The sequence below is a fragment of the Hevea brasiliensis genome, chromosome 1 (assembly GCF_030052815.1).
Source record: "Hevea brasiliensis isolate MT/VB/25A 57/8 chromosome 1, ASM3005281v1, whole genome shotgun sequence".
NCBI lineage: Eukaryota > Viridiplantae > Streptophyta > Magnoliopsida > Malpighiales > Euphorbiaceae > Hevea > Hevea brasiliensis.
In genome coordinates this window covers 111,112,851-111,184,939 of record NC_079493.1, presented here as the reverse complement: position 1 = coordinate 111,184,939, position 72,089 = coordinate 111,112,851, and the positions used below count along the sequence as shown (strand labels likewise).

The window sequence follows — 72,089 nt, the reverse complement described above, 5'->3', positions numbered from 1 at the left end:
GACACCAAGCCAAATTATGACCATAACTAGTTCAGTTAGCTTGACCAAGTTGAGTTTTAGAATCTGTCCTGTTCTGGAACAGTATTGGTCACTGGACCAGCACTTGGTAAATTGACCATAACTAGATGTACACAACTCCAAATTAAGTTATTCAAATTCGAAACAAAACCTAACACATAAAGTAATAACTTTCACTGAGATCACTTCACCAAATTTGGACAGGAACTAGGTTGAATTTGGATTCAAACCTCGGAATCTAATATTGTTCAGAACCAAAATTTCTTAAAATTGCTTAAGTAACTTAGCTATTCATTAGGCATTTAATTAATTAGCTATTAGTGGTAGTTGAAATAAGTATTGAGGCATCTCCATTATGTATTTTTAGTAGAGAAAGAAACCTCAAAATACAAGGAGAAGTGAGCTAAGGGAAGAAGGGATACAATAAAGGTTTGTGCACAACTAAACCTTGCTTGGTTTTCCAATTTGAAATTGACTGCATTGAACTATTGTGAATGAATTTTGAACTTTCCTTTGTATGTTGAGGACTTTTAATGTGTAAATGAAATTATGTGTTGCCAACCCTATATGGGAAATTTGATAAATGACATGTGTTACTGTAAATTGTAATACAATTCTTTAGAAGGAAATTTATGAACTTGTTTTGAAACCACAATTAGTATAGAAATTTATAAACTTGTTTTGAAACCACAATTCCCTTTAGCCTTGGTTATTGGGGTGAGATTGCTTTGTCGTGATGCACAACACGACATTGATCGAAAATTTTGTGTCATGTTCCTAATTGTGTGAATTATTGGCAACATCTCTAAATTGTGAATGTTTTGGATAAATATGATTGAAATAAACGATTTACAATTATTAAAGTTGTGATTTCTGGTTTCATAGAATTGTGGTAAATTTACAAATATATGAAATTTACTGCCATGTTTTGTTAGAATTTTCTTCTTATGGTATTTTAAAAATTTTAGTTGTGCGCTACTGAGTATAATACTCAGCGATGGCTTGTTTATGCTGTCGCAGATAAGGAGAAGGGCAAAGCAGCAGAGTGAGCTACTAGTAGTTGTGATTAAGCCATTTTGGATCATTTTTGGGTATATTATTTATACCCTTATAAATACCTTTTTGGATGTAATCTAATTCTTATGTATCTAATAGACAAATGAGCAGCTGTAAAAATTGATTTGTAATAATATTTGTTTATCCTTGAGTTTGCAAATTTTAATTAAGTTTCTATTTTGATTTATATATGTGATAATGACCATTGCTTGGTGTGGTTGAATGAAAAATGAGTTTGATTGAGTGGAATTGTGGATGAACAATTTAATAAATTATTTTTAACAGGTTTTGAAGAACTGTTTATTCTATTTTTAGCTGTTACTCTGCCAAAATTTCTGTAAAATTTTAGAAATACCAAATTAATTCGAATTACAATTTATGATATATACCTCATTTAAAAGCTCTTTAATAATTCTTTTATCCTTATTTTCACTTAAAAAGGAAATGGAATTGTTTTAAAATCTCTTATAGTATATTTAATGAGTTATCGGTAGGCAATATTTGGTAATTCATTAGATATATTACAGGATCATGTCATGCCTTACGGAGGGGTAAGGTGTGACAACGCATTTGCAACAAAAAACATGGACAACCTCAAAGCATCTTTAGCAAAAAAAGCAAGTTGTGCACTAATGAAGATGGAAAAACCTTTAGACTTTTCTTTTTTTTTTTGAAGCCTTATAACTTGGTAGCCATTTTAATAAGTTGTGAAGTTCTCTCTCTTACACATGTTAATGAAGCCCCTCTTATGAATATCATTCAAACCTTAAGTCAAAACTTCACACATTTAAAATTAACACTTCAAGAGATCCAATAAATCTAAATTAATCAATAAAAAGGGAGGGAGAGGTTATCTCATCGTTCATAGGACCAGGATTACTATTATCAATGAGGACTAAAAGAGGATGGTAGTTAATAAGAAGAGGAGGAGCAGTTGCCGCAACAGGTAGAGGTGAAGGAGCAACTATTATGACCACTCCTGATGAGGAAGAAGATAGTAGTGAAATTGAAGTTATGAATGGATTCTAGATAGGTGTGCGCAATCATTTGGTTCGGTTCAAAACTTAACTAAACTAGAAAAACCAAAATATATAATTTTAAGGATCGAATCAAATTGAGGCACCCGACAACATCAATGAGAACCAACTTTAATTGGATATGGATGGCGAGAAGAGACAAAAAGGTGTATGGCCTTGGATTTGAATTATCTGTCTTTTATCTTCAGCTAGAACATCTTCTAGTAGGTCGTCTTCATCATGTGATCCTCAAGCTGCTACTTTACAATAGTGAATAAAAGATTTGGAAAAGTAGTTTGAGCAAGAGAGGCAAGTCATGACAAATCGTATGGATCAATTGAAGTTGCAATTGGAGTTGCAAATGGAGGAGCAAATGGAGCAACAAATGGTGTCGCATATGGAATGCATTAGACAATCTATGATGGAGGAGATGATGAGATTAGTCAGAGGCTTGCCAACACTTCCACCTCCGGCTCCACCTTCAATTAATGGTTTTGTATGTTATCTTTAACTTTTGGACTTCAGTATATTGTATTTTACTAATATGAATTTTATATTTAACTTATTATATGTATACAATAATTAGTTTTATTATTATTATTATTATTATTATAATTATTGATGAATTTTTAACTTCCAAATCAATAATAAAATTATTTAAGAGCCAAAGGCTCATTTTAAACCTCCAACTATTAGCGAAAAGTCAAAAAAAACCCCTAAACTTTTTTTTGGTCCAAAGAGACCCCTTAATTATTTAAAATTGTCTCATGAAACCAAAATGAAATGATATCAGCTCAACATGAACCAAAAGACTGAAGGACGTTTAACTCCCACTATTTACCGTCTTCTTAAGGGCTTATGTATAGAGCTATTAGGATTCATTATCTCCTTTCAGCAACTCTATTTCTAAGCTCAATTGGAGAATGTTTCAAGAGAAAAATGGCCGATGAACTTTGGAACATGGCAAAGATCTGATCAGTAAGAGAAACTCTAATCTTGCTCAAAAGGACAAGGCATTGAAGCTTTTCAAGTGAAAGGATAGAAATTTGAAAATAGCAGACTACTAAGAAGGATGTAAGCTATAGAATATGCCCAAATCATGTACTACCATCTCTTACTAGTAACATGAGATATGGCTATATATATGAAGCAAACCATTACGGGAGAGGACTAGCAAATAAGAAACGTGTAGCAACCTGCACATGTGACGAGAAATGCAGTGGCTGCGATGAATCCTAAGTGCAAAGTGCATGGAATGATAAAGGCATGAAAGCATTCGGGTTTCTGCAATAAATCAGGTTCTTTTAAAGTGCAGGATATCTTCAATCATCCATTTCCTTTGTGTAAGATTATGATTTTCTTGCATTTTAATAGAGAATTTCTCCTTTGAGGGAGTAATATTTTATCCTGGAACTATATCTAGATAAGAAAATGAATTTGTCCTGGAACTATATCTAGATGAGAAAATGAATCTACGTAAATTAGATTACATAGGGTATTTATATTGAAAATGAAGCTACCATTTACATTAGAACTAAATCAGTCACATTCAATTTCAATGGAAGCGAAAAGAAGCTCTCAGGGGATGGGAATCTCGTATCCTTTTTCTTTGTTTTATGTGTCTATATTGATCTCATTAGAAAGAAGACAAGCATCTAAATTGCTGCTATAACTTATACTTTCTTTTCTTTTTCACTTCTTCATTTATGATGAGAATGTATTAATATCAATCACAGGCACTAAGTCCATCAGCGAGCTTTTGAACTTGAATGATTTACCTATTCATAAGTCTTTTGAATTCATTGATAAATCTCAGGACCTAAAAGGATTAATTCAGAATTATAGTTAAATTAAATACTAAAAGAAAGAAAGGCCATCGAGTGTTCAGGAACCTAAAAAGATCTGATGGTTTCAGGTCTTCGGACAATTCATCTAATGGAACACAATATGCTAAGAGTTCCACCAGTGAATTACAAGGAAGCAAGGGAAGGAAGAAAGTTTATTTGAAAAGGGATATGGAGGACTATGACAGTCTAATGATGATTGCCTTCTTAGATGATAGTAGTTATAACTTGCTGAAGGATATTTTGACAGACACCAAATCACTTTTCTAGGATGAACTTTTGACAAAAAATAATGAATTTGGGCATTATAATTTTTCTTCCATACTTAACTCTGATTCAGAAAGTAGTGACTTAACCAAAGAAACTTTAGAAAGGTTGTCATGCATCTACACTGCAATTGCATTCATTGGGGAAGTAGTTATTCGCTTTTATTTTAGCAAGGCATTTTCCAGTCAAGATATTGCTGATATTCATGGATCCATTTCCTTCAGATAAATGATCGTCAGAATCAGCCTTGCAGTAAGAAATAATAAGATCTTGATCACTTGTGATGTATATGTTATTAGTGTTGAAATCAGGATGCCACAGACTCCACAAAAGTTTCGAACAGTCAAAATTTGATTTCTAAATGTCCGAAAGTTCTAAATAGCCACATTGAAATGGCGTTTGAGCTCTGTTAATTTTGATGTAACATGCTCCATTTTAAATAGTTGAGGGGTCTCTGTAGACCAAAAAATACTTTAGGGGTTTTTTTGACTTTTTGCTAATAATTGGTGGGTTAAAATGGGCCTTTGGCCTTATTTAAAATTTGAAAAGCATTAAAAGAAATCATAAATAAAAAATAACGACTAAATAAAATGTTAGATAATGCTTTCCATTATTTTATTTCCAAATTTTTTTATTTAGAATAAAAATTAATATAAAAATTATTCATCATTTATTTATTCAGTAATTATCGTTAATTAAATAATATTCAGTAAATAATAGTTAATTCCCTTGTTTCATACAATCTACTCATTTATCTACTAAATATTTGAATGGTAATTTTAACAACCAATTAGATCAGTTCATATGTGATTTAATCAACTAAAAGTTGAATTTAATTAGTGTACTACCTATGTTTAGTCGGTAAATGGAATTACTAACTAAAACCCTCCTAAAATAGTCTATAATAAATGGAAGCAAAGAAAATCGATGGCAAAAAGTCCATTCAACCCTTTAATTAATGCTTAATAGTTATTTTGACCCCTGAAAAAAAATTTACTTTTAATTAGGGCCTTCAATTTTTAATTTTGGCCGAAAAAGTCTGAAATTAATGATATTAATTAATGGTGCTAAAAAAATTTAACAAATTAAATTTTAATTTTAATGAATAAATAAAAGGAAAAGGTCTAAATTAACTCTTTAAATTTAATCCAATAGTCAAATAATAAGCCATTTGATTTTTAATTGTAGTCAATTAAGCTCTTTAAATTTTAATTGAGATCGATTAGACTTAATAAAACCTATAAACAATGAAGATAAGTTGGTATAGAATAAAGAATCAAATATATTATCTCAAAAATTTTCAAGAGAAAAATGGCTCAAGGATGAACATTGCTTTTTTGTGAAGTGAAGTGCATGTGGTGATCAATGGAAAAACTTTATTGTTTAGATTTTTGAGTTTATCCTGAGCTTTGTGTATAGTGATTGAAGAAAATTTGTTAGTTACCTTGTAAATGGTAGCTTATTGTTCACTTGAACAGCTAAGAAAATGAAATAAATATGGTTTGTAGTTTCAAGTTTTTGATTTTGTAAGGAAATGAGAAAGAAATTACTAATATGTGAGAATAGAGGAGTTAAAATTGAACCTTTTTTTTGTTCTTGACTATTTTGTTGATAAAATAAAATTTTGATGACTACATTGTTTTAAATTGAAAAGCAATTAATGATAAGGACCGCTCCCCCCCTAAATCTTCTTTTTCATCATCTCCCAGTCACCTCCCTTTCCCTTCTCATTCTTGCCCTAGCTGACAACCATCAACAGTGATAAGACTCTAGGCAGCACTAGCAACATTAGGTGGTGTTGCCCAGGCAATGCACAATGGCCAGCAGTGAGGAGAGCCACGAAAAATGTTAGGAGAGATAAATGCATGGGCCAAAACTACTCTCTTCCATTTTTGGAGATCCAAACCTCCTTCGGCCATCCCACCATAGGCAATCATGCCACCATCCAGCCAGGAGCATTTTCTAACTAGCCTTGCCACCAAGAACCACTCGAAATGTGTGAAATGAGGAGAGAGAAAAATAGTTTTTTGCCACTTTCCGGCCAGATTGTGATTGATCTAGCTGTTGGATTGACGATATGAGACCAACGTTAAACTTATTACAATAAAACCTTCGAGATGAGACCAATTTTGCTCCGATCAGATACCGTTTTGAAAAGGCGATCACCAAACAACCTAAATTGATTAGTGAGATTTTGAAACATTTTCAATTCTCATTAATTAAATATAATTATATGATAATTATTAATAATTTATGGACTTCATTTAAGTACGATCAGATCATCAACAACTCACCGACACTAGGGATTGAGGTTTTGGCCTGGTCGGGACACCTGGCTAGTTGTCCCAGAAGAGGGTCGTGTTTACAGTCGATTTTAATATTTTTCAAATATTCTAGACACATTATAGTTAGTTGAATTCGCAAAGGTAAGTTCGAACTCAACTTGTATAATTTTTGCCTAACTTTAGCCTAGTTGAATAATCTCTAAAATATTCTTATAGGCATCTAGATCATCCTTACATTAATTGAATGTAACAACTTGATTTTTTTTAAATATAAAATATTTTTCATTTTATCATCATTTAATATTATTAATTTATTTAAATATTTTCTGTGTGATTATTTTAAGTTTTAACTTTGATTTTGATTATCGAATTTTGGTGTATTAAAACTTATATATATTATTATTAATTTTAATTTTAAGTTTCCGCTATTGTTGTTATTGTTTTAACTAGAAATTGTTTTCTTTAATAAATATTATTATTATTATTGTTATTCATTTAATATAAGTTTAAAAATTGATTTTATAAGAACATTAAATTAGAATAAATTGCGCAAAATTATATTGTAGTGTATTGGACCTAATTGATAGAAGGAAAAAGGGCATAATTGCAAAACTTATAAAAGTTTAGGGACTTATATGTAATTAAAAGTTCAGGGACTTATACACCCACAATCTTCTTCTTCCTCCTCTTCCTGTTACACCCTACTCCTTCGTTAGGCATAACATGATCCCGTAATACACCTAACGGATTACTGTATTTCGCTTACCGGTAATCCATTAAATATATTACAAGTGATTTTAAAATAATTTCTATTCATTTTTAAGCTGGTGGATAAATATTTTGTCACAAATATTAAAAACTTTTAATTGATATTAAGTCACAAATCAAATTTTTGAATATTTAAAACTACCGCAATTTTTACAAAAATTTCGGCAGAGTACCGACTATATTTTGAGAAAACAGTTTTTCAAAACCTGAAAAGAAACACACTTCCAATAATTTTACTCAACCATAACTCCAATACAAATCCATTTCATCTCACAATCTCATACAAGAAGCTCAACTCAAATTCCACCGCAATTGGAAGCATCTCATTTCAAAAAAAAAAAAAGAATAATTTCTCATTCATAAAATATAAAAATTTAATTATTTACATTGATTACAAAACTCAGAAATAAATTTGAATATTATAATAATTTACATTTTTATTTACATACCCAAAATAATATTACAAAAATTCTTGTATAACTGCTCAAACAATTTACATACATATAATTAAATGCATGTATCAAAATCTAATGTACAAGGGTATACTTCTAATATACCCGAAACTAATCCCAATGTTTCTTCAAGGCGCAACTACAAGAAATCTCACTCGGCTGCTCTATTTTTACTTTTACATGTGACAGCATACAAAATTATCGCTCAGTGGTAAACTCGGTGCACAACCATAATTTAAAACATAATATACAATACCTTACCAAAATTTTAGCAAAGAATTTGAAAATCTTGAAATTCAATCAAAATTCCAAAAATCAAAATATTCGTTGCCAATAAAATAAATCATTTGTTAAAGTGATTTTGCTCAAGAATTTCAAGTTATCAAATCATAATTGAACATTTAAAGTAATTTTAGTAATTTATGGAAACAAATCTTAATTCCAATAAAATTAATTATACATAAATCTCATTTAAAATTATAATTCTTACTATTCAAAACCCATTTTTTATCTCACCACTATGCAAGATTAATCCGTAAGGGCCATCTTCGGGGCGATTCTAACTCCCTATGGTCGGGAAGGTCTAATTGGGATTCTAACTTTCTATGGTCAGGAAGGTCGAATCATCGTGTACAGTACACAACACAATAATAAAACTTTTGAAAGGGCCAATGAAAAATTTAGATCTAACCTCTAATAAGAGGAGAATTTAAGTCTGTGCACATACCATGGTATTCAAAATGAAACAAAACTAACTCTATTGTCTCTTCAACAAATGAGAGAGACGGGTAATAACCTAGTCAAGCATCTATAGTGAGATATAAAACAATATCATAAATCTCTTTGTCCTTTTTGTGAGCATAAATTACAACACAATTCAATTCAATATCAATTTCAATATCCAATAATTTTTTTTTTATGTTCATCACAATTCAAAACAAATTTTATTCATTTCCCATATCAAGTATATTTCAATCAAAATTTTTCTAAAGCTAACTTTATTCAATTCATGACAAAATAAAATCATAACTAATTTCATTTTCCAAAACTAAACTCATTCATACCATAACACATTTCAATAATTGTTGAAATAAATTCAATAGTTGATAAACATAATACAATAAGAAATAAAATCATTTAGTCAAAAGACATATAAAGAAACATAACCAATAAAAACACTAGTTGTGCATAAACCTCTTTGTTAACTAATTTACTCCACCTTTTGGTTTTTCCTTGAAGATCCCTTTCCAATCTCTTTTTCAACTGAAACACATAGTTTACAGTGTTTCAGTACCATATCTCATAGTAAGTCCATTAATTTATTTCATGCCTACCTAGTTGTAGCCTTAATTTTGCTTAAATTGGTATGCTTTGAATTTTGTATTTTGGAGTTACTATTCATTATACTATTCAAGTCAAAATGTTGACTTTTTCCTACTCAATAGGTTTATTAATTCTAATTGCATTCACATACCATATTTTGAGTCATGTTTTTGTTGGCATTGATTGCCAAATTCAATTCAAAGTCTATTAGGGTTAAATCTCAAAATTTTAGTTTTGGGTTACTTGTTTTAATGTTCTATTGGTCTGCCTACAATGGAAATTTGGCCAACTTTCCTTCATCAAAGTTGTTCCTTAATGTCTTATCTTTAATTCCCTTTTTGAATCACTCCATTTAGAGTTTTGTAACTCAAGTTATGACCATTTTCCTAAGGCTGGCCGGATTAGTATCTACCCAGAATTCTGGGCAGGTTTTTTAATTCTGGCAATTTTGGGCAACCAATTTTGGGTGGCAAAATGACTTGGTTATGGGTAGAATTTGGGTTGGTATTCTCCATAAAAGTTGTAGTGCTATGTCATAGCTTTCTAATGGTTCAAAAATCAGGTCATTTGGACCTTCCTACACCAAGTTATGGCCAAATTAACAATTGTTCAGTTGGTCATTTCTGTACAGTGACAGTGTGCCAATTCCGAGTTTGAACTAATTGTTCACTAATTTAAGTCACTTTCTAGGCATGATTTCCACATGAAAAATGTGTCATTATGTGTCTATTTTCATCTCCAATTGGCCTCATACTAATTGGATTAACAAAATTACAGTTTTGGTCCCTTAAAGGGACCTAGGTCAGGCTGTCTAGTAATGACCCCTTACCAATCCGAATTTTATTACAATTTTAATCACTCAAACACATCTCAGTTAGTCCCAATTGACCATTTTAAAACTCATTTAGGTCAAAGTACATCAATTTACTAATTTCTCAAAAATTTCCCCCCAAACCCTAAGGGTCAAGAACCTTAATTTTGCATTTACCACATTTCATGAAATCTAAACATACCAATCACTTATCCTTAGTCCCTTAAGCATAATTACACATTTAATTATATTAGAACACTTTAATTCCCCTTAAGTGCCAAGCCAACCAAAATTTCTCCCTCCCCCCAATCATGCAAATTTTTCAATTTTCTTCATGTAATTCCATCAAAGCTAACTTAATTTCAATAAATTTTCACTAAAGAAGAAGATTAAATTACTTACCTCACTTGAAGAATTTCAAACTTCTTAAATCCCTCACCTTTCTTCAATTTCTTTCTCCCAATCTTCTTTCCAAGATGCAAGACAAATATTCAAGTAAGAAAATTGGAGAATTTATGGAACTTTTTAGGGTTTTGAAAGCTTAAATTTAAGCTTTCATGGAGGTTGAGAGAGAGAGAAATGGGAGAGGAGAGTGGTGGCATACATTGGAGAAGAAGACCAAAAATGATTTTTCTTTTAATTTGTTATTTTTATGTGTATTTATCTCATAAATTGACTTGGTCAAATAATTAATTAAATTGAAATTAATTATGACCTCATGCTCAGGTCATTAGGGTGATGTCATAAATTGTTTTAAATTTTCATTTCTTTTCTTTTGTTTTTCCATAACTTCTTGAATTTAATTGTATATTTCACAATTTTTATTTCTCAGATTTTATTGGATAGTTAGGTCATGAGTCACCTCTAGAGGTGAATTAACCTATTTGCCCCTCGCCGGTTTGATCCGGTTTGCAAGTAATTCGATATTTCTTTGGGAGCCATGACCTAATTATTTGACCTACTTATCAGCTCTTTTCTGTGGTTTTCTCTTTTCCACTAGGTTCGCGATAGTCCTTAGGACCGCAACGTCACAATTTCCAGTTCAAAATTAGGGTTAGGACTGACCTCATAGTCACTTCCCGAAAAGGTCACCCATCGCTGTGACCCTCGGCTCATTTAACTTTTTATGCTTGTTTTCTTTATTTATTTTTTTCCTTCTTATAATTGTTATTTATTTTTATCTATGACTTTTCAGGATGTCACAGATATTGCTTCAGACGTCTTGACTGTTCGGGCAGACATCAGGCGCTAGAACAGTAGACTGTATAGGAGTGGCCAATATGATGGTGTTACACTCCCCACCTCACTTCCCCCTCCCGTTCTTCCTCCGGTCGGTAACCATCATCGGCCGCAAGTCTCTAGGTAGCACTAGCGATGTTCGACAGTGCTGCTCAGGTGATGCATAGCATTTTCCAGCAAGGAGAGAGAAATGTAAGGGCGAAAACTTTTCTCTATAATTTCCAGCTATTCAAATTTCCTCTGGCCATCCCACAACAACCAATCAACCCACCGTCAACCCAGGAGCATTTTCCAACTAGCCTCATTGCCAATGGCCACTAGAAACATGTGAAACGAGAAGAGAGGGAACTGGGTTTTTTCGCTACTTTCTTGCTAGATTTCAGTCGATCCAGCCATCGAATTAGTGATCCAACACCACCGATGAACTCAGTGCGTTAAAACATTAGAGATGGAACCAACCTTGCTCCAATTGGATACCTTTTTTGGAAAAGGCGATATCAGATGGCGTAGATAGATTGGTGAGATTTTTGAATATTTTCAATTCCTATAAATTAAATATAATTATATAATAATTATTAATAATTTATGAGTTTCGTTTAGGTACGATCGGATCAGCGATAGCTCACTGACATTCGAGACCGAGTTTTTGGTACGGTTCGAATGCTTGATGAGCTATCTTAGGAGGGGGTTGTGTTTAGTGTCGATTTCAACAATTTCAGACGTTCCAAACACATTTTAGGTGGCCAAATTCACAAAGGTAAACCCGAACATAACTTGATAGTTTTCACCTAACTTTAGGCTAACTGAATAATCTGTAGAATATTCCTGTAGGCATCTACGACATCCTTGTATTAATTGAATGTAACAATATAAATTTTTTTAAAAATAAAACATTTTTAATTTTAACATTATTAATTTATTTAAGTATTTTCCATGCGATTATTTTAAGCTTTCAATTTTCATTTTGATTATCGAATTTGGGTGTACTAAAACTTGAATATTATTTTTAATTTTAATTTTAAGTTTTTGTTATTGTTGTTATTGTTTTAACTAGAAATTGTTTTCTTTAATAATAATAATAATAATAATAATAATAATAATAATAATAATAATAATAATAATAATAATAATATTATTATTATTATTATTATTATTATTATTATTATTATTATTATAAGTTTAACAATTGATTTTTAGAAGAACATTAAATTATAATAGATTATATAAAATTATCTTGTAGTGACCTAATTGAAAGAAAAAAAGGACCTAATTGCAATTAGAAAAGTTTAAGGACTTCTAAGTAATTAAAAGTAAAAAAAAAAAAAAAAGAATTTTGAGAGCATGTGTAACTTAGCCTCCCCTCCCTTATCTTCTTCTTCCTCCTCTCCGCATCACCTCCTTTCCCCCTCCCATTCTTGCTTCGGTTGGCAACCATTAGTGCTGGCAAGACTCCAAACGACACCAGCGATGCTGCTTAGGTGACACAAGACGACCAGCAGCAAGGAGAGCCAAGAAAAACAAGAGAAGAGAGAAAACACAAGGGCTAAAACTTGTCTCTCCCATTTCCGATGATCCAGACCTCCTCCGGCATTCCACCACTGCCAATCAATCTACTGTCAAACCAAAAGTATTTTCCAAACCAGCCTCACTACCAGTAGCAGTCAGAAATGCATAAAATGAGAAGAGAGAAAAATGAGTTATTTTGCCAATTTTCGGCCAAACTCCAGCCGATCCAATCATTGTATCGGCGATATGAGATCATAAATTTTTATTGAGATATAAATCACATTAAATTAGACGTCTTAAGTTTTCTCTGGATATATGATAAGTCAAAATCTAATGAAAGACTTGACATACCCATGATCCCAATTTCAGATTGTCAAATATGTCCCCAATTTATGAGTCCAAACTGACATTTTCCTATTATTTTGCTTATAGCTTGAGTTCTGGGCATAATTTTTAAGCAAAATAAGTGAAATTATTAACTATAAATCCTAATATTTCTATCCATATACGTTGATAATAATCCAAATTTGATTTTATAAAAGAAGGGAGATATGAATGATCAATGTTGATTATCAATTTAAGGACCAGGCTAGAGTCAATGGGTCAAAGCATCAAAACGATCACTTGGGCATTTTAGGGCAGCGATTCTTCCACAAACCACCAATATTTCAAAAAGAAACGAAAATTTCAATTTCTGAATTGAAGATTTCCATTTTTATTTTAATTTAAAAATGAATTATAAATTTAAAAAAAATTATGTTTTTAGTTATCTGGTTGCTAATACAGTAGAAACGAAAATTTCTATCCATTCCTAAATTAAAAATTGAAACAATTTCATTTCTGATTTATTCAGTTTTTAATTAAAAGAAGAATTATTCATTTTTAAATAAGAAAAAAAGATTAATCCGTTTGAATTAGAAATATACTCTTTTGTGTTTCTAATAAGAAGTTTTCTTTCAAATGTTAATAAAAAAAATAAATAAATTGACTAATATATTAATTTTTTATTATTTTAAAAAATAAATGCTTAAATTGGATAAATAATTTTTTAGTGTATATATTATTTTTAACTTAAAAAAGTGAATTATTTTTAAAAAAATTATATTAATATATATATTTTATTTAATAAAATAATTTAATATGCATTTTATATATTTTATATTTTCATAAAGATTATAAAATATTAATAATAAAATTCTTAATTAATTATAATTTTATTTCAAGTGCTAATAAATAAATAAATTGCTAATATATTAGTTTTTATTATTTTTTAAATTATTTGACATAAACAAAAAAAAGAATAAATAAAGTAAAAAAAAAAACTCATATGACATGTGGCAATTTCTTAAAAATTATTATTAAAATTTTTAAATTTTAAATTTAATAAGAAATGTTTTTAAAATAAATGGTTAAATTTTATAAATAAATTTTTTAGTGAACAATAATTTAAATATAAATACGTATACTTAACTCAATTCAACTAAGTTTTTATTCCAAGAATTTGGGATCTGCTGTATGGACTCTTTTTCTACATTTAAATGATTTTGGGTTAAATTCTTGAAAATGTGTAATACTTTTAAGTCATTTTCAGTCATGTTGTACTACTCTCCTTCAAATCAGTTTAGGTCTATCTATTCTTTTCTTTTTATCCTCTAAACTAAACTAAACAGTGTTCTATTTCTTTAACTAAAATCTATGTATGTTTGATTAGTGGCACACTCTGTAAATATATATATAACTTTTTAAAAATAATTCACTATTTTTTAATTTAAAAAATATTATTAAAATTATTAATTTTTAGAGATATTATGATGAATCAAATTTAAAAATTTAAAACTTTTTAGAAAATATAGTAGAAAGAATTTTAAATATAGTTGAAATTAAAAAATTTTTAGGTAAAAGTTAATTTTTAATTTAATAAGTTAATTATTATATAATAAAATATCAAAAATAAAAATAAAAGTTGTGTCAGGTAAATAAATGTTATTAAAAACTAATAACAAGTCAATTTTTGTCTTTAAAATATGTACCAATAATCATATAAATTTTTAAAATATTTTAATATCTAAACAAATCTTTTAAATTAAAAAAAATCTTCAAATTAAAAAAATAGATCAAATAATCTCTTTTATTATTTTTAAAATAAATAAGCATCAAAATCTTACAAATAAAAAATGCAGGATTACTATGAGAACTCTATCTATTAAAATATTTTCCTACATAACTTTAGTTAGGTTTATGTTAGAAGGAAGTTATAATTCAACTTTTTTTATATACTTTTATAAATTAAAAGATAATTTATTTTTTAAAATTTAAAAAATTGATTTGATCTTTAATTGAGCTAGCAAACATTTTAATGGCTTGTTTGATTCATATAATAAAATAATTTTATATTTAATTCCTTTACATATATAAGCTGCTTAATTGGAACCAAACTTTTTTTTTTAGTTGAATGAAAATCCATTTAAAATTACTTTTTTATATTTATATATTTTTACTTTTTAATTTTAATTATTATACAAGAATATTATAATAATAATATATTTTATATTCTTCAATTTGAACTGATTATAATTTTTTAATTTTATTTAATTATAATTAAAAATAAAAATAATATAGGTTATCTTTTTACTTTAAATAATTAAAGTTAATTATATTGAAAAGTTTTTATTTTTTAATTATTATACAAGAATACAATGATAATATATTTTATATTCTTCAATTTCAACTGATTATAAATTTTTAATTTTATTTAATTATAATTAAAAATAAAAATAATATATGTTATCTTTTTTACTTTAAATAATTAAAGTTAATTATATTGAAAAGTTTTTATTTTAATTAATTATAGGAAAATATAAAAATTTATTTTTACTATGTTTCATTCTAATTAAATATAATTACTTACAATTATAATTTTTAATTTTAATTATTTGCATGAAAATATAAAAATAATAGTTTTGTATTTAATTATTATTATAATTATTTTAACTTTAATTAATTATTTTAATTATTAAGATTATATTAATTATAATCATAATTATTTTAGTTATTATAATTTTTATAATTATAATTATAATTAATTATTGCCTAATTAATTTTTATATGAAACCAGATCTCCTATTTTATGAGAATGGGAATGAGAACCAAACGGGCCTAAATACTTAATGTGGTTTTTTGCCTTCAAAATTCAATAAAATCTAATGGTCTACTCTCTAATCTCCAGTCCTGTACGATAATGGAGTTACCTTCTAGGCCACCGGGATCCATTCTTCTTGAAGACTTTGGTCAGAAGGTTGACCTCACACGGCGGATCCGGGAGGTTCTTTTGAACTACCCGGAGGGAACCACGGTGCTCAAGGAGCTCATACAGAATGCCGACGACGCCGGCGCAACTAAGGTTCGCCTCTGCCTCGACCGCCGGCACCACGGCTCCGACTCCCTTTTATCCAATTCCTTGTCTCAGTGGCAGGGGCCGGCGCTCTTAGCCTACAACAACGCTGTTTTTACCGAGGAGGATTTCGTCAGTATTTCGAGAATTGGCGGCAGTGCCAAGAACGGCCAGGCATGGAAGACCGGCCGGTTCGGTGTTGGCTTCAATTCAGTTTACCACTTGACAGATTTGCCTTCGTTTGTGAGCGGCAAGTACGTGGTGTTATTCGATCCCCAGGGAGCTTATCTTCCAAATATTTCAACGTCAAATCCTGGAAAGAGAATTGATTTTGTTTCCTCGTCGGCGATCGCCCTTTATAAAGACCAATTCTCGCCGTACGTTGCGTTCGGTTGCGACATGAAGACCTCCTTCGCCGGAACTCTCTTCCGTTTTCCTCTTAGGAATGCGCATCAGGCTGCCACCAGCAAGCTCTCGAGGCAAGCGTATTTCGACGACGACATATTGTCTATGTTTAATCAGCTTTTCGAAGAAGGGGTTCTTTCTCTACTGTTTCTCAAAAATGTGCTTTCTATAGAGATGTACGTGTGGGATAAGGGAGAGAATGAGCCAAGGAAGCTTTATTCATGTGGTGTTTGTGTCCTAAATGATGATGTTATTTGGCATCGGCAAGCACTTTTGAGGTTGTCGAAAAGGAGTTCTGATGGGTTGGTGGAGGAGAGTGAGATGGATGGATATTGTGTGGACTTCTTGAGTGAGGCATTTTGTGGTAGTGAAGTTAAGAAGAGGATTGGTAGGTTTTATGTAGTTCAAACTATGGCATCAGCAAATAGCAGAATTGTTTCTTTTGCTGCTAAGGCTTCTAAAGAATATGATATCAATCTCTTACCTTGGGCTTCTGTTGCAGCATGCATATCAGATGGTTCTTCCGATGTGAGTTGTAATTTTTTTTTTAATTGATCATTGGTATGACTGCCTTTCACATCCCAAAACATTATTAGTGCAAATATTTTTTTTTTTTAATTTTTATTTTCATTTCTTTTTCTCTTTCTCCATTGGATGGAGCTACATAATAGGGGGTAGAGCGGAACAAAGAGTTTCTGTGACATTTGGGAAGTAATTAGTACCATGAGCTGTTATATCCAACATAACATGAACTTTTCCTTGTCATGAAGTTATGAGATATCTGATATGGCAGAATTTTTACTGTCCATGGTATATTGGCCTCTCTATTCTGCATTTGGATTTTCAATAAATTATGATCAGATTAGATTGCTATTGCTTTTCCTAGGAGCAGCTATCCTTTCTTATTTCTATCTTCATTTCATTTTATGGGCTATATCAAGTGTAGAATCTCCTTTTCTCTGTTAAAGAGTGTGCCTCAAATTGAGAGTTAAGTTGACAGAGGCTTCATCTGGGTTTGTGGTTGGGAAGTTAAAAAACTGGTTTGAAACTTTTTCTTCTTTTTTGGAAAAGTACTCTTTTAGATGTTGAAAAAGCAGTTTGCTGTTTTTAAGTTCTTATAAGTACAATGCGTTAAATTTAAATTAGAATCAAAATTTGAAGGTCCTTTAATAAATAATACTTTTCTCAACAGCTGCTCAAATAGCAATGCTAGACAGATGCAAGTAGAGCAAAAAGAGAAGACAAAAAGTTGAAATATGGAAAATGAGATCACAAGAAAAAGAATGATTATGTGCAGGGAATTCAGATAGAAAATAAATTAGGATTTAGAAGGCTGTGAACAGCACCCAGGTACTGTAGCAGCAGGAGAAAAGGAAGAAGAGAAAAGGAAGAGATAGGAACTAAGCCTTCGAAATCAAATACTTATAATTACATTCAAAACTGGAAATATATAACTGTTTATATAGATATTTATAAACTTAATAACTAATTCTACTCCTTTTGGGATTAGGAATCCAAAATGAGGAGAGACTCCAAAACAATGCTAATTAGGAATTAATAGTCCCTAAAGATCAAATATGCTAACTACCAAGGACACTTAATCTTGGACCAAAAATTTGCTCTAGGTTTCGAAAGAGGATAATGTTTTTGCAGCCATAATAGGGCTGCTCCTTCATTATGTTGCAGAAAAATAAATCTGAACTTTCTGTAATATGTAAGGTAGCTATCAGGTGTTGCATGGGCCTGTGAACAAGTCAGTTTTTGGTTGCCTAAAGCTCAAGGTACATAGTGATTTTGGGGCTCATAGAGTTGGAAGGTCTAATCGTGGTTTGTGGTGAGTTTTATGGCAATCAAGTGGTTGGAGATCTTTTAGAGATATTTGCTTAAATGCTGGCAGCAGCCAAGGAATGAGGTTTTCAGTTTGATAATTTGGTTTTTTTTTTTATTAATTAAATTTTTATTTTTCTTCTATAATGCAAATCAACTCAATTAAGTCTTAATCTCATATTATCTGGGGTCAGCTTATTGGATTTGCTTACTCCATTCCAGCCAGTTTAGTGCTACGTCTTCAAAAAGATCTAGTGCTACTAAGTCTTCTCTCACTACTTCCCTTCAATTCATCTTAGCTCTGCCATCCCCTTGATTATCTACTACCACTTCAATGTGCTCAGCTTTTTGCAATGGAGCATTAGCTTGTCTATTACGCTTGATGCATGTGTCCAAATCATCTTAATCTTCCTGCTCTCAATTGTTCCTCAATAGGTGCCATTTCCACCTTCTTGCAGATGTATTCATTCCTTATCCAAACTGTTTTTGAATTTCCACACATCCATCTTAGCATCTTCGTTTTTGTCATTCTGGTTCCCTTCAACTTATTTGGTATTTTGCAGTCACATTGCCCTATTGTCGCAGTTTGCCACTTCTTCTACTTAACTTGAAATCCTTAGGCTTTAGGGTGCTCTTCCACGACTCTTACTTTTGTTATTTCCATCTTGGATTTTGTCTATGAGATAAATGAAAAATTCGAGGGCTATTTGATTGTAAGGGGATAATAACTTCTTGGTACTTGACGAAATACTTCCATGGACATGAAGTTATTCTTTGTCTTTGAATTGATGGAGTTAATTCATTGGTCAATTTTTTTGGCTATTTGGATTTTGGCTTTTAAAGCTATAATTTATGGGGTTTATATGTTCGGACTAAATCTAGCTGCAATTTTTCCCCATGTGTTAAAGATTGAAAAAAGAAGTAATATAGTTTGAATATCAAACTTGGAATACTGTAGGTAATACATCCAAGGTTCCTTGGGCCTTACATCAAGGATAGAGTTGCATTCATCAAATTCAAAAGCGTAAAAAGAGTCAAAAGTTCTTGGAAATTCTCTAAACCTGTTATTCATTGAAAGTAAGGTACCTGTATATAAACTTAAAATATACTCCTAATGCTTTTGGACTTTGTGAAATGATGAACATTTATTGTTAAATTAATTTGGACCATGCATAAAGGTCCATCATATTTTTTAAGCCTAAATAATAATACGGGCATGGTGCATGGTAAAACCAAAATTATTTGAAAAAGTTATGGAAAATGTAATGATGAAATATAGTGGTTCACTAACTTATAATACGGGCATAGTTTTATTGTAAACTTTGCAAAGCCAGTGATTCTTGGATTGATGCTAATGGATAGTTTCTTTAACTTTTGTAGATAACTTAATTGGTATATTCCAAATTGATAGTCATGTTCTTGCATGTCTTTGTATTGAGGCTGCTATGCTTTTAAAAAAATCAACAAAGTGTTGTGTTTAGTTTTAATGCTTCCCTACCTTTTGTATTTGTCTTCTTTGTAACACTTATGTTGTGCCTTGTTATAATGTGATTGTGCACAGAATGACTATCTGAAGCTTGGTCGGGCATTCTGTTTTCTTCCACTGCCCATAAGAACTGGGCTGAAAGTCCATGTCAATGGATACTTTGAGGTTTCTTCAAATCGTCGTGGCATTTGGTATGGAGCAGACATGGACAGAAGCGGAAAAGTTCGCTCCATCTGGAATAGACTTCTTTTAGAAGATGTTGTTGCTCCCGCCTTTAGACATTTGCTGCTTGGTGTGCAAGGGTTGCTTGGTTCAATAGATTCATATTACTCTTTATGGCCTACTGGTTCTTTTGAAGAGCCATGGAACATTTTAGTTGAGCATATATACAGAAAAGTTGGTTATGCGCCTGTTTTGCATTCAGAATTTGAAGGTGGAAAATGGGTGACACCAGTTGAAGCCTTCCTTCATGATGAGGAGTTCAATAAAAGCAAGGAACTTGGTGAGGCCCTGCTGAAGTTAGGGATTCCTATTGTCCATTTGCCCATTGCCTTGTTTGATATGCTTTTGAAATATGCGTCTGGTTTTGAGCAAAAAGTGGTTACTCCTGATACAGTTCGTCATTTTCTTAGGGAATGCAAAGTCCTTGTGACATTGAGCAAATCTTACAAGCTTGTATTGTTGGAATATTGTCTCGAGGACTTGATTGATGCTGATGTTGGTATTCATGCTAGCAAACTGCCACTGCTTCCTTTAGCAAATGGTGATTTTGGATTATTCTATGAAGCTTCCAAAGGGACCTCTTATTTCATTTGCAATGAGTTAGAATACATGTTGCTTGAACAAATATATGATAAAATAATTGATCGTGATATTCCTCTGCACATACTTAGCAGACTTTCTGCTATTGCAGAGTCATCAAAAGCAAATATTTCAGTTTTCAGTATTACACATTTCCTGACCTTCTTCCCTAGATTTGTACCTGCTGACTGGAGATATAAAAGTAAGGTTTTATGGAATCCCGAGTCTTATAGTAATCACCCAACCTCATCATGGTTTGAGCTATTCTGGCAATATCTTCAAAATCATTGCAACAAATTATCCCTTTTTGGCGATTGGCCCATCCTGCCATCCACATCTCAGCATCTGTACAGACCTTCTAGACAGTCAAAATTGATCTGTGCTGATAAACTTCCTGTTTCAATTCATGATGCCCTTGTTAAGATTGGATGCAGGGTACTTAATACCACTTATGGAGTTGAACATCCAGATTTGTCTCTTTATGTATGCGAAGCTAATTGTGCTGGTGTCTTGGAATCAATTTTTGATGCTGTCTCTTCACATGGTGGTATAACTCAAACATTGTTTCATATTTTGAGAGATGAAGAAAAGGATGATCTTCGCAGTTTTCTTCTTGATCCAAAATGGTACTTGGGAGATTGTGTTGATGGTTCTATCATAAGAAATTGCAAGAAGCTTCCCATTTATAAAGTTTATGGTGGAGGATCTGTTCAGAACATTCATTTCTCAGATCTAGAAAATCCTCAAAAGTACTTGCCGCCATTAAATGTCCCTAACAATTTTCTGGGTTCTGAGTTTATTATGACTTCCTCAAATAGTGAGGAAGAGATTTTGGTGAGATATTATGGAATTGAGAGAATGGGGAGGGCACACTTCTACAGGCATCGGGTTTTTGAAGATATCAGGGAGTTGCAACCTGAAGTTCGTGACAGTATTATGCTTTCTGTTTTGCAGAACCTTCCACAATTTTGTTTAGAGGACGCAACTTTCAAGGAACATTTGAAAATTTTGGAATTTGTGCCCACCTTTAGTGGTGCTGTTAAGTGTCCTTCAGTGCTATATGATCCTCGCAATGAAGAGTTATCTGCTTTATTGGATGACTCTAATAACTTCCCTTCTGGTTCTTTCCAAGAACCTGATATTCTAGACATGCTACACAGTTTGGGTCTCAGAACATCTGTTTCTCCTGAGACTGTCCTGGAAAGTGCTCGACAAGTCGAGCAACTAATGCATGAGGATCAACAAAAAGCACATTCCAGATCTAAAGTGCTTCTTTCCTACGTAGAAGTAAATGCGATTAAGTGGTTACCCAACCAATTAAATGATGATCAAGGAACTGTCAATAAAATCTTTTCACGGGCTGCAACTGCATTTAGACCTCGCAACATGAAATCTGACCTCGAAAAGTTCTGGAATGATCTGCGGATGATTTGCTGGTGCCCTGTGATGGTTTCTCCTCCATTTCAGACTTTGCCATGGCCTGCTGTGTCATCGACAGTTGCTCCACCTAAGCTTGTTAGGTTACAAACAGACTTGTGGCTTGTTTCAGCTAGCATGAGAATACTGGATGGTGAATGCTCTTCTACTGCATTATCATATAACCTTGGGTGGTTATCTCCACCAGGAGGAAATGCACTTGCTGCTCAATTACTAGAGCTTGGAATGAACAATGAGATTGTGAATGATCAGCTACTTCGACAGGAATTAGCCTTGGCAATGCCAAGGATATACTCAATAATGATGAGCTTGATTGGTTCGGATGAAATGGATATTGTGAAGGCTGTTCTTGAAGGGTCTCGTTGGATTTGGGTGGGAGATGGATTTGCTACCATAGATGAGGTTGTTCTTGATTGTCCTCTTCATTTGCCTCCCTATATTCGTGTTGTACCCATTGATTTAGCTGTTTTCAAAGACTTATTTTTGGAGCTTGGAGTTCGAGAGCATTTTAAGCCCATTGATTATGCTAATATTTTGGTTAGAATGGCTTTGAGGAAAGTTTCCTGTCCTCTGGATGTACAAGAAATAAGGGCAGTGATACTGATCGTTCAGCATCTGGCTGAAGTTCAGTTTCAAGAAGAAGAAGTCAAGATTTATTTACCGGACATTTCAGGAAGACTATTGCCTGCTGGTGATTTAGTTTATAATGATGCTCCCTGGTTGCTTGGCGCAGATGATGCTGATAGCTCATTTCGAGCATCTTCTGTGGCCTTAAATGCAAAAAGAACAGTTCAAAAATTTGTCCATGGGAATATCTCTAATGAAGTTGCAGAGAAGCTTGGTGTCTGCTCACTTCGTAGGATCTTACTTGCTGAAAGTGCTGATTCTATGAATTTTGGTTTGTCTGGTGCTGCTGAAGCCTTTGGACAGCATGAAGCTTTGACAACTAGACTCAAACATATACTTGAGATGTATGCAGATGGTCCTGGGACTCTTTTTGAACTGGTTCAAAATGCTGAGGATGCTCGGGCTTCAGAAGTGATATTTCTTTTGGATAAAACTCAATATGGGACTTCTTCTGTTCTCTCTCCTGAAATGGCAGATTGGCAAGGTCCTGCATTGTATTGTTTCAATGACTCAGTTTTCAGTCCACAAGATCTCTATGCAATCTCACGTATTGGTCAAGAAAGCAAACTGGAAAAGCCTTTTGCAATTGGAAGATTTGGGCTTGGGTTTAATTGCGTTTATCATTTTACTGACATACCTGCGTTTGTTTCTGGGGAAAACATTGTTATGTTTGATCCTCATGCCTGTCATTTGCCTGGGATCTCTCCTTCCCATCCTGGCTTAAGAATTAAATTTGTTGGGAGAAAGATTTTGGAGCAATTTCCTGATCAGTTCTCTCCATTCTTACACTTTGGCTGTGATATGCAGCATCCCTTTCCTGGTACCCTCTTTCGTTTTCCTCTTAGAAGCTCTTCTATTGCCCTGCGTAGCCTGATAAAGAACGAAGGATATGCACCTGAAGATGTCATGTCTCTCCTTGCTTCCTTTTCAGAGGTTGTTTATGATGTTTTGCTTTTTCTCCGCAATGTGAAAAGCATCTCTATTTTTGTGAAGGAAGGAAATGGTTATGAAATGCAACTCCTGCACCGTGTGCACAGAAATTGCATTATGGAGCCAAATATGGTGTCAAATGTATCAAATGATGTATTTAGTCTTATCAATGGAAGTCAATATAATGGGCTGGGTAAGGATCAGTTGCTGAAAAAGTTGAGCAAATCCATAGACAGGGATTTGCCATATAAATGCAAGAAGATTGTGGTGACAGAACAAAGACCTTCTGGTGTTTTGTCACACTGTTGGATAGTCTGTGAGTGTTTAGGCAGTGGGCTAGCCAAGAACACCTCTGCAGCTGCTGGTGACAAATCTCATAAATCAATTCCATGGGCTTGTGTTGCCGCATATATACACTCTGTGAAGAGGGATGGGGAAGTAAGCGATATCTTCAACACAGAAGATGCCTGTACTGAAATATTTCAAGTTTCTGCAACTTCCATTCAACAAAGGAAAAACTTTGAGGGGCGTGCCTTCTGCTTTTTACCACTTCCCATCAGTACTGGGCTTCCAGCACATATTAATGCATATTTTGAATTATCATCCAACAGGAGAGACATCTGGTTTGGTAATGACATGGCAGGAGGTGGAAAAAAACGGTCGGACTGGAACATGTACATCCTTGAAGCTGTTGTTGCCCCTGCTTATGGCCACTTGCTTGAGAAAATTGCACAGGAGATTGGCCCTTGTGATCTGTTCTTTTCATATTGGCCAACGGCAATTGGCTTGGAGCCTTGGGCATCAGTGGTACGGAAACTATACATTTTTATTGCTGAATCTGGTCTTCGTGTTTTATATACAAAAGCTAGAGAGGGCCAGTGGGTTGCTGCCAAACAAGTGATTTTTCCTGATTTTAGCTTTCATATGGCACATGAACTTGTAGAAGCATTATCAGATGCTGGTCTACCTCTTGTGACTGTTTCCAAGCCACTTGTACAGAGATTTATGGAGGCCTGTCCATCACTGAACTTTCTGACACCACAGTTGTTAAGAACACTGCTGATTCGGCGAAAACGTGGATTTAAGGAAAGAAGTTCAATGATCTTGACCCTTGAATATTGTTTACTTGATTTAAAAGTTCCCATTCAACCTGATAGTTTGTATGGTTTAGCATTGTTGCCGCTTGCTAATGGTTCATTTGCTATGTTTGGAAAGAATGGGGCTGATGAAAGAATTTATATTTCACGGGGGGATGAATATGGTCTCCTCAAGGATTCAATTCCACACCAGCTTGTGGACAATGGAATTCCAGAAGTTGTTTATGGAAAGCTGTGCAGCATAGCTGAGAGCGAGAAATCAAATATTTCTTTCCTGTCTTGCTCTTTACTTGAGAAGCTTCTTGTGAAATTACTTCCAGTTGAGTGGCAGCTTTCGAAAAAGGTGAACTGGGCACCTGGTAATCAGGGTCAACCAAGTATAGAATGGATAAGATGTCTTTGGAGCTATCTAAAGTCATGCTGCGATGATCTGTCAATATTTTCTAACTGGCCAATATTACCTGTTGGAGACAATTATCTTTTGCAGTTAATTCCAAATTCTAATGTTATTACAGATGATGGGTGGAGTGAAAACATGTCTTCATTGTTGCTGAAAGTAGGATGCTTATTCTTGAGGCGTGACCTACAAATAGAACATCCAGGGCTGGAAAAATTTGTGCAGTCTCCAACGGCGGCAGGCATATTAAATGCATTTCTGGCAATTGCTGGTAAGCCAGAGAAGATTGAATCGCTTTTCACTGATGCATCAGAGAGGGAGCTACATGAACTGCAGAGTTTTGTTCTTCAGTCAAAGTGGTTCTTTGAAGAGCAGATGGATGGCGCATGTATTGACGTCATCAAACACCTTCCAGTATTTGAGTCTTACAGAAGTAGAAAACTAGTTAGTCTGAGTAAACCTACCAAATGGCTTAAACCAAGTGGTGTTCGGGAGGATCTCCTGGGTGATGATTTTGTTCGCACTGAATCAGAAAGAGAGAGAATTATTCTGCAAAGGTACTTAGACATCAAAGAGCCATCAACACTGGAATTTTATAAAGTTTACGTACTTAACCGGATGTCAGAATTCCTTTCACAGCAGGAAGCTCTTGTGGCCATTCTAAATGATGTGAGGCTTTTGACTGACCAAGATTTTTCCATCAAATCAGCACTTTGCACGGCACCTTTTGTTTTAGCTGCCAATGGAACTTGGCAACAGCCATCTAGGTACTTATTTATTTATTTTTATGTTTTCCATTTCTGATACCAGATGTTTGTTTGTATGACTACTAGTGGAAGTGTTTAATGTCCTACATTGGTTCTTACTCTAAACTGTTTGTGCAATGCCTATTGCTGTATTTGCTTCTTTTTTTAATGCATTATAGTCTGGTTAAATACTCAAAAATCATTTTAGTACATCAATAGGTAGTCTTCCAGTGTATGTCAATTGGCTTGCTATGAGTAGTTTCTACCCTGAATTATGAATGTTGCATCTTTTTCTGTCTCTATCTTGGTTCTCTTTTATTGGTTTCAAAATTCAACATTAAATGGAAAAGATTAGTTTAAGAGTTCAGCTAGTCCATGTTGCTACTACAGATGATGTAGCTCAGGCTGCAATAGCATTACACTTGTATGGTTTGATAGACAGTAATTATAAAAGCCAGGATCTATTTCATTTTTGTTCCCCAATTTTGCGTTGTTATTCATCTCCAATGTTAGTACTGTACTTGGTTAATTGAGGTACTCTTTAGTTGCAGGTTTCATTTAAACAAACAGTGGGATGAAGTTTTTAGTCATGTGTTGCTTTATTGTTATTATTATTTTTAAATGAAATTTTATAGTACTTTGTTTTTTTCAATATTTTTTCAGACTTCTTTATACAAATAATTGCAGTATGTTTTTGATTTTAACTGGATAATATTCTACTTCAATTTTCTTGATGTTGAAAAATTAATTATGATTTATGCACTTTGTTTATTGCTTAGTTTCTTGAAATTGGAATTGATTGTAGCATCTCTTGGGAAGTTGAATACGTCTAGAGAAATTGGAGAAATTTAGGAAAAGTTAGGTTAATAAGTTTTGGTTAATTTAAACATGAATGAAAATTTAGGATTATGTTGCATTTGGAGTGACTAAGAGTATTTGGATGGAGGGGAATGATTGGCTTTCTAAAGTGAAACTTAGCCTTTTCAGTATGAAAGGAGAGGACAATTCTTTTCTTTGCTTCTTTATGAATATCATCTTAATGGGGGAATATGATAGGTTAAAATGGACTAATATTTAATTGAACTACCAAAACATGTAGTTCCCACTGTATGCGCCACTATAACAATAATTCACTTGATTATCATGTAGATTTGTGATATAACAACAATATTGCTGGTTAAAAGTGACATTATTGATGTTGGACCACAATGGAATGCTATGCAACTTTTATTTAAACCTTGTATCTATGATTTGTGAATATATGATATTTTCCATTTGTTGTTTCCTTCATTTGTGTTATAATGGTGTTTGTCTTACTTCCTTATCACTTGCATTGTGGATTGCTTTTTGCTAGCTAGAAGCAGTGCACCAATTGTATCACCCAAACAAAACTATTCACTTGGAGTTTGGACAAATCTAACCATGAATTGTGTTGCTCTTTTGCATAACAGAACTTAGATAAACAGTGATTCTGCATTCTGGAGCTGCTTACAAAATTTTTAATATAATTTTTTCCTTGCTCTAACTTTTTTTTGTTAGGCTGTATGATCCCCGTGTTCCTGAACTACAAAAGGTGCTCCATAGTGGTTTTTTCCCTTCTAAGGAATTCTCAGATCCTGAAACTCTGGAGACTTTAGTCAGCCTTGGGCTTAAAAGAACTCTGGGTTTAAGTGGTTTTCTTGATTGTGCTAGATCAGTATCGATGTTACATGATTCTGGTAACTCAGAGGCAGTGAGTTATGGGCGGAGGTTAGTTATCTGTTTGGATGCTCTTGCACATAAGCTCTCGGCGGAGGAGAAAGAAGGCAATTGCAATCAGTTGCAGGGTATTTTGGTTTGCCAGGATAATTGTATTGCAAATGGTGAGGGTGTGTACCTCAATTCTCTTGAAAGAGGTGAGAATCACTTAAAAAATGCTCTGGACATTGAATATCTTTTGACTGACTTGGTTGATGATATGCCAGAAGAAGAATTTTGGTCTGAAATGAAGGCTATTGACTGGTGTCCTGTTTGTGTTGATCCACCCCTACAAGGACTGCCATGGTTAAAATCTAAAAAGCGAGTAGCATCTCCAAATCTTGTGAGACCTAAATCACAGATGTGGATGGTGTCCTGTGTAATGCATATACTAGATGGTGAATGCAACTCAAATTACCTACAGAAGAGACTTGGTTGGATGGATTGTCCAAAGGTTGATGTTTTATCAATGCAATTGATTGAACTATCCAAATCCTACAATCAACTAAAGCTAAATTCTTCTGTGAGACTGGATTTTGATGCTGCACTGCAGAAGGGAATCCCAACACTTTATTCTAAATTGCAAGAGTATATTGGTGCCAGTGATTTCTCAGAGTTGAAATCAGCTTTAGATGGTGGTTCCTGGGTTTGGATTGGTGATGATTTTGTATCCCCTAGTGATCTTGCATTTGATTCACCAGTGAAATTTACCCCTTATTTGTATGTTGTTCCATCTGAGTTATCAGAATTTAGAGAATTGCTCTTGGAATTAGGTGTGAAGCTTAGTTTTGATATTTGGGATTACTTTCATGTTCTGCAACGCTTACAGAATAATGTGAAGGGGTGCCCCCTCTCAACTGATCAGTTATTTTTTGTCCATTGCGTCCTTGAAGCTGTTGCAGACTGTTGCTCAGACAACTTATTGTTTGAGGTTTCCAATACATCATTATTAATTCCGGATTCTTCTGGAGTTCTAATGTGTTCTGGGGATCTTGTTTATAATGATGCACCATGGATGGAAAATAGTGCGCTGGTTGGGAAACATTTTGTACATTCTAGTATCAGCAATGATTTGGCGAATAGATTGGGGGTGAAATCACTTCGCTGCCTCTCGTTGGTTGATGAAGATATGACTAAAGATTTGCCTTGCATGGATTTTACGAAGATAAATGAACTGCTGGCATTGTATGGGAACAACGATTTTTTGTTGTTTGACCTTCTTGAATTAGCAGATTGCTGCAAAGCTAAGAAGTTACACCTAATTTTTGACAAGAGGGAGCATCCTCGTCAGTCTTTGCTGCAGCACAATTTAGGTAAGCTGTTCTGGATTTTGAGAATTTTTAGTAGTTTAATTGGCTTTATGAGATAGGAATGGTTCCTTGGAAATTTAGATATTTTTACTTTCTTTTTGTCACTTCAGGCGCAAGGCATTGAGGCACTTGGCGGTAGATGTTTCTTCTGGTTTAGCATGCTTATCACTGACATAGGTCTTCTTGAAAAGGAAACATCAATCTGAAATGAATCTAATGCTTAGAATTCTATTTTCATACAGAATTTTCTAGCTTTCTTCTTGTTGTGAATTTGATAATTGTCCTTATTATTGGTTTCAAAATTGTGATATACGCAGGTCAATTTCAAGGGCCCGCTCTAGTTGCCATTTTGGAAGGTGTCAGCTTGAATAGAGAGGAAGTTAGCAGCCTTCAGCTTCTCCCTCCTTGGAAACTTCGGAGCAATACTCTTAACTATGGCTTGGGACTTCTTAGCTGTTACTTTATATGTGATTTCTTGTCAGTTATATCTGGCGGCCACTTTTATATGTTTGATCCTCGTGATCTGGCACTTGGTGTGTCTTCAAGTCATACTCCCACAGCAAAAATGTTTTCTCTGATAGGTATGATGCTCTCACAGTAAGTTTCAGTAGTGTTTTGCTACTCTCTGCATGTGTATTGCTCTTTCAGATGTCTTTATCCCTATCCTATTTTTTCATCCTTGTACATTTTTGCTCTATCTGGCCATTATATATCTGAAACTGATGAAGTGAAATCCAATGTATACTATATAGGGATGTCCTCATGAAACTATCATGGTTCTGCTTTCATTAAAGAGAGCACCTTTTTTGTATGTTAATCATGCCCTTAGAAAACATATTCATACTTCCCACAAAATTTGACTAGTGTATTTAAATTCACATTAACCACCTTTTGGCTTGGTTTTTATTTGTGATGTTGTGATATGATATGTGTAATTATAAGAATGGCCAAGCATATCAAGGAGAAGTTGCTATGTGATCTATGTTTGTGCCCTCATAATAGACTGTCATTTAGATGGCATTGTGGTAGATGTACTTCATTCTAGGGCCTCTTAGGATGCTACATGATAAGAAGTATAAGTTGTTTTGATAATAAGAAGTTTGGTCTCTTTTACCAATCCTTGATTTGAAGTTATGAAAATAAAATTCAAATTAATATATTTATAAGTTCTCATATCTTCATTTGGTGTTTGCAACTAGCTGCTTATAGTTTTTTGGTTTTTTACTTTAGAAACACAATGTGAGAGTGTAGAAATTTTGTGATGGAATCTTCGGGCAAGCAACTCCCTTGTGGATAAGGAGGGTTCTCGTTCCAGTTGATTTGAGATTGGTGAGGGTCTATTAGTGTGGGAAAACTACTCCTAATTATTTTCTCATGTCTAATAGGACTTCTGATAATATTACTGTAAATGCAGCTGATTTAGATTTGTCCGAATATTTTATTTAAGTGGCTTAAGGGTCAATTAGCCCATGGATTTTGGCCCAATTTCAATTGGGTGCTTATTCGTCTTTTTTTTTTGGTTCCAATCAAGTCCCTTATCTTTTCATTTTCAGCAATTAGCTCCAAATTATTAATTTTTGTTAACTTTTGGTTATTGTGATATTGTGGAACCCACAAAATAGTATAATATTATTTTTAAATTTTTTATTATTTAAAAAAAATTAATAATCACTCACAATGAAGGATTTCACAGTAAAAAGTTGAAAATCTAGAACACCCAAATTGAAAAACACAATCATTTTCTCCTCCATATCCTCACTTTTATTCCTATTCTGCTGTTTGTAGTGTTGAAATCAATGGTGAGGTTGTAAATGAAGATCTTTGGTGTGGGAAGGTGGTGGGAGAGGATGGTCATGTGTTGCAACTATGACACAGCGTTGCTTAAAGAAAACACCCACTCCACACGCAAGAGAGAGATACTGAAGAAGAAAACTCTGCTGGAATTTTTTTTGATAAAAGCGAAGCTGAAATACACAGATTTGAGGAGTATTTAAGGAGTTTTTAGACTCCCAAGCCTAATAGGAAAATAGCTCTACTAAATAAGAAGTTTAACTAATCCTAAATACATTAGGACAACATATATAAAGTATAAAATAAAACTAATCCTAGTTGAAGTAGGAAATTAGGACTATTCCTAAATAAAATAGGAAACGCCAAAAACTAGATCTAAATGAGTATCTTGCTGAAATATGAAGTGTATCGAAATTGGATTGCTGTCGGAAGAGTTATGGACTGAAAAAACATAAATTTCCCTCAATTTCTCGCTGCTGGACACCCTTCATGCTGCTGGGACAAAACATCGCACGCCATGGGCGTTTGCTTGGAGCCTAGTACACGCCTATTGCATTACTCTTCTGTGCAAGGTAGTTAAAAGCATAAGGCACACTCAAAGTGATGCACCACCCTATCGCTTAAAGTGCGAAGCGCAAAAAAAGTGCTCGCTTCATTGAATAAAGCATAAAATTATTAAAAAAATTAACTAATAATATATATTATGCAAAGAAAATACAATTTTCTGTATAAAATTTAAACCCTTCAAGTTGAGACTCTTTGCTTACGTCCTAAAAGCCCTTGCTTCACTAAATCATAGTTATTAAAGGCACCTCAGGGTCTAGGCTCACCACGCTCCAGCTCTAGCGCCTCCATAGTAGAAAGGCGGGCGACATGCACTAGGCCCTTTCCTTATGCGTCTAGGCGTGCACCTTATTCCAGGCGCAAGACTAGAAAGGCACGCCTTTTTTATTTTCACATTCGGCAAGTACTTTAATTGACAAAAGGTACTACCACTCAACTTGAAATTGGTAGATTTAAAAGTTTTGAAAATTAGTATTACTAGTGACTAAGTTAAAAATGAGTATTAAGAGGATGAAGGTGTAGAAGAAGATGAAAAAGATTATGATGCTACTCTTGATGAAAATTGAAGAGTAGTTATTTTATAATTACTTGACTTTAGTTATAGAATATTAAAAGACTATTTAAGTTTTAATATATTAGTATTTGAATGCTTATTAGTTATTATTATTTTTAGTTTTATGTTATTTGAAAATTGATGGAATATTCACATTTATTTTACTTTGATTTTTTTTTTTGCGCCTCACCTCTCTTAGGTGCACACCTTCGCCTTGCGCCTAGGCTCCACGACCCCTTTGTGCCTTTAATAACTATGCACTAGATGCACTCCACTTAGCATATGTAAAAGTGCTTCCTATTTATCGATGTGCTCCAGCACTTAAGTGAACGCTTTTGCACATTTGACTACACTGCTTTTGTGACAAATTGCTTGCCCCTGTTGGAATGCTCTATTTTTGCTCTGCTTTCTTTCTTAGCTTATTCCCATGCTGTTTCTCCCATTTTCCCAAGAATTCCTCGCTAATTTCATCCAATCAAACTAGATCCATTAAAATGCTGAATTCATGATAGGTTCAAAGATAAGTTGCAAAATTAATTATGGACTGTTAACACTATGTTTGGAAATGTACAAAATATGGGAGGAAAGAAAATGAGTAGGGAAAATAAAAGAATTTCCCACCTTTGTGTTGTTTGGAAAGGAAGGAAATAAAAAGGGAAGGAAAATTAGGGGGTAGAATATGATGTGGGGCCCACATTTCACTCGCTCCAACTTGAAGAGTGAGAGGAAAATCCACTTAATTACATTTTTATCCCTCAAATTTTTATTTTATTTGCACAAAAAAAGATTAAATACAAATTATATTATTCATAGAGCCATTTTTCCTTCCACTTTTTCTTCCTTACTGTCCAAACAAGGGCTAACCAAAGTTGTTCTTTTCTCCTTACTTTCTCACCTTAATTTCATCTATTTATTTTCTTTCCGGTGGCTTCTATAGTTATTTTATTTAAAACAAAGTAAGATTACTTTGCTTCATGAAAAAAAAAAATTCTAACTTTACAAAATTTGTACATTTTATCTCGTAAATTTTATGTGAAGTATTTTTTTTTCATAAAGCAATTATTTAACAAATATCGTATTAGATTAATGTAAAAATGGTGGCACTTCACAAAAAAAAACTTATGCAAGTTTTATTTTTTTTTATAAAATTAATATTATAAACATTATTTTAAATTAATAATAATGAATGTTATCTATATTTTTATTATTAACTTTAAATTAAAAATAATATTTTATTTTATTTTATTTTATTATTTTATAGAAAATATCATAATTATATATACTTTATTTTTTTCTTGTGCCCTTTTTTGTTAATCTAATATATATTTTATTAAATGATTATTTTACAAAAAAAAAAAAAGTGAAAATATCAAAATTTTATACCGTCTCCTTCCCCTCCTCCCCTTCCCCCCCACCCCCCCAAAAAGAAAAAAGAAAGTTTTCAAACATTGGCTAAAAGTTTACTCGCATTAAATGTCATGTTTCATAATTATAATGCTTTAGAAAAACCTGATATATTGTTGTTTGCAAGGAGAAGAGTGGCAGCTGGGGTCTCCTCTCTTTTTTGCTTTGGTTGCTCCAAATGGAAAAATCTATTGTTCTTCTACCTAAGCTACCTTTTGGGAGCTGAATCTCCTAGAGGAGGTTGGAAGATTTTTGGATGAATTTGGGAGTGATGAATAAAAGGATGGGGAAGATGCAATCATGCAAATTGTTGGGCTTTTATGTTCTCATTTGCTTTTTATTTTGTCTTTTATTTTTCCTAGTCATTAAGATCCTTTTTAATATTTAAATATTTTTTAGTTACTTAAAATATTGAAGATATAGTCACGCCTGGTGTCATTTTCCTCATTTTTACATTTTAACTTTTCTTTGGATTTTATCTCTATGAACCCCTCATTGTGGTCACAGGTACAAATTTGACCAAGCGATTTTGTGATCAATTTAATCCGATGCTGATTGGTGAAAAAACTTCATGGTCATCATTAGATTCTACTATTATCCGCATGCCTCTATCATCAGAATGTCTTAAGGATGGACTTGAGTTGGGATTGAGGAGGGTAAAGCAAATATATGATCGATTCATAGAGAATGCTTCTGGAATGCTTATTTTCTTGAAGTCAGTCTTGCAGGTAGTATTTTATGTTCTTGCTTGTGACTTTTTGTGAATGCAACTATTTACTATAAAATTATATCAAAACACCTGTGCACACATGTAAACTTATATTTTTGTTGGAGAAGAGATGATCTATTAATCATTTCCTTGAATTTGGATTTCTATATTAATGTCACCTAGCAGTTTCAGTATTGTTACAGTTCTTTTCTTTGTTGTTTATTGTTATGGAAATATATAATTATATATATATATATTAGTGTAGGATTTATATTCCTAAATAGATAGAGATTTGTATTCTTAATTAGTAGAGCATAATTTTACGGATTAGTTAAAATGATTTTAGGGATGTTTGTATGTAAATATGTGATATTCTATTCTATCAAAATTAAAGAAGAAAAGAAAATAAAGATGTAGGCTTTGTGGTTTTCTTCCCTCCCTTTCTTTTGTATTATTCTAATTCTTAAATTCTTAACATGGGCTAGGAATCGTGAACAATGTCGTAAGCAATGCGAATAAACATGAATAGTACCTGTGAACAGTACCAAAGACCTAATGAATCAAGAGTTCTGATATCATGTTAAGATTTGAGAATCGGAAGAAGGAAAAAGAAAGAAAGGGAAGAGAAGGGAAAGAACTCAAAGGGCTACATATTTATTCTCTTTTATTCTATTTTTGATAGAATAGAAGATCACATATTTATGCACAAACATCCCTAAAATCATTCTAACTCATCCCTAAAATTATGTTCTACCATCTAGGAATACAAATATCTATCTATTTAGGAATATAAATCCTACAGTAAATAGGAATATATATAAAATATATCGACTTTCCATAATACTCTCCCTTGAGGTGGAACATGGATTTTTATCAATTCCAACACTTATTACTGTTTTTTTCTTTTCTTGTTTCCTAGACTAAGGGTGCGTTATCCTCCATGTAATCTCGTTTCCTTCTATAATAAAATTCCTTCTATGAAGTGAAGAAAAAATAATAATTAATGTTACTAAACTAACACATTTTAGTAATTAGTTACTATAAATCAGTTAAATCATGGATAATCTTTGCATTTGAGATACTTGATTTCATGTCATGTCTAGTCATTGGTCTAGCCTATAATTGATCTAGAAGAATATAGGTCAAGAGTAGTTAAGCATATTAATGGAGGACTTTTGGGATCAATCTTAGGATTTTTATAAATACAGGTTGTAGAAAGAGATGATTCTCTTTGATTTCAATTAATCTGTATATGGGTATATATATATATACAATTGATTCCTATAATTGTGTTCTACTAATTAGAAAGAAATCTTAAATAAGAAATCCTAAATAGGAATACAGAATACAAAATATACAGAGAAATAATATAGTGATTGACTTTCCATAACATAGTGATTGACTTTCCATAACACTCCCCCTCAAGTTGGAGCATAGATGTTAATCATGCCCAACTTGTTGCAAATGTAGTCAATCGTAGCTCCATTCAGAGCTTTTGTGAAAATATCTCCTACCTGCTCTCCAGTTTTGATGTGTCCTGTTGAGATGATCTGTTGTTGAATCTTTTCACGAATAAAGTGACAATCAATCTCAATATGTTTGGTTCGCTCATGAAACACCGGATTAGAAGCAATATGAAGAGCAGCTTGATTATCACACCACAATTTCGCAGGCAGGGAGGTCTTAAAACTTGTCTCATCTAGTAATTGAAGTATCCACATTACCTCACATACTGATTGTGCTATGGCTCTGTATTCGGATTCAGCACTAGATCGAGAAACTACACTCTGCTTCTTGCTTCTCTAAGACATCAAATTTCCTCCAATAAAAACGCAATATCCAGTAGTTGACCTCTTGTCAACCTTAGATCCAGCCTAGTCGGCATCTGAAAAACATTCAACATTCAAATGCCCATGATTACCATATAGCAAACCTCTTCCTGGAGCGCCCTTCAGATAACACAAGATTTGTTTTAAGGCTTCCCAATGAGCAACAGTTGGGGAAGACATAAACTGACTTACCACACTAACGGCATAAGCAATGTCAGGACGAGTGACTGTAAGGTAGTTCAATTTTCCTACCAATCTCCTGTATCTCTCTGGATCTTCAAACAACTCACTATCCTCGCTAATGCTTGTAAAGTTGGAGTCATTGGTGCGCTACAAGGCTTAGCACCTAATTTTCCTGTCTCTGTCAATAGATCGAGGACATATTTTCTTTGAGACAAGAAAATACCCTTCTTACTTCTCATAACTTCGATACCCAAGAAATACTTTAACAATCCCAAGTCTTTGGTCTGAAACTGGGATTGGAGGAAGGTTTTAAGAGATGAAATACCTGCAGAGTCACTCCCAGTGATGACAATGTCATCCACATAGACTACCAAGAGAATTAGACCAGCCTTAGATTGCCTATAAAATACTGAGTGATCACACTTACTCTTTTGCATACCAAATTCCTATACTGCTTCACTGAATTTCTCAAACCATGCCCTAGGACTTTGTTTCAAGCCATAAAGAGATTTCCGAAGCCTACAAACTTTACCCAACTCCCCTTGAGCAACAAACCCAGGTGGTTGCTCCATATACACCTCCTCCTGAAGATCATCATGAAGGAAAGCATTCTTGATATCCAATTGATGCAGGGGCCAATCATATGTAGCTGCTAAAGAGATAAATAAGCGAATAGAAGTAAGTTTAGCTACAGGAGAAAAAGTATCAGAGTAATCAACCCCATATGTCTGAGCATATATCCTTTTGCTACAAGGCGTGCTTTTAACCTAGCCACAGAACCATCAGGATTTACCTTTACTGTAAATACCCATTTGCAACCAATAGCTTTCTTACCAGTGGGCAAAGGCAATAGTTCCCATGTTCCCATGTACCATTAGCATCTAAAGCCTCCATTTCCTCTTTCATAGCATCACACCAGCCAGGATGAGACAGTGCCTCATCAACAGTATTAGGGATAGGAACAGAGTCTAAAGAAGTAATAAAACACCGAGAACAAGAAGACAATTGATTATAAGAAACAAAAGAAGAGATAGGGTAAGTACATGAACGTTTATCTTTACGAAGAGCAATGGGTAAGTCTAGATCAGAATCATGATCAGTATGAGGTACAGAATCTCCTAATGAAGTAGCTGGTGGAGGATCTGAGTCAGGAATCTCTAATCTCCTAGAATAAATATGAACAATGGGATGTCGAGTAGGTCTAGAGACAGAAAGAACAAGCTGTGGGGAGGACTAGACATTGGTTGGACAGTATATATTAAGAGATCATCATCCTCCCCCTGACTCTCATACACAGATGATGGAGGAAAAAATGGAGTGGACCCAAAAAATGTGACATCTGCAAAAACAAGATAACGATTAAGAGTAGGAGAGAAACAACGGTGCCCTTTTTGGAGCAGGGAGTACACAAGGAAGACACATTTGAGAGATTTTGGATCCAATTTAGTAACCTGTGGACGAACATCACGCACAAAACAGGTACAACAAAAAATACGGGATTCAATAGGGAACAAAGATTTTGTAGGAAACAAAGTAGTATAAGGAATATCCCCATTAAGGACAGAAGATGGCATACGATTGATAAAAAAACATGCCGTAGAAACTGCATCTGCCCAAAAGTGTTTAGGTACTTTCATCTGAAAAAGAAGAGCACGAGTTACCTCAAGAAGATGACGATTTTTTCTTTCGGCCACGCCATTTTGGGATGGGGTATCCACACAGGAAGACTGATGAAGAATGCCATTTTGTGTCATATAAGGCTGAAATTGTGCTGAAAAGTATTCTTTGGCATTGTCACTTCTTAATATGCGCACAGACATATTAAATTGAGTTTTGATTTCATTACAAAAGGCATAAAAGATAGAAAACAACTCAGAACGATTCTTCATTAAATATAACCAGGTAACACGAGAGTAATCATCAACAAAAGTAACAAAATAACGAAATCCAGTTTTAGATGTAACAGAACAAGGACCCCAAACATCAGAATGAACCAACTCAAAAGGGGATGAAGCCCGTTTATTGACTCTAGACACAGAAGGCAAACGATGATGTTTTGCAAACTGACACGACTCACATTCTAGTACTGATAAAGACTGAAATTGAGGACACAGCTTCTTCATGGTAGACAAAGAAGGATGACCCAATCTACAATGAGCTTCAAGAGGTGTTAAGGTACTGGAGCAAACAAGCCACCGCGGTACATGATTTTCCAGAATGTAGAGACCACCTGACTCGCGTCCTCTAACAATAATCTGCTTCGTCGTAAGATCCTGAAACAAACACTGGTCAGAAAAAAAGGAAACAGAATAATTTAAGTTACAAGTAAGTTTACTAACAGAAAGTAGATTAAAAGAGAATTTTGGTAGACACAAAACAGAAGACAGAAATTGACGAAGTCGGGTTCGTAGTTCCAGAACCCATGAGACAAGAAGTAGAACCATCAGCTAAAGTAACAGTAGAGGAAGTGAGATTAGACTAAAAAGCAGATAGAAGACTAGAATTACCTGACATGTGATCTGTCGCATCAGAATCAATAACCCATTTGGATGAAGAAGACACAAGGCATGTAGTGGATTTACCTGACTCAGCAATCGCAGTGACAGGGGAACTGGTAGGCTTTAGAGATGCCTGATACTGGGAAAATTGTGCAAAATTCTCTGCAGATACCAAAATAGTTTTCTCAGAGGAAGATACTGTAGAATTCTCTGCTACCATATTTGCCATCTGTGATCGCTGATTTTTTCTCTGAAGTTGCGGACAATTATATTTTGTATGGCCAGGCTCATGGCAGTAATAACAAATGACTCCTCTTGAGTCCTGATTAGAACTAGCCTCTCCATTACGCTGATTACTTCTGTTCCCTGTAATTCCTTCTTTACTTCCTCTTCTATTACCCTGTTGTCCATTTGGATTACGGCTAATAAGAGTACTACTGGCAGGCTGTGAAGATTGAGTACTCTCTGTACGAAGGATCCGTGTGAATATTTCATGCAAAGAGGAAATCTCAGAATTAGAGAGAATCTGAGATTTGGCAGTCTCATACTCTGAAGGAAGGCCTGCAAGAAAACTCATAACAGCCAGTTGCTCCCGTTGGGCCTGCTGAACTTTCACATCAGGACTAAAAGGCAACAATGCATTAAGTTCCTCATATACCCGTTTAAAATCCATAAAATAAGCCATGAGAGACTTATCCTCTTTCTCAGCACGGTAGAATGCCTTACAAACATCATAAATACGGGAGATATTTCCTTTACCAGAATACAGAAAATCTAAGTAATCCATCAATTCCTTAACAAATTCACAGTGATTAATTAAACTAATTACCTCACTATGAATCGAGTTCCGAAGCTGCAAAAACAACCGAGCATCCTCCCTTAGCTAAGTTTGTCGTGTATTATCAGTGGGTGGATCTTTAGTAAGGTGATCATCCTTATCAATGCTACGCAAATAGACCCTAACAGTCTTACTCCACTCCATGTAATTCGAACCATTAAGTTTATGTTCCGTGATCTTAGTCATCACCGGAATCACATCAGAAATAACATTCTTATTGTCTACCATTTGTTGAGACAAAGAAAACTAACTGAAACGCTAATCCAAAGTGCTTATAGCAGCAAAATAACCCAAAATCACAAATCAAGCAAATACCGAAATAGGATTTGAGAGCCAAACCTCAGAATTCCCTTAATGTGGATCAGGCAAACCTACTGGATCAGGCAACAACACACAGTGGTGGAATGAGGGGGTTGAGGCGACGCCGGCGATGTTGATCGGGGTTGAAACAGCCGGTCGGCGGCCAAGGTCTCTCCTGAGCTGGATAGTGAGAACAAATAGTCACCCTAGATTGATGACCTGCTCTGATACCATGTAGAAAGAGATGATTCTCTTTGATTTCAATTAATCTGTACATGGGTATATATATATAATTGATTCCTATAATTGTATTCTACTAATTAGGAAGAAATCCTAAATAAGAAATCTTAAATAGGAATACAGAATACAAAATATACAGAGAAATAATATAGTGGTTGACTTTCCATAACATAGTGATTGACTTTCCATAACACAGGTCATAGTTACCTAGAACATGAGTCATGATAGTTCGGGATGGCAATTCGGGTTGACGAGTCGAGTTCATTTCGACAAGAATACAATACAAGCACAATTAAGGGTTGACACGAATATAATACAGTTAATGAATCGTGCCAAAAATTTAACCACAAACAGGACACTTTTATTATATAGGTTACACAACATGACACGATACGATTAATATTAACTCAACTCAACTAAGCCTTTATCCCAAAAATTTGGGGTTAACTATATGAATATTCTTTTTCTACTCTAAACGATTTTGGGTTAAATTCTCGGAATTGTGTAATGCTTCTAGGTCATGTTGTACTACTCTCCTCGAAGTCAGTTTAGGTCTACTCCTTTTCTTTTTATCCTCTAACCTAATGTGCTTTACTTGTTTAACTGGAGCCTCCGTAGCCACCTCAATCTCTCTTCTCTCAACTTATACTCAATTGGCACCACTCCTACCTTTTCTCTAATACTCTCGTTACGGACTTTATCTAGTCTAGTATGGCTACTCATCCACTTTAACATTCTCATCTTCGCAACTCTTATCTTAGACACATACGACTCTTTCAGTTCCCAACATTCACTACTATATAACATGGCCGGTCGTATGGCTATACGGTAAAATTTTTCTTTCAACTTATTGGGAATCTTGCGATCACATAAAACTTCCGTGGCACGTCTCCATTTTAACTATCCGACTTCAATCTTATGACTAACATCCTCCTCACATCCCCCATCTACTTGAAGGATTGGGCTGAGATATTTAAAGTGATTACTTTGGGATAGTACCACTTCATTCAATCTAACTCATTCTCTATCACCAGTTCGGCCTTCACTGAACTTGCAATGCATGTATTCTGTCTTCGTTCTACTTAACTTAAAGCCCTTTGACTCTAGAGTACTTTTTCAATGCTCTAGTTTTCTATTGACTCTTTCTCGCGTCTCATCTATTAAAATTATATCATCCGCAAACATCATGCACTAAGGAATACTCTCTTGTGTATGTTTCATCAATTCATCTAAAACTAATGTAAAAAGGTAAGGGCTTATAGCTGAACCTTGGTGTAATCCAATTGAGATAGGAAAATCTCTTGTGTCCCCTCCCACTGTGCGCACAATAGTAGTTGCTCCTTCATACATATCTTTCAACACTTGTATGAACCTAATAGATTTCCTCTTTTGTTCTAACAATCTCCATAAGGCATTTCTTGGAACACTATCATAAGCCTTCTCCAAATCGATAAAAACCATGTGTAGATCTTTCTTTACATCTCTATATTTCTCCATCAAACTTCTAATGAGAAAGATCACTTCTATAGTTGAACGATTGGGCATGAAGCTAAATTAATTGGGAGAGATAGAAGTGTCATGACGTAGTCGATGTTCCATAACTCTCTCCCACAACTTCATAGTATGGCTCATGAGTTTACTTCCCCTATAGTTTGAGCAATTCTATATGTCTCTCTTATTTTTAAAAATAGGTACTAAAATACTCTTCCTCAATTCTTTAGGCATTTTCTTTGAGTTTAGAATCTTATTAAACAATTTAGTTAACCATGCCACTCTCATATCTCCCAAATACTTCCAAACTTCAATTGGTATTTCATCGGGTCCACAGGCTTTACCCACTTTCATTCTCTTAAGTGCTTCCTTTACTTCTAAAGATCTAATCCTTCTAGTATAATTCACATTCTTTTCTATTGCTCTGTAGTCTATCTTCACGCTATTACCATTTTGACATTATTAAAGAGATCATCGAAATAATTTCTCCATATTTTTTTAATGTCCTCATCTTTCACCAACACTTTTCCTTCTTTATCCTTAATGCACCTAACTTGATTGAGATCTTGATATTTCTTTTCTCTCCTCCTTGCTAATCTATAAATATCTTTCTCCCCTTCTTTAGTTTTAAGTTTCTCATATAACTTTTCAGAGGCCTGCGCTCTTGCTTGACATACTGCATTTTTTGCCTCTTTTTTTGCTATCTTGTATTGTTCATATGCCTCATTATTATCACACTTAGGTAATTTCTTATACCATTCCCTCTTTCTCTTGACGGCCTTTTGTATTTCTTCATTCAACCACCATCTCTCTTTTGAGGGTGATCCATATCCTCTAGACTCTCCAAGTACTTGTCTACTTACTTCTCTAATCTTTGATGCTATCTGTATCCACATACCATTGGCCTCCACATCCAACTTCCATTCTTCGGACTCGAGAAGCTCATTTTTGAACTTCACTTGCTTTACTCCTTTGAACTCTCATCTCTTTGTTCGAGCTATACTATTTCTTCTAACATTACTTGATTTGTTTCTAAACTTGACATTCAAGACAACTAACCGATGTTGACTTGTTAAAGCCTCTCCTGGAATGACCTTGCAATCCTTGCATAGAGCTTTATTTGTCTTTCTGGTTAAGAGGAAGTCAATTTGGCTTCTATGTTATCCACTTTTGAAAGTCACTAAATGTGACTCTCTTTTTATAAAGTAGGTATTTGCTAGTATTAGGTCGTATGCCATAGCAAAATCTAGGATGCTTTTTCTCTCCTCATTTCGGCTTCCAAAACCAAAACCTCCATGAATATTCTCATAACCTTGCCTATCACTTCCTACATGTCCATTCAAATATCTACCCATGAAAACATTCTCTTCATTCGGTATGCTTTGCATTAGATCATCAATATCTTCTCAAAATCTTTATTTACTCACTATCTAGTCCTATTTGTGGGGTATAAGCACTAACTACATTTATTGTTTCTCCTTTTAGTACTAGCTTTACTAGTATAATTCTATCTCCTACTCTTTTCACGGTTATTACAGCATCTTTCAATGTCCTGTTTATGATTATGCCCACTCCGTTCTTGTTCCTCTCCTTTCCGGTAAACCACAATTTGTACCCTGAATTACCTACATCCTTACTTTCTCTCATACCCGTTTAGTCTCCTGAATGCAAGCAATATTCACCCTTCTCCTTTTCAAGGTATCCACAAGCTCCATTAATTTTCCTGTAAGTGATCCAACATTCCAAGTACCAACCCTGATTCTCCTTCTATCTTGTTCCTTCCTAATTGATCTCTTTTTTCTATGATATTTTCTATTGTTCTCTATGCCTATCTTGTGTTGTGTTCTGTTTCACTATCTGTTCTACTATCTGTCTTATGGACTAACTTCTTTACCCACACCCGTCCATGATGTGGGAACCCTTGCTCATTTAACACCATACTCGGGCATCGGCATGGCGCGTCGCTTTCGGTGAACGTCCTACATTTTTGCATATTTTTCACTACACCTGGACTCCGATGTAGCGCGTAGTAAGTAGTAGGACGCCCCAACGTTTATATAATTTGAATCCATATCATGAGTTGTGACGAAATTTTTACGCTGGTTGTCACCTACTGCAATCCTCCTCCTTTATCTGTGCTTGGGATCGGCTAAGCATAAACTACTTAGGCAGAGTTATGATTAATATTAAATTGTGTTGGGTTAATTTAACACGACACAACCCTTTTAACACGTCTCTTTTTATTTAACATGATTTGACATGGCTCAATTCAGTTAACACGATTTGACATTGCTCGATCCATTTAACATGATTTGACACGACGCAAAATAATATAACTTATTTGACAGGTTTTGACGTGATTCAATGCTTTTAATCTTTATAAATTTATATATTTTATGGAGCTTACACATTAATTTTAATTATAGATAAATGTAATAATATATAAAAATATGCAATATAACATTAACTAAATAAACAATACTTCAATATTTAGCTAATTAATATTTTAACAAAAAAATACTTGTAAAACAATATAATTTGTAACTTTTTATATAAATTCATAAATTAAATAAATTTTACTAAAGAAAAGAAAAATCAACTATAATAAAGCTCTAACATATTAAAAAATTAAATTTATATTTACTAATTTATCATTTTCTAACAATATAATTTGTGAATTAATAGGTCAAAACAGTTTGCAGATCATGGGTCGACACAAATAATAAAGTGTCATAAGAGGAAGGATGAGGGAGAGAGACATACCTTAGTTTCTTTTTTCCCTTTCTCAAGTAGTTGTGGGCGTCACTAGCTGAAATAATAGCCTCGTTTAGGGTTTTTGTTAACTCTTTGCTAGTTTAAAGGGATAAAAAAAAAAAAAAAGAAAGTAAACATTATGTAACAAAGGTGTTGCCTCCCTCACCTTGCACCCTGCGCCTTTTTCTCCCAAGCAGTCGCCTCATGCAACCAAGGCCAAGCGGAGCTAGGTGAGGCGCTGGAGAGTCGCTTGGCTTGGCGCCTTGGAGCGCCTTTAACAACACTGTAAACAGGTTGACATGGTTTCAACATAAACATGAATAAGCCCAACTCAAATTCTTTATTTTTGTGTCATGTTCATGGGTCTTACCTAAAATTGCCACCCCTAATGATAGTTGGATGGGGTTAACGGATTGTTATGTACCTAGGCCAAAAGGGGAATTGCTGCATTGGGCCCCCTAGAATTTTAAAACTTTTTAGGATTTTAGTGATAATTTTTTCAAAAAAATTAGTATATTACTGCTGTCAAATTTCGGTAAGGCACTGGACCCCTTGAGTATTTTAAAAGCTTTTTGGGGTTTATTAATAATTTTATAAAAAAAATCCTGAATTCTTTATTACTATCCTATTAAAAGAATTATACCAACAATGAAATACAAACCCTCTTATAAAAAAAAAAAATGAAATCATCATTGCAACTTGGCCTCTTCTTTTTCATTAGTTCTATTTTACTGTTTTTCTCTTCCAACAAATCCTCAATTACTAACTTTTATTCTTTGAAATTTAAATTATTAGAAAAGATCATCAAAGGCAAGTTTAACACAATTCTCTTATCATTTTTTTATCAATTTAAATTTTAGTGGTTTTCTTCTTATAATCTCATTGCTATTATTGGAATCTTTCCATTGTTAAAATTTCTTCCTACTTAGGTTAGAAAAAAGCTTTTGCTTTCATTTCTTTCATAATATTAGAAGTTAGAACCAGGTCATTTATTTTGTTTAATCTATAATTTAATTGAATTTGCTTTTCATCATTGTTTTGAAAAAATTATATTTGAAATAAATTGGACGAACTTTTTAATTTTAGACCATCGATATATTTTAAGTTCAGTAATTCATAATATTAAACATTCATTGTATTTTTGAATTGCTAGCAATTCCATTTAATTTTTAGCAAGCTAATTTATTAAAAGAAAAAGTGTTTTTATTTTTGTAATTATATTCATTGAATGTTTTTGTTTTTATAGTTATGGAATGATCTTATTAGTCAATCACCCCCTAAATTAAATTTTTATGTGTATCACTTACCATGGATAGCCTTTTTTGTCAAACTTATTTGGATCGTTGTATGTTTATTACACTTATTTGTGGTGTTAAGCTTTTTATTGCTAAATTTGCCATAAGCTAAGCATTTGTTGAATATTTGTTATCTAAAATGAGAAATTATATAGAGCCACTAAATGGAATGTGAAGGGACGTTGTCATGGACTGTGATTAATATTGGTCATAGAGCCAATAACTTGGACTCTCTTTTTATAATAGAAAATTTATCATCTCTGTAATTATCAATATCTGTGTGTGTGTGTGTGTGTGTGCGCGTGTTTCTATATATATATATATATATTCCAATTCAAAACAGTAATGACTTGTTTAGTGTGGAAAACAAGTTTTGTTTTCCAGAAAATTGTTCCAAGGAAACTGAAAAGTAGAGTTTATTGTTTAGTTATAACAATTTTCTAAATGGAAAACTAAGAATTAATTTATCCAAATTCCAAATTTAAACTAATAGTTGAATAACTACCTAAATTTTTCTTTCTAAGTTTTCCTTTATGACCCAGAGTTACGGAAAACATGTGGTTTTCCACAAGTTAAATGCTTCATTGCTAGAATTGAATCCCAGTATCAACATTTCTTGCCTTTTCTTTTCTTTTCTTCTTTTTTTTTTTTCAAGTTTTCTTCATTTGATATTACATATTGCTCACACGGTCACGCATGTTAAACCAAGGTTGGAGAAATTAACTACTTTTCAAATCTTGCTTCTGATTCGTATTCTTTTGGCCCTTTTTAATTTTTTTTTCATAATATATATATATATATATATATATATATATATATATATATATATATATATATATATATATATAATATTAAACTGAATAGCTTTATAATAATTGTCCTCGTTATATTAAATTTCGAATACTTATCTTTAAATTAAAAAATACATTTAAATGATTGGACAGTGAAATTATTTATATATTTAAATTTGACTAATTAATATTGTCAATAAAATAATATTTAATAAAACATAGTACAAATATATTCAAAAAGTTAAAACAGAAAATAGAGAATTGAAAATTTTAATAAGTAATCGTGTTTTCCAGTTTTCAAAATAGAAACTTAGAAAGCTAAAAAAGAGAGAAAACTGGAAAATGAAACCAGAAAATGTTTCCTACAACTAAACTAGGGCTAAAGTATTCTGTGGCTTATCATTAGCCACCATCCAACTCTATCAAGTCTAGAAATTCTGTAAATCTTTTTCATAAAAGAAAAAATCTTAAATCCACTTATGGTCCACATTTCCATTATCTTAAGGGTCCATGCTTCCATCAACAACATAACTTTAGGATCCACATTCCTCTTCTTAAACATCACTATTTCCCCCCCCCATTGTTGTTGTTGTTGACTGTGATAGCCCACCACACACACCAGCAGCAACAATTCTGTGATCGAGATTCAATAATTGTATTTCCCTTGCTGTTTTCCAATCAAAACATTATTTATCTTCTCTCTCTTTACCATTGTGTGAAAAAAAAAAAAAAAAAAAAAAAAAAAAAAAAAAAAAAAATGGGAACTCCAGTTCAATTCTCACTCATGTTCAGTATCACGGTGCTGTTTATATTTTCATATTTTTTTACCTTTGTGCTGTTGGGGGCGGTGTGGTGGTTTGTGGTGTGCTGTTGGGGGCGTGAACTAGGTGTCTATGGTTTACCTAGATCATTGCGCACCTTTTCTGCTGCACATGGCAATCAGCGCTGTATTTGTAGCAAATAAGTAAGCCTAGGACAAATAATTTAAATTCCTTGTTTAAAGTGTAAATAAAACTAAATGAAAAATCTTTATTTTCCATTTTGTTCTTTTAAGTTAATATTTCTAGCTTGCATTAAGTTAGATTCCTCTGTTTTTATGTGGTGGTTTTCTTTTGTTATTGGTTGCATTACTTACCATTGTCTTCATGTAGTTTGTTTCTTAGCATTTTTAATGTCTCATAACTTTTTATTTGTGGTTCTGCAAAAGTTAACCAAACTTTTTTCCCTACTGCTATGCTTTAGAAAGTTGAATTGAACCCTTCATGTTATTGACTTGTGTGTTCAAATTATCTTTTATCCGCTTGGGTAATTTGTTTTTATAAACTTCAAAATTGACAATGTAAAAATATTTAATACATTTTCAGGTCTCTTTCTCAACATGGGATGAAGGAAGTGAACAACTATGCCAGGATTATTCGGTTTGTGTTGACTCATCATCTGCTACCATAAGGAACCCATTTTCAGAAAAGAAGTGGAGGAAGTTCCAAATATCAAGGTTATTTAGCAGCTCAAATTCTGCAGTTAAATTGCATGTGATAGATGTGAACTTGTATGAAGGAGCTACTGCTGCTAGAGTTGTTGACCGCTGGCTTGTTGTGCTTAGCCTTGGCTGTGGGCAAACTAGAAATATGGCTCTGGATAGGTATATTTTTGGACTTCCTTATTTGATTCATCTATGCCTTGTCATTTGAATTTCATACGCACATGGTTTTTGGATTATGTCTTAGAACAACTGCATTTCATCAGGGATTTTACCATTGGTTGAAATTCTCATTTAATGAAAATATCAACATCTTGAGAAGTGAGAAAAAAAAAAATTGATCTTATTGTTAAAAGATTGAAATGACTTCTACCATTTTATACTGAGAAAATAGAAGTATAGAGGAAAAAAGAAGAATAATTTTGAAGAATTTTAGAGCTTGATTATTCCCTCAAGCTGATTGGGATATATATAGTTTTACAGTGATTTACAAAATAGGAATAAACACTAAATGAGAATATATAGATTCTAGGCTATTTTACAGATCCTAGTAATCTCACACTTGATTACAGCAGTCTATTTACGCAAGAATAAGCGCGAGGATCTTAACACTCCACCTCAAGCTAGAGCACAAATGTCATATCCTCCAAGCTTGTTACAGATGTATTCAATACATGGACCTCTAAGGGATTTAGTAAGAATATTTGCCAATTGGTTATTTGAATTAACAAAACTAGTAGCAATACATCTCGACTCAATCTTATGTCTGATGAAAAGACAATCCACCTTTATATGTTTTGTTCTTTTATAAAAACGGGATTAGAGGTAATACGAAGGGCCATTTGATTATCACATATCAACTTCATTTGACTAATTTCCCCATTCTTCAATTCCTGAAAAAGTTTTTTATTTAGATAAGTTCACATGTGCTAAGGCCGTAGCTCGATATTCTATTTCTACACTTGATTTGGCAACCACATCTTCCTTTTTTACTTTTCCAAGATATGAGATTCTCTCCAAGCATGATACAATATCTAGAAGTATATCACCTATCCGAAGGTGTTCCTGCCCAATCTGTATCTAAATAACTAACAATTTTTTAATGACCCTTGTCTTCATACAACCACCTTTGCCTTGGAGCTCCTTTAATGTATCTGAGAATGCGTATAATTGCATCCCAATGACTACTACATAGAGTTTGGAGAAATTGATTAACTACACTCAAAGCAAAGGAGATGTTTGGACATGTGATTGTGAGGTAGTTGTGTTTACCAACTAGCCTTTGGTATCTACCAAGTCTTCCAATGGCTCTCTTGTCCAAGAACAAGTTTAACATTTGGATATATAGGAGTGTCCATATGTCTTGGTCTAACATGCCAGTCTCTTCAGGTGTATCCAGAGCATATTTCCTTTGAGAAATAGCAATATCTATCTTAGATTGTGCCACCTCAATTCCCAGAAAGCACTTTTAACTTCCCCTGACTGAACAAGTGTTGTTTGAATTGAGAGATCCCATCTTGATTATTTCTTGTAATAACAATGTCATCAACATAAACCACCAAATAAATGCCTCTATTATGGTCATCATCACGAAATGTCCTGTACGATGTCCTTGTATTCTGCTTCTGCACTAGATCTAGCTTTCACATTTTGCTAGGAGACTTCTCTAAGTGACTAGGTTACCATCCACACACAAAGGTACAATAACTCATTGTAAACCTTCTATCATCAAGAGATCCTGCCCAATCTGCATTTGTAAAAGCTTTTATCTGGAGATGGCCATGCCTTCAAAAAAGAAGTCATTTTCCAGGTATACATTTCAGATATCTCAAAATACAAAAAACAGCTTCTAAGTGAGATTCTCTAGGATCATATATATATTGGCTTACTAGACTCACCACATAGGCTATGTTAGGTTTAGTGTGTGAGATAAATCAATCTCCCAGCCAACCTTTGATATCTCCCTAAGTCAACTAATTCCCCAAATCTTGCTTGTAATCTGAGATTAGTTTCAATAGGTGATTTTGCAGGTTTACAGCCCAACATTCCTATTTCTTCTAAGAGGTCTAAAATATACTTCTTTTGAGAAATGAAGATTTATGTCTGATCTAACAACCTCTATCCCAAGAAAGTATCTTAATTTACCCAAATCTTTAATCTCAAACTCCTAAGCCAAGAGTTTCTTCAGATGAGTAATCTCCTCTTTATCATCTCTTGTTAGAACTATGTCATTAACATAAACAATAAGCAATGTAATCTTACCTCTATAGTGTTTCATAAATAGAGTATGATTTGCATTATTTTGATAGTATTCAAAAGAGATCATGGCCTTACTGAATCTATCAAACTATGCTCTAGTTGACTACTTCAGATCATACAATGTCTTTTTCAACTTGCAAGTATTTCCTTTGGTTTTATCATCATCAAATTTTATAGGAATCTCCATATATACTTCCTCGTCTTAAGTCTCCATGCAAGAAAAATATTCTTTACATCAAATTGTTGTCTGTCCCAGTCAAGATTTGCTGCACATGACAACGAGATTCTGATGGTATTCATTTTTGCAGCAGGGGCAAAAGTCTCCTGATAATTCACTCCATATGTCTGAGTGAAGCCTTTAGCCACTAACCTGGCCTTATACCTTTCAATGGAACCATCTACATTATGTTTAACTGTGAACACCCACTTGAATCCCATTGGTTTCTTTCTCGATGAAAGAGAAACAAGATCTCATGTCTCTTTTTTTGCCAAAAGTTTCATCTCCTCTACCATAGCTACCCTTCTTTTTGAATCAAGACATGCTTCCTTCTAACTATGTGGTATAGAAACAGAAGAAACAGACAAGACAAAGGCTTTGTAGGATGGAAACTATGAGTCATAGGAAATAAAATTAGAAATAGGATGCTTAGTACAAGTCTTGACTCCTTTTCTTAGAGCAATAGAAACATCAAGATCATCAATAGTAGCATTCAGCTCAGAAATGGAATTAGGATCATCAAGAAGTAAAGGATACTCACCACATTCTCCAGGAATTGATTCAAGGGATGCTGGTTCATTAGGTGTATCAAACTCAATGGCTATATATTTCTTATTCCGGCGCATGCAGGTTCTCAAATCCAATCTATTAAATTTCTCTAAGGTTTGAGGAGGTGGTTGGTCCTGATTAGATGACTCATTATTAATGTGTGACCTAAGCCTAATAGTCTCCCCTTGAGGTGGTTGGTCCTGGTTAGATGGCTCATTATCAAAGTGTGATCCAAGCCTAATAGTCTGGTTAGGAAAAAACTCCTTTTCCTTTTCCTCCTTATGCTCCCTCTGAAGATGTGACTTGACAGGAAAATAAGTCTCAAATTCTCTAAAGGTAATATCCATACTAACAAAATATTTTCTTGTTAGAGGATGATAACATTTATAGCCCTTTTGAGAACCAGATTAACCTACAAACATTTCAAAGCTCTAGGTTTTTACTTCTCAACATTTGTTTTGTGGACAAAACAAACACATTCAAAAATTTTTGGAGGGACAATATAAGAATAATGGCTTCGTAAAATCTCTAAAGGGCTCTTAAAGTTAAGTGTTTTTAGAGGTATTCTATTGATAATATATGTTGCGGCAAGAGTTGCATCCCTCCAATAAGGTATAGGAAGATTCATAGTAAATATAAGAGATCGAGTCACCTCTAATAAATGTTTATTTTTTCTTTCAAACACTTTATTTTGTTCACTAGTATTGACATAACTATTTTGATGCATTATACCATTTGAATCCAAATGAGCATGAAAAACACTATTAACATATTATGTGCCATTATCAGTTTTTAAGATTTTAACCTTAGCATCAAACTGTGTGCAAACCATTTTGTGAAACTATTGAAAGCAAGAAAACACTTCACTTTTTGCTTTCATCAAATAAACCCATGACAACTTAGTGTAACAGTCAATAAAAGTGACAAACCATCTATACCCAGATAAAGAAGTAGCTTGGGTAAGTCCCCATATATCATAATGAATAGTCTTAAAAGGGACCAAACTTATATTATCTGTTGAAGGATAAGACTATCTTATGTGTTTAGCAAATTCACAAGTATCACAAATTAATAAATCTAAATTGTAACTTCTAAATAAATTAGGATATAATCTTTTTGAAGTAGGAAAAGATGGATGTCCTAATCTCCTATACTGCAGGATAATCTCCTCATTAGCACTCATAGACTGTCCTAAAAAAGCCTGGTTTGCTTTGGCCTTTGACGAATTACAGCTGTCATTTAGAAAATACAAACCATCTCACAATCTACCATTGCCAATCAGTTTTCCTGTTTTTAAATCCTAAAATATGTAATGAGTAGGAAAATTTTAATTTTGCAATTAAGGGCTTGGGTAATGGAATTGACAGATAAAAGATTAATAGAAAAGCTGGGAAGATGAAGAACTGAAGTGAGATTTATATTGGAAGTGCATGTAACAGAACCTGTACTAGAAATTGTGGTTAAGGAACCCATTCATTGTACAGACTTTTTCTTTTCCTAAGCATGAAGAATGTGTTTTTTTGCTCCGGAATCTATAACCCAACAAGATTTGTCAACATTGGCAAGGAAAGCATTACCTGATTTGACAAAATTTGAAAAGCCTACTGTGAAAGATTGAGATTCAAGCCGAGACTGCAAATGCTTTAGGGATTGAACTTCTTTATTGGAAAAAAATTCCAATATCATTTGTTCTTTCAGAGTAATCCACTGTTTTAGACATATTCATTTGTGGTTAGTTCAAGGACAAGTGCTGCGTAGAAGTGCAACACACGAGGAACATTTGTAAAAGGCCAGAAAAAGGTTCACTTGTTGTGAACAATAACGCGAACAATGCCAATAAACAATACCTATGAACAATGTGCATTAACAGTACCCAATGAATAGCATGTGAACTGTACGCGTGAATAGTGAGCTTGAACAGTACTAAAGCCTAACTTAATGAATTAAAAGCTCTAATACCATGTTGAAACTAATGTATTTGAGAGAAATCTTTGTATTTTTCATATATAAAATTTTTTGTACATGCTCCTATTTATAGACAATTGATTTGTCCTAACGAGGAAACTAAGATAAATAGGAAATAATAGTATAATAGAAAATAGAAAAGAATAATCAAATAAGATCCTAATAATCTGCTACTAAAACAAATCAGGGATTCCAACACAAATTTTGTTACACAACAATATGCAATAAAGTAGTCAAAGTCTTATTTACTACGTCAATTTGACCATCAGTCTGTGGGTGACAAGTGGTGGAAAATAAAAACTTAGTACCCAATATCTCCCACAAAACCTTTCAAAAATAACTGAGAAACTTGACATCTCTATCACTCATACTAGTCCTAGGTATGCCATGCAATCTAACAATCTCCTTCAAAAACAAATCAGCAATATTGGTGGCATCATTTGTCTTATGACATGGAATAAAGTGTGTCATATTTGAAAACCTGTTAACCACCACAAATATAGAATCATGTCGCTCCTAGACCTAAGCAAACCCAAAATAAAATCCATGGAAATATTAACTCAAGGTTCATTAGGCAAAGGCAAAAGAGCATACAAATCATTAGGCATCGCTTTAGACTTTGCTTTCTTACAAGTAACACATTTAGAACATACCTTTTCTGCATCTCTTATCATGTGAGGTCAAAAGAAGTGTTTTTTCAAAATATTCTTAGTAACACCAAAACGTCCCATCAATCCATTACTATGTGATTCGCTTATAAGCAATTGTCTCAGACTACGCCCATACCATCAATAATCTCACACTGCTTGTTTGAGTCCCAAACTCTTCCCCTGTTTGTATGGGCCCTTTGTAATCCTCTGGAAAATGGAAGCATGGAATATCGTCTACAGCTCCCTCCTAGTTCCAAAGGGCACCCTATTTTCCATGTTTCACAACTTTGAAAGTTGAGAGGGATCATCCAGCTATTTCTACCTTACCACCTGATTTAGCAGTAGTGGAACCTCTTCCCACCATTCCCGAATCCACATTGGATCACAAAGTCATTACTTGGGATCGATAATTAATTTCATGGGTCCTAGTGCAGTGGGTGGGAAAAGCAATTAAAGAAGCCACTTGGCAATGATTTTAAGGGCCAATTTCTTTCATTTAGCCTTGAGGACAAGGCCGATTCTTTAGAGGCCGGCAATGATTCGTTAGTAAACCAAAGCCTAGAGCAAAAGCCCAATTGGAGGACCTGGAAGGTTTATTCCAGTAGAATAAAGAAAGGAGAGGCTGGAAATTCTGTTAGCCAAGAATAGGGTGCCAGCTGGAAAGAGAAAGCTATAATAAAGGGGCCATCCCATGTGAACAGCATGCTCTTTTCTTTTGATCATTTTGTGTGTATCCAGCTTTGAACCTTTTTGGGGGGGGGGGGGGGGGGGGTGGTGGTGGTGAAGAATTCTCTATAGTTAGCAGCTAGGCTGTGGGAACAGGGAATTCTATTTCTTATTTTGAGTTGTTGAAATGGAAATTGTTCCCTTAGGGGATTTTAATGAAGAATTACTTGTTGCTTAGCCCTCCCTCATCCCTTCTTTTTCCCATCTCTCCTTCTCTAAAATCAGTAAATCAGATTCTTTACTTCACCAGAGAGCATATGAGAATCTTCTTGCTTGGTTTGGCTATGGCTTGTTGGTTGTTGTAAATGAGTTCCGCTTGGTTGAACCAGGTCAAATGGGAACCCTGATTATATCAGTTTGTCTGCCTAGCAAAATTGGAGGTACAGAAAGGCTTGGAAAGTACCATTCTTGTTTGCTTGTCTATATTGAGACTTTCTTGTGGAATATTTCGAAAGTTATATTCTTCTTAACATTATTTGTAATGTTTAAGTTACTCTGTTCTCTAATTGGCATGGCATTTACTTCTAAATTAATTATATTTCCTTTGGAGCGAAAAAAAGACAGCCGGTGCACCATGTTTTTATTTTGTGTAGAATATGTGCCTGCCTTAAGGTATAAAAACTCTTTGGGTATTCCTCTTTAAATGTCTTCCTTAATTGTTGTCTGGTTACCTTTTATCTTGCAGGAGATATCTTGCATACAACTTGACACCTGTTGCTGGAGTTGCAGCTCACATATCAAGAGATGGCCGTCCTGCTGATGTGCATCTGAAAAGCTGTGTTATGTCTCCTCTTCCTTTGTCCAGCAGTGTAACTCTACCTGTCATTGTTCTTGGATGTTTCCTTGTATGTCACAATGGTGGCCGTTCTCTCTTCAAGTACCAGGATAGGGGAACTTCAATGGAGGCACAAACTGATGCCGGAGATCAGTTGGTTGAAGCTTGGAATAGAGAATTGATGTCTTGTGTTCGTGATTCTTACATTGAAATGGTGATGGAAATGCATAAATTAAGAACAGAACCATCAAGTTCAACTATTGAATCAAGTGGAGGTCGTGCTGTTTCTCTGTCTTTGAGGGCCCATGGTGATCTAATTTATTCCTTCTGGCCAAGGTCTAATAGGCATGCACCAATTAATCAACCTGGAGATGGAAATAACTTGGCACAAATAAGAGTACTTAAAGCAGATTGGGAATGTCTGATTGAACAAGTAATAAGGCCATTTTATGCTCGTGTTGCTGATCTCCCTGTTTGGCAGCTTTATTCAGGAAGCTTGGTCAGGTCTGAAGAGGGTATGTTTCTTTCACAACCTGGAAATGGGGTAGCTAGTAATTTACTTCCCGCTACTGTTTGTAGTTTTGTGAAGGAACATTATCCAGTGTTTTCCGTACCTTGGGAGCTTGTGACTGAAATCCAGGCTGTGGGGGTTACAATTCGAGAAATTAAACCTAAAATGGTTCGGGATCTTCTAAGGATGTCATCGATATCTTTTGCTCTTCGATCCATTGATACCTACTTGGACGTTCTCGAGTACTGCTTGTCTGATATTGAGATCCCAGGATCGTCTAATATTTATGAAGAAAATGCATCAGTGGACTCTGTAAACTTCAATATCATGCATAGAGCAGCTAATGAGGTGGGCAACAGTTCTACTTCAGTATCAAGGCCTAATGCGCAGAATGTTCATGGGTTGCAAGACCAGAGTGCATCCAGTTCAGGGGATGCACTTGAACTAATGACAAGTTTTGGGAAGGCATTATTTGATTTTGGGCGAGGAGTTGTTGAAGATATTGGTAGGGCTGGAGGGCCCTTAAGTCAGAGGAACACCATTTCAGATGGCAGCAATGGAAATGGAAATCCTAAGATTCTACTGGTTGCTGGTGAGCTCAGGGGTTTACCGTGTCCAACTGCTACAAATAATTTAGCTCGGTTGGGAGTTAGTGAGCTTTGGCTTGGTGACAAGGATCAACAGGCCCTAATGATGCCTTTAGCTGCAAAATATGTCCATCCAAAACTGTTAGATAGATCCATTCTGTCTGATATTTTCTCAAAATGTGCTGCACAATCATTATTAAAACTGAATAGTTTCTCTCTTCACTTATTGGCTGGTCATATGAGATCACTCTTTCATGAGAATTGGGTGAATCATGTAATGGGTTCAAAAATGGCCCCATGGTTTTCTTGGGAGAATACATCAACTTCTGTTGACGAAGGTGGTCCTTCGCATGAATGGATAAGATTGTTCTGGAAATGTTTCACTGGTTCATCAGAAGAGCTCTTACTGTTTGCTGATTGGCCCCTAATTCCTGCTTTTCTTGGTAGGCCCATCTTATGCCGTATAAAGGAACGTCATTTAGTCTTCATGCCTCCCCCTTTTAATAATCCAGTCTCTGGGAACAGTGTTCTGGATATGGGTAGCTCAGGAAGTGATATGACTGGATTGTCCAGGAATCATTCTCCTGAATATGACGTTCAGTTGTACATTTCAGCTTTTGAACAAACCAAAAATAGGTATCCTTGGTTGGTTTCTCTGTTGAACCAGTGCAATGTCCCGATTTTTGATGCTGCTTTCTTTGGCTGTGCTGCCTCATGTAATTGTGTCCCTTCACCCGGTCAGTCACTTGGGCAAGTTATTGCTTCTAAGCTTGTTGCAGCTAAGCATGCTGGCTATTTTGCTGAACTTGCATCATTTTCAAGTTCAGATCGAGATGAACTTTTTAGTCTTTTTGCTTATGATTTCTTGTCTAATGCCTCTAAATATGGAACTGAGGAGCTTGAAGCATTGCATTGCTTGCCTATATATAAAACAGTCAAGGGATCCTACAGCAAATTGCTTGGTCAAGATAAGTGTATGATATCTTCTGAATCATTCCTAAAGCCATTTGATGAGCATTGCCTTTCTTATTCAACAGATTCAATTGAGTGTTCACTATTACGAGCCCTGGGGGTTCCCGAATTACATGATCCACAGATTTTGATAAGGTTTGGGTTGCCCGAATTTGAAGGCAAACCTCAGTCTGAGCAGGAGGATATATTAATTTATCTTTACACAAACTGGCAAGATCTCCAGGCAGATTCTTCTTTGCTTGAAGTTCTGAAGGAGACTAGATTTGTAAGGAATGCAGATGAATTCTCCACGGACCTCTCCAAGCCCAAGGATCTGTTTGATCCCTGTGATGCTTTATTAACTTCTGTATTCTCTGGTGAGAGGAAGAGATTTCCTGGAGAAAGGTTTAGTACAGATGGTTGGCTTTGCATTTTGAGGAAAACAGGCCTTCGAACTGCAGCTGAAGCAGATGTAATACTTGAATGTGCCAAAAAGGTTGAGTTTTTGGGAGAACAGTGCATAAAATCGAAGGGGTCTTTTGATGATTTTGAGAGGGACTCTAATGATGAAGTTTCTGTGGAGATATGGGCATTGGCTGCATCGGTTGTTGAAGCTGTGATCTCAAACTTTGCTGTCTTTTATGGTAATAATTTCTGTAATACCATTTCTAAGATTGCCTGTGTACCTGCTGAACTGGGATTTCTCAATGGTGGTAGCAAGAGAGTGCTTACTTCATATAGTGAAGCTATTCTGTTGAAGGACTGGCCTTTGGCTTGGAGTTGTTCTCCCATTCTTTCTAGACAAAATGTTGTTCCACCTGAATTCTCATGGGGAGCACTCCACCTAAGGAGTCCTCCATCTTTTTCTATAGTCCTAAAACATCTGCAGGTAACAGATTTTACTGGGCTTTCATGTTTGTCTAAGAATAACATTATGTGCAAATATGTATGTGGCTAACAAGCATGCACCTCAGGTGATTGGAAGAAATGGTGGTGAAGACACACTTGCTCACTGGCCCACTGCATCAAGCATTATGACAGTTGATGAAGCATCTTGTTCAGTGTTGAGATATCTGGATAGGGTTTGGGGTTCCCTTTCTTCGTCAGGTAACTCTCCACTTGCTTCTCCTAATGTCTAGTCCTAATTTTTTTTTCATGAATAAATGTGGAAAAATTGAGAAAAAGAAAATAAAAAGGAAATTCTACTTCAAGTCAGACCATTGATGCTGGGTCATTGTGCTAGTAATATGTTCACAGCAAAATTAGTCTCCACCCTTCCTTCCCCACCCCAATTTCTCTCTTCCCTCGTGAAGTTTTTCATGTTTTCCTACTTTCTTTTTCATCTTTACCTTTCATTCACATTGTGATTGATTGGTCTCGAAGGATTACGTATTCCTATGGCACCATATAAGAGGAAGAAAAGATATTACTAAGTGGAGGATGATACATCTGATGAACTGTAACACAGAGTCTTCTTTTTTCCGCTTTTGTCAGTTTTCAGCAATAAAATCATCAAAATTTATAATAGTTGTATAGCTGGTTTGCAATTAGTCCTGCTTCTTCAATAATTCGACTAATTTTGCTCTTCCTGCATTGAAATTCCTATAATCTATAGACATAGGAGTGGTTGAATTTATGAGCTGTATTGTTGCCTGTTTGGTTTCAAGCAAAGTTGAATAGCGAAAAGGATTCATATAACCGACCCCAACTAGTTTGGGATTAAGGTTTAATTATTGTTATGTTGTTGCCTGTTTGTAATTATTAGTCAAAATGTTCACCTTGGATCTTTTTGCTTTCTCTCTCTCTTCTCTTAAATGCAGATATAAAAGAATTGCAGAGAGTGGCATTTCTACCTGCTGCAAATGGAACACGCTTGGTGACAGCAAATTCTCTTTTTGTTCGCCTGACTATTAACCTGTCACCATTTGCATTTGAACTTCCTAGTTTGTATCTTCCTTTTGTGAAAATTCTGAAAGAGTTGGGACTTCAGGACGTGCTATCAGTTGATGCCGCAAAGGATCTTCTATTAAATCTCCAAAAAGCTTGTGGATATCAGCGTTTAAATCCAAATGAACTCCGTGCTGTGATGGGAATCTTGTATTTTCTTTGTGATACGATTATTGAGGCAAATGTGTCTGGTGGGATCAATTGGAAATCAGATGCAATAGTCCCAGATGATGGTTGCAGACTTGTCCATGCAAAATCATGTGTGTATATCGATTCTTATGGCTCTCAATATGTCAAATATATTGACACGTCAAGGTTAAGATTTGTTCACCAAGATCTTCCAGAGAGAATTTGTATAGCTCTGGGCATTAGGAAAGTGTCTGATGTTGTCGTAGAGGTAAATAGCTTGAATGTTCTGGATATTATTTTCTTCTAAATTATCATATCCCAAGCCTAGGAGTTTTCCATGTTAAAATTTTGTATTTGTTTGGAAATATCTTCTTCTTTTTCAGGAACTTGATGAGGATGAAGATTTACAGACATTGGAATGTATTGGGTCTGTCCCACTAGTACTCATCAGAGAGAAGCTGTCAAGCTTGTCATTTCAGAGCTCTGTATGGACTCTTGTAAATAGCATGGGTGGTGGTGTTCCTGCTACTGATAATTTATCTTTGGAAATCATACAAAATCTACTGGCATGTGTTGCTGAAAAGTTGCAGTTTGTTAAATTTCTCCATACTCGATTTGTGCTTCTTCCAAAGTGTCTTGATATCACCCTCACTGATAAGAATTCTGTTGTTCCAGAATGGGAGGGTGGATCCAAACACCGGAGTCTATATTTTGTAAACCGCTCAGAGACCTCTATTTTGGTTGCTGAACCACCTACTTGTATATCCATTCTTGATGTTCTTGCGATTGTTGTAAGCCAGGTTTTAGGCTTCCCTGCCCCACTACCTATAGGATCCCTGTTTTTATGTCCTGGAGGTTCTGAAACTGCAATTCTCAATATACTAAAAATCCGTCTCAACAAGAGAGAAATTGAATATACTAGTAATAAATTAGTAGGAAATGAAATACTGCCTCCAGATGCTCTTCAAGTGCAACTTCATCCTTTGAGACCTTTTTACAGTGGAGAAATAGTGGCATGGCGGTCTCAGAATGGAGAGAAGTTGAAATATGGCAGAGTTCCAGAGGATGTCAAACCATCAGCTGGCCAAGCTCTTTACAGATTCAAGGTGGAAACTGCACCAGGAGTGGTTGAGTATCTTCTTTCATCACAAGTCTTCTCATTTAAAAGCATATCAATGGGAAATGAGGCTTCCTTGGCAACTCTGGCTGATGATAGTCGATCTGTAGTTGATAAGCAGGCTATTGTCAAGATGCCAGAAAGTTCTGGAAGGACCAAAACAAAATCTCATCAGGTATGGACTTTGACTTGGTGTTACATCAAATATTTCAATGGTTTCATGTGGTTTTTCATGAGATAGCTTTAATCTTTTTGTTGTTAGACATTTCTGGATATAATCATGTTATTGTGTGCTCCTTTTTATTCCTATTCAAGCCTTCTTTGTTCATAAAATTGCTCAATCTTAGGATGCTGGGCTCTAGTAGTAAATTTCTGTTGATGCGGGAACCCTATAAACTATTATAAAAATAATTGTAATTGTAGTAATAGGTTTTATTCCTTGTATTTGAAGTATTCCTAGAGTTTTTAGTATTCAGATTAGTGTAATTAGGATTTCTACTCTTTTAAATAAGTAATTTATGCACTATGTTGAGAAGATAGTCACACTAAATAATGTAAGTTCTTAGACATTTTGATGGACTCCAGAATACATTCGCCTCCTGGATTCAAGGGTGTTTGAGGTTTAGATATGTCTAGCCTTGTTCAGCTCTTTTGTCCTCAATCACCTATGTACTGTAGTAGTATCAATTTTGTTTTTTTCTTCTCTCTGAGTCTCTGGTGGGTTTAGGGGTGTGGTTTTGTTTCTTTAGCTTTTATAATATAAAATTACAAGCATCCTGGAAATGGTCAATGATGGAGTCTTATCCCATTCGAACATGTTTGGAAACAAGCTTGCCTGAAGTTTAGATTTGATTTTTAAGATGAAAAAAAAAAATAGTCCTTGTGGAGACTATGGGTAATGTTTTTCAGTAGTGATTAATTGTAGCGGATGGATTAGCACTATAGTGAGACCACCTTTTAATGTTAATTGCAGGTTGGTAAAGAGCTCCTGTATGGCCGAGTGTCAGCTGAAGAACTTGTGCAGGCTGTTCATGAGATGCTTTCTGCAGCAGGGATCAACATGGATGACGAGAAGCAGTCTCTTCTGCAAAGAACGATAACTCTGCAGGAACGGTTGAAAGAGTCTCAGGCAGCACTTTTACTTGAACAGGTTTGTGAAGCAATTTTTCCTTTCAGTATATTTATTCATGCTATTCAAATTGCCATATTTGATGTGATTTTCTATTTAAACTCTTTTATAACATTATTTCTGCAAAAAATGGTCAGATGCAATAAAAAATTTTCTATTTAATTGCCCTAGTACTTTCTATATGTAATTTTACTTTGAAGTCTTTCCCTGAGCCAAGTTTGAGATGGTGATGGTGTCTTAGATTATTACAAACACTAAATATTAACAATACAGATATTTTACTCATGGTCACTAAACTCATCACTAAATTTCAATATAGTCATTGATTTGCCATTTGTATCAACAACTTTACCCAACTTTGATTTTACTAATTTCAAGACACCAAGCTTTGCAATATTATAGACAATCAGCAAAACATTTTATGTGTCGACTGAGTATGACAATCCTATAGCCTATAAAACATTAGGAATTTTTACTTTCTTGTTAGGTAAAAAATATGGTTGTTTGTCAAAATCTAAAAGCTGACTTTATTGAAAGAAAAGTTAAATTTTGGTGATTTTGTTAATACTTATCGAAGTTGACTGTTCCGAAATTCAGCATTGATGGAAGTTTGTCAGATATAGATGATTCATGTAGTACAACTCATAACCAACATAAAATAGAGGGGTGCAAATGTGAGCACGTACATATCTTTGAATAAAGATATCTTCAAGATTGTTCATAGGAATTTTGTCTTTGTTGGGTTATTAAAGCATCTTAGAAAACTTTGTTAAAATTATCTACAGGAAAAGTCTGATGTGGCAGCAAAAGAAGCTGATACAGCGAAAGCAGCATGGGTTTGTCGAGTCTGTTTGAGTAATGAAGTTGACATGACGATTGTTCCTTGTGGTCATGTGCTTTGTCGTAGATGCTCATCTGCTGTTTCCAGATGTCCATTTTGTCGGCTTCAGGTCTCAAAAACCATTAGAATTTTCAGGCCATGATCGGCGAATTAGATTTGTCATACATGTACACGGACATTATTGTCACCCTCATTTTTTCGAAGTTGCAACGGTATCACATATAGCTTCTGCGAGTGAAATAGAAAAGCACTGTAATAGTTGGTTAAAGAAACAGGATTGAAACATGAGGCAGCTTGTCAATATTACCTCTGTTTTAGTTTCTCACTCGTGTGTATTTATTTTGCTGCCATGTATAGAAGAAATTGATAAAAGATAGTTTATAGTTTTACTCCAGTTTCTTCATTTTCTTGTAGATAACAATAATGAAAGATTTTATGTACATTGTCACAAAAAACTTAAAAAGTATTCTAGTGATAATTGTTGGAGCAATTTTCCCATTTTGCCACACCGGCTAGCTATCCATGAATGAGGTAATGACTTAAATGGCAACAGAGCTAAAGCAATCATCGAGGCCAAAACTCTATCCAATAAAAATGAATTGACAAGATAAATTTTATTGGAAGGAAGGTTTATATCCAACATAGCAACGTTGCTCAAACTGAAACCAGGGGAAGCATTTATTTTGAAGTGTTTGATGAAATCAAGAAATATTTGGCCAAGCCTGCAATATTGATGGCTTCAGTAAATATTAAGCCATCGATTCTTTTTATTTTAGTGGTTGGTGAGTCTATCAAGAGCTCTTTCCATCAAGAGAATGTTACAAGAATTAAGCAGGTTATCTACTACTTAAAGGGCTCTCACTAATGTGGAGGATAGCCATTCCCCCACACAGAATTTATGCCCAGGGGTGGCGGGTTGGTTAGGGTGGCCTTCGCCTTCAAAGCTTCTTGATTTTTTTGTGTATTATATAATTAATAATTTTTAATTATTTTTATTGGCTCTTCTAAAATTAATAAATAATATTTAAATATAGTGCACCATTTCAATATAAGCCTGGGCCTCCCAAACATTTTTAAAGATATTTTAATAGAAAAAATAAAATTTTACTTTTAATTAATTAATCTCAATTTTTATTATCCTCTAAATATTTATAAAATAAAATTAGTTGGTAATTAGCTAAGCATTAGAAGAAATTAGTTAATGTTTCGAGTCATTCCTTTCCATTAAAGTTTCATTTCTCTTTTTTATTATTATAAAAAATTATTAGAAAATTCGGGGAAAAAGAATTATAGACACTTGAAATGTAATGATTATAGTATGTAATCACCTGTAAGGTTGTGCACAGTTTTTTTAATTTTAAATGGAATTGAAAAATTATTTCAAATTAAATTATATCGAATTGAAGTTATTTTAATATTTTATTTTATTTTTATTTTTTCATTAAAAATTAAATTAAAATCAAATTAAAATCAAATTAAGAATTGAATTTATACATATATTTTTCTATTTTTTTATATGTATTATATATTTTAAATATAATTATATATATTTATATATGTATACATAATTATAATGTAACACCCCAAAAATTTTAAATTTATGAGCATTTTTGGTATTTTAATTTTATTTAAATTTTAGAAATTTTTTTTGAGATTTTTCGGATTTTAAAAAAAATCGGGTTCGATTTTCCGAAAATATAAACTTTGATGATTTTTAAAAATTAATTTAAAGACCATGTGGCAAAACTAAAAATATATTTGGAGTCTACGTATTTTTCTGAGTTTTCTGAAATTTTTTCGGAATTTTTGGACCTCGTTTTCGGTCCCGAGGCAGAGTAAAAAATTTAAAATTTTGTATTTCGAATCGAACCTGCCGAATCGAACCTGACCGGATCGGACTGATCGAATCGGACCGGCTCCCTTCCCTTTTTCTTCCTCCCGCGCGCGTCGTTCCCTCTTCCTTTTCTCTCTCTTTTCTCTCTCCTCCCTCCCCTGCCAGCCGACCACCTCCCCTGCCACCCAGTAGGCCGCGCCACCCGACCTCCTCGGCCCGGTAGGCCGCCCTAAACGGTCGGAAACTGCGCGCAAATTCCCTCCCTTGCGCGCGCGGCGTTTCGGCTTCTCCGGTCAAAATCCGGCCGATCCGGCCACCAATTGGACCGGGTCTTGTGTCTAAAATCATCTACTCGGCGAGAGCTTTCCATAGACACCAAGAACGCCGAAATCCTCGAAAACCGTGAATCCCACGAGACAACCGAGGGTACCAACACACTCCACTCGTCGAGAGCTTCGCGGCGACATAAATTTCGAATTTTTTCGACACCGTTTTTCGGTGGGTCCCACGAAACTTCGCAGTGTTTTTCCGAGCATTTAATGAGCTTAGAAAATTCTGAAAAATTTATGTACTAACCCCCGTGTTATGGGCTTCGTGTAGGTATCCTCGATTCGCGGAAATTCGACAGTTGACCGGGTCTACGAAATTCCGGCCAGACAGACCCGTTACCGGAAAAGTCTCCGAATTGGACCGAGGTTTTGGCTAGCCCCCCATTGTCAGACGTCCTGAGCGCGTTCCCGAAGTCAGAATTGGCAAAGGTAAACCCAAACCTTGCTTTTTCGTAATTTTCTAGTGCTTAAATAGGATTAAAAATCTATAAAATATTCGTGGTAGCTTAGAAAATTATGATTCTTTTTGCAATAGCTTAGTAATATTGCTAAGGACCGCGGGGCAAAGTTTTAGAATTTTTAGAGCTTATTTGGACAGTTTTTGCAAAAATGGTCAATTATAGGGACTAAATTGAAATTTTACATGTTGTGATGGATGATTGATTTGGTGGGCCCAGGAGGGGCTGTGTGATGTGATTGAGTTATGGACATATGGATTGTGAATATAGAATTGTGTTTTGAGCCCTTTTTGCAGGTTGGGTAGGTCCTAGGTATAGGGGAGACTCTGCCGGATTTTCGGCACGACTTAGGACGTATTGGTCTTTTTCTTGATTTGTATTGAGTCATTTGTATTAAATAATTGTAATATAATTGTCAGGTGAGCCGGGACAGCCTTCTTCCTTCGCCCAGCCGCCTCAGTGACCACCGTCAAGTCTGTGAGTAAAATATTAATTTTAATTGTAATTTCGATATTATTATATGTTCAGCATGCCCATGTATCACTTATATGCATATATTTATGTAGTTAAACTCTAGGCACGATTTATGTTGCATTCATAACTGTTAGCGTGCCATGGATGTTATTGTGGTAATTTGGAGCAGTGTGCGTGCGTTGGCGTGCGTGTGATGTGGTGTGGACTATGGATAGGACGGGTAGACACGGCTTGAGTTCTTCGCTGGGACCCGGTCCTTCGGGGTAGACACGGCTTGAGTTCTTCGCTGGGACCCCGATTTGGTTATTAAGTGGAAGTCCGAGCTGAGTTCTTCACGCACTGTTGGATTTAAGAGAGCTGTATAGGGGATCAGCTCCAATATATTATGATTGATGTTACAGGGTGCGTGAGTGCTCCAAATTACCTTTTTGATGTTATGATGTGAAAATGTTGTTGATGTTGCATTTCACTTTACAGGGTGCATTAGTTTTAGATAGTTATAGAGATTATGGTTAAAATTGATATTTTACTCTCTGAGTCGAACGCTCACTCCTGTTCAATATTTTTCCAGGCCACAGGAGGATATTTTTGAGGTTAACCTGCTTCCTTTCCTCGCAGGTTGTTTATCAATATTTGTGTAATTTTATTTACTCCTAGAATTTCCGCATGTGTTAGAAATGTTTATTTGATTTGAGTCTGTAAACTAAATTATTATTGTGGACCTGTAAAATTATTATATGCATGTTTGATGAACTGGATGAGGGAGCTGAGCTCCCATTTATCATTATGATGATATGAGTATGTGGAGGGTGAGCTGAGCTCCCCAATGGATTGTTTATTGTGTTTACAGGTCGGGTGAGTCAAAAACTCCCCGTTGATAGGTTCATTTTATGGCCGGACTCTGTCCGGTTGGATTCTTGAAATTGGGCCCAAATGGGCCTTAGAGTTGGGTAAATGAACAGTTAGGCTTACTACGGGCCTCGAGGGCTTTAGGCTGGCCCAGGTCCTAGTGCCGGTCCGGCCCATAGGTTGGGTCGTGACATATAAACTAAATATAATCTAATTTTATATTTCATTTCTCTATATTTTCTTAATAATTTTAATAATAAATATATTAAATTACCTTATATTTTTTAATTATAATGTATATATATATATATATATGTTAATTCATAATTATATTGATACCTTATAGTTAAATATTATTACATAATTAATAAATAGTTAAAATGTATATTATAGAGTTTGTTATTATTTTATATAATATATTTAATTCTAAATTATACATATATATTTTATTGTATATTATAGATATATTATGTATTAATAACTCAATTTAAGACTTTTTTTTGTTTAATTATTAGATATAGCTGATAATTGTTAGCAGATAGCTATTACTGTAAGCTAATAGCTGATAGTTAGTAGCCAATAATAACTTATTTATATTAATTGTTTAATAAAATTATGTCTTAATTATTGCTGTTAATATGTAAAATGACTAAAAATGGCATATATTATATAACTTACTTTATTATTGAAATAAATATTAAATTATAAATTTATTTTATTATATTATTTATTTTATTATTAAATTAAATATATAGTTATTAATTTCATATATTAAATCATTTATTATATTATTAAAATAAATATATAATCATTAATTTATTATATTATATTATATTATTTATTTTATTATTAAAATAAAAAATAATTAAATCCTTTAAAAAAATTAAATAACTTTAAAAATATAGTCATAAAATAATAAAGTATTTATTATTGTCGATAAAAAAAATTATAATTAATTTTAAGATTTTACATTAAAAATATATTGTTTATAATAAATAAATATTTTATATTTTATATTATTAATAAAAAATATTTTAATAAAATTATAAGGTGTTAATTAAAATATTAAAATTAAAAATAAAAAAATTAAAAATATTAAATATTAAATTATAATTAAAATATTAAAATTAACAATAAAAAAATAAAAATATTAATAATATTAATTTAAAATTAAAAAAGTAATATAATTTAAATAAAAATAAAATAAAATCAATTATTAACCTATAAAAAATACAGCTAATAAAAATTATAATAAATAAATATTACTTATTTAAGTATTTATTAACTAAATTAAATATACTCTTAAAATTTAAATATAAATTTTTTTTAAAAATAATTATATAAAATTTTTCTGAAGAGTCATGGGCTTCTTGTGCTGGGCCTGCGCTATGGGTTCGAGTCTTCTTTGTAAATTAGGCCTCAGGCCTTGACAATTTGTGTCTTACTTAGACTTTCATGTAATGATATATGCATTTTAATAATAACAATAATAGATTATGTATTTATATATTTATTTTAGTGATATTAAAATTATTTTTAGAATTATAAAAATTTATATTTTAATTTAAAAAAAAAAAGATTATACATTCGTCCCTTCCTTTCTTTTACCTTTAGATTAGATAGATGACTATGAGAGTCTACCAGAAGCCTTTTTTTTTCTAATACCACCTGGTCCAACCAAATGGAACTTTCTTTTGGAAATTTTTTTATAGGTGATGCAAGTGAAGCCAAGAAAGTCACTCACCTTCAATTCCGTCTCACATGCTTTAGCTAGATGCTTTAGCAGAATTCTGTAATGAAGTTGTGTTAGAACATATTTGGATTGAGGAAGTCCTCGTTGAATTCTTCATTGTTTAATTTTTCAGGATGTACTTTCCTTTCCCTGAGGTTTCTTTATTTTGTGAAAAATAATTTTCATGTGAAAAATATTTTTATAGAAATTATTTTTTAAGAAAATATTTTTTATGAAATTATTGTATATTATTTAATTACAATATAAAATTAAAGACATATTTTTATGTAATACATATATAAATATATAAAATTTAAAAAATATTTTTTTTAAATAAAAAAAATTATTTTTCTTGAAAATGACTTACTTTTAAAGTCGGCCCTTTTCTCAAGCATTCCAAGCATTAAAAATATTTTTTACAAAACAAATCTTTCATTTTAGGCACCTTCATTAGTATATCACCATATATTTAAAAGGACATTATATTTAAACTAAAATTTAAATTTTATGTATTGATAAAATCATATAACATAGATATATTACCAACTCAAAATTATAGTAAATTAAACTTAAATTTTTCTCAACCTTACAAGTACCTTAAACGATTTATTATTGGATCAATTTGACATCAGTTTTTTTCTTTTTTTACGGTTATGTAATCAATGAGAGAGTAAAGTTTTCTTTCCCATTTTTCTCTCTCATATGAGTTTTCTTCCCTACGGCGAGGTCTTAGCTGTCTTCCGCATGTGGTGGTCTCCCTCTGCCCCTCTGGGTGGAGAGAGGCTGTAACGCCCTTACTTTAGGTAGTTTCCGTAAATTCTACTATTTCGGTAATCAATAACTGTCCGGAGAGTCAGAATGTTTGAAACTATATTTAGATTAGAGTGAAAAGTTATAAATAACTCAAATAATGATGAAAAAAATTAAAAAAAATTTTAAAATAAAATACAATGAAGTTAAATGAGCCGGCCCTAGCGATGGACGATCTAATGGGAAGTTGCTATCTTAATAGTTAGTAGCCCTAAACCCGAGGAAAATTCCGTGGGACTACATAGAAGAGTCATTGAGGTTTCGATGGCATTAGAATGCCAAGAAAATGTTAAGAAAATTTTATTTATCAGTACAGATAATTTTAGCCTGTTAAGCTAAACGAAGGGCAATTTGATCATTTCTCCTTTAGAAATGATTTTTGACTAACTTGTCCAATTAAGTATGTAAATTATATGGCATAAAATATCACTTAATATTAATGAGAAATTAATTAGAAATGAGTAAAAGAAATGAGAAAAGAAATTGAATTTAAATTAGACTTCTGATATAAGCATAATGTCATAAATGAATAAAATAAAATTACCAACCAATGAAAATTAGCCAAGCAATTAAAAAGGGGATAAATATTAATAAATTGAGACAAAAATGAAAACAAATTCTGCTTCATCTTCTCCATAAGCTGCCGAACTCCTCTCACTATCTCCATTAAACAATTTTTTCATTTTTCCTTTCCAAAACCTTGATTTCTCTCCACCAAACCCTAAGATGCCTTCATTAAAATTTATCTACACCACTTGGGAAGGTGTTTGGCAGCCAAGAAAACCAAGGAAACTGAACTTTGGAGTATTGAAAAAAGTTTCCACATAAGGTTAGTGCTATCTCTCTCTCTCTCTTTATTCTTGTAAGCATGTTAAGACACTAATTTAACTAGAAATTGTGGAAAAAGAAGAAAATTCTGCATACTAGAGTAACTCCTAAATTTCGACAGCCAAGGAATTGCTAGGGTTTTGATGCTTTTCTTTGAATTAAATTAGTATAGTAGCTGCCCTTGATGAGAACAAAGTGATGAGAACTTGATTATTTATGTATAGTGAAAGTTATAAATTTTGGGATTCAGGATTTTGAGCAAAATTAGGGTTTTGCTCATGTAATGATCAATGAACATTTTATTGGTCAATTAGTGACCATTTGGTATGTTTTGAACATAAAATGAAGTGAATTGTGGTATTGGATTGGGAAATTGTGGACTGCCCTGTGGTTGTGAATTTGGACCCTTGGAGTCCAGTGTGTTTGGAGAGCCTTAACTGAATTTGTGTAGCTCTAATTAGTACAAAGCCAATTGGAGGTGAAACTAGACACATAATGACACAACTTTGATGAAGAAAACTTGCCTAGAAAACAGACTTAGGATGACCTAAAAATTGGCCAAATAAGGGTAACCAATTCTGGACTTGGAAAAGTGACCAAATGAACAATATTTATTCATTTGGTCATCACTCAGAGTAGAAATGTCCAATTGATCAGAATTTTAAATCAATAGAAAGCTTAGATAATTTAGAATAACTTTCATGAAGAACATAACTCTAAATTTTGACCAGAACTTAATGAAATTGTCCATCAAAGTCAGGATCCCAAAACTGCTAGAACACATTCTGCCCAGAAATTCTAGGTAGATATCAATCCGGCCAGCCTTGCTAAAATTAGCATATCTTGAGCTAGAAAACTCCAAATGGAGTGATTCAAAAAGGGAATTAAAAAAGACACATAAATGAACAACTTTTATGAAGAAAGTTTTATCAAATTTTTACTGTAGCCAGGTCCAATGGAACAGTGAATTTGAACCTCAAATTCTAAAAAAATGAAATAAAACCTAGGAGGCTAGGAATTGAGTTTGGCAATCAATGCCAACAAAAATAAAATGTAAAATGTGGTATCTTGGTGAACTTTAGCTTAACAAATCTATTATGAATTAAAAATTTAACCTTGAAGGGAAATGGTCAAGTAAATAGTAATGTAACACCCTCACTGTAGCAACTCCGTACATTCTACTGTTTCGGTGACCAGTGTCGGTCCGGACAGCTAGAACGTCTAGAAAAATATTCAAACTAAAGTGAGGAACCAAAATTAACTCAAATATTAATAATAAAAATTTAAGAAAAATTTTAGAAATAAAATACAACCAAGTTAAATGAGCCGGTGCCCTAGCGATGGGTAACCCAGTGGGAAGTTGCGGTCCTTGCAACTAGGAGCCTTAGACCAGTGGGAAAATTCATAAATTAACTTTTGGGACTCCAGAGAAGGGTCATTGAGGTTTCTAAGACATTAGAATGCCAAGAAAATGCTTAAAAATTTTTTTCAATCGGTACAGACAAATTTGGTCTGTTAAGCCAAACGGAGGGCATTTTGGTCATTTCGCCTTTAGAGGTGATTTTTAGCCGACTTGTCCAGTTAAGTAAATAATTATTATGACATAAAATTTGAATAAATATTGCTAAAAATTTAATAAAAAATGAGTAGAAAGAAAGGAAAAAGAAAAATGAAAGAAAACCTAATAATTACATCATGCTTGAGTAAGCGTGATGCAATTAAAATGCTTCTAACCAATCAAATTTCAACAAATTATTAAAGACCACTTAAAATAGGATTAAATGAGGGAAATAACTAAAGACCAATCTGCTTCTTCTTCCCACAACCCAACCAGCCGTCTCCCTCTCCCATAGCCATTTCCTCCATTAAAGTACACCAAAGCTTCATAACTCACCAAATCTCACTTGAAACCGCTACTTAGCTTCACAAAAATTTGATCTTGCAACTTGAACATCCTCTAGGCAGCTAGAAAAGGAAGGGAAAAGCAAGTTTGGTTAACTTGAAATTCAGCTTCAACAAGGTTAGTGTCCAACTCTTACCATTTTTGGTTTAGTTCATGTTTAATGGCATGAATTGTGTAGGAATTATAAGAAAATAAAATAAATATATGTGTGTGTGCACCCTACAAATTTAGGCAGCTAGGGTTGGTTAGGGTTTGGTGATTTTTCCTGATAGCAAAGTGGTGATGAGCAGCCCTTGGTATTAAATAAGTGATTGAACATAGTTGTGTAAGTGAAATGCAAAGATTATGCATGTATGAACATGAAAAATTGGACACTTGAACACCATTAGGGTTTGCTCATGCAATGGTATGTTAACCTTGCAATGGTCAATTAGTGACTATTTGAATGTGTGTGAGAAGGAATTGAAGTGAGTAAGGATGTTGGAGTTAAAATTTGGTATGCTACCCTTGGTGACCTGCAGGACTGGGTTTGAGTCCAGTAGGTTTGGGCAGCTATATATGGAGTTGTAGAGGTTCAATTGGTACAACACCAATTGGACATGAAACTAGACACATAATGGCACAATTTTGGTGAAGCAAACCTGCCCAGAAAACCAAACCAAGTTGACCTAAAAATTGCCCTAATCCGGGTGACTTACATTATGCTTGGGCAAAATGACCAAATAAATAGTATTTATTCATTTGGTCATAACTCAGTGTAGAAATGTCCAATTGACTTGAAATTTTACCAGCAAAGAGCTGAGATATAGAACTACAACTTTCATGGAGAAACTAAACTCAAATTTTGATCATAACATATTCAAAAACTGACCTGCAGTCAGTGTACACAACACTGTAGATTTGGTTCTGTCCAGAAAATTCTGGAAATTTGCAATCCAGCCAGTTATAGTTTTTAGGTCATAACTTGAGTTACAAAACTCCAAATGGAGTGATTCAAAAAAAGAAATGTAACTAGACACAATA

At 34.0% G+C, this 72,089-nt stretch overlaps 1 protein-coding gene across 1 annotated transcript; it reads left to right on the top strand.

Annotated features, from left to right (window-relative positions):
- The first annotated feature begins 15,739 nt into the window (after positions 1 to 15,739).
- Positions 15,740 to 62,243, top strand: LOC110664809 (uncharacterized). The gene is made up of 12 exons (XM_058147272.1): positions 15,740 to 16,909; positions 19,770 to 25,750; positions 27,269 to 28,779; positions 29,094 to 29,357; positions 33,596 to 33,816; positions 47,381 to 47,658; positions 54,548 to 57,575; positions 57,661 to 57,793; positions 58,507 to 59,030; positions 59,146 to 60,054; positions 60,853 to 61,029; positions 61,794 to 62,243. Exons 1-12 carry the CDS (start codon positions 15,824 to 15,826, stop codon positions 61,989 to 61,991), a joined length of 14,310 nt encoding a protein of 4,769 aa, XP_058003255.1. The 5' UTR covers positions 15,740 to 15,823; the 3' UTR covers positions 61,992 to 62,243.
- The last annotated feature ends 9,846 nt before the right edge of the window (positions 62,244 to 72,089 follow it).

What these genes read in the sequence shown, in the direction of transcription:
- LOC110664809 (XM_058147272.1), top strand. Translation starts at nt 15,824, where the DNA reads ATGGAGTTACCTTCTAGGCCACCGGGATCCATTCTTCTTGAAGACTTT. An exon ending in TTTGCTGCAGCACAATTTAG is followed by an intron (nt 28,780 to 29,093) that starts GTAAGCTGTTCT and finishes TGATATACGCAG; the next exon opens with GTCAATTTCAAGGGCCCGCT. An exon ending in CAGCACTTTTACTTGAACAG is followed by an intron (nt 61,030 to 61,793) that starts GTTTGTGAAGCA and finishes AATTATCTACAG; the next exon opens with GAAAAGTCTGATGTGGCAGC.